This window comes from Saccopteryx bilineata, chromosome 5 (assembly GCF_036850765.1).
Source record: "Saccopteryx bilineata isolate mSacBil1 chromosome 5, mSacBil1_pri_phased_curated, whole genome shotgun sequence".
NCBI lineage: Eukaryota > Metazoa > Chordata > Mammalia > Chiroptera > Emballonuridae > Saccopteryx > Saccopteryx bilineata.
In genome coordinates, this window is record NC_089494.1 from 247,221,855 (window position 1) to 247,293,943 (window position 72,089).

Consider the following 72,089-nt stretch of genomic DNA (forward strand, 5'->3'; position numbering starts at 1 on the left):
AGGAAGGTACATTTACTTGGGTACAGCGCTAACAATTCTGAGCAGCCAGCTTTGCTTTCCAGGCACATGGCTCAGCCGAGAGGCAATTTGTCAGGGAGCAGAGGTTTCAGAATCACCCAGCAGCACTTCTCATTGCCTTGAGCTCACATCACACTTCTGCCACTAATCAGCTCCATTCTTTTTAGAAAGTGAGTCAACTTATCTGGGCTTACTTTTGAGTAAAAATGAGAAAAAATTACATTTATTGCAACACTCTACAGGGACATAAGCTATAATGTGACACAAAATTTATCTTACTCAGTTAAATATTCTTTTGGTTTGTTTAATCTATTTCTGATCAGCAAAATCTATGCATGAATTTGTGCTTCCCATTTTTCTGTCCCTCTATAATAAGTATATGCATAGTGGCAGAGGAATTTGACCTGGTCTCTTAAGAAACAACCATGCTGTGTACCACACAGTAAATGTTTTAGATTGAGCTAGAATCTTCGTTCTTTGGACAAATATCACCTTCCCTATGTAAAAAAAGGAAGGGAGTGGAAATGAAGTATGGCCCACTTATAGATAGCCTACCATCAATCAAGGCAAGATCAAAAGAAAAATATATAAATGTAAAGATACCTTCTTTCTTTGTTTTTCTATCACTAAAGTGTAATTAGTACATTTTCCCTCCAATATCCTTGAATGAAGAGACAAAACTGAGGTTATAAGGCTTTTAAGCACTGTTAAAAAATCTAGTTATGTAAAATATATCATTTTACTTAAATTTTGTCAGCAAATATTTTCTGAGTCCTCAAAAATGTTCAAAAATCAGATGATATCCCAAATATTTATTTCTACAATAGAAAGCACCTCCAATGAAATAAAGACCAATTCCCACCTTCAATACCCTGGAGGAGGCAGTATACTTAACTGATGAAAAGATGGCTTCAGTACTTGTACCAGTCAGGGTAAATAAGTACTAGCTACCACAAGAGGAAAATACTGAGATCTCAGTGGATAGACATATAAAATTTTATTTTTATTTATGAAAAATCCGGCCCTGGCCGGTTGGCTCAGCGGTAGAGCGTCGGCCTGGCGTGCGGGGGACCCGGGTTTGATTCCCGGCCAGGACACATAGGAGAAGCGCCCATTTGCTTCTCCACCCCTCCCCCCTCCTTCCTCTCTGTCTCTCTCTTCCCCTCCCGCAGTCAAGGCTCCATTGGAGCGAAGATGGCCCGGGTGCTGGGGATGGCTCCTTGGCCTCTGCCCCAGGCGCTAGAGTGGCTCTGGTCTCGGCAGAGCGACGCCCCAGAGGGGCAGAGCGTCGCCCCCTGGTGGGCGTGCCAGGTGGATCCCGGTCGGGCGCATGCGGGAGTCTGTCTGACTCTCCCCGTTTCTAGCTACAGGAAAATACAAAAAAAAAAAAAAAAAGCCCACTGAATCCAATGGAAACTGTCCTCTGTCTACTAAGCCTGCATGATTAGAAGTAACAATTCTCACCCATCCTCATATTTTAATTTTCCAGAACTTAGTTATAGGAGCCAATATACTTTTTAAGAGATTGAGAAATATAGGAACACTCCAGCCTATTTCATGAACACTAATTGTTTTTCCATAGAAGTAACACATACTATTGTACTTTGACTTCTAATTCAATCATATACTTACTAACTGTGAAATCTTGAACAACTGCCAATCATCTTTAAGTGTTAGATTCCTAGACTTATGGAATGCAGATCATTACTGTTGCTTTTTGAGAGTCAGACCAATATCATATGTAATAGCTTCTTCCAGTATTTGTCATATAATGAGCACTAATTACCTGTCAGTTGTTATCATGCTTACCGTTAATCTTTCTCCCTCATTATTTTTGAAGATATAGATGCTTATAAAGTTGAGAAGTAAAATCTTTGGGGATGACAGAGAAAGGTAGGGAGAGTAAACAGAAATAGGGGGGGCGGGGGATCTACTTTGGGTGGATGGTCAATAAATGCCAGTCTGTCGAAATGACATTTTAAGCTAAAACCTGTAGGATGGGAATAGTAGGAAAAGAACCTTCCAGGCCAATAAAAAATATCTGTAAAGTTCTGGAAGCAAAAAATAACATAGAATCTTAGAGGAACTGAGCCAAACTTCGAACTGTCTGAAGTTCAGTGAGACAGAGTGGGTCAATGAAGTGGTATTGCTTCTGACTGTAGAAGTAGGCAGTACCCAGAGCATCAGAACTCAAGATCAAGAGCTTAATAACCGGTTGACGATTTCACAGTAAGTCTGAAGCCTCCTGGACTCATAATCTTAAACTATATCATCTTTTCTTCTCAGAGTTGTAGGCATGATAATAACATCTATCTATATGTGACATTAGAGCTTTTGAAACACTTTTAGAAGTATTAACTTAAAATCTCAAAACAATCCTCTGAGGTTACTAAGGAAGATAATAATCCATCAAAACACATGAGAAATAGAGGTTCAGAGATGTTGATTGAGCCCAAAACTAGTACATGGTGCAATGGCAGTGGGGGGGGGGGGAATAAGTAAAACTCTGACTTCCTTTGAGAAGTGATAACAAAAGGGAATCACATGGGTAATGTATACCTGCCAGATCTTGGATGGAACATCATACCGATGTTATTCAGAAAGTTCTTGGGCAATTACATTTGCAGTGATTGGAGTAAGTTAATTTTTTCCTTTTTTCCCATCATACAGTGTAAATCATGATATTCTTTCATTCTCATTCAATCTTAATGGAAGGGAAAGTGGCTGAAAATGCTTCATTTTTTTTAGAACAGACCTTCTAGAAGAATAGAAAGATGGTTGCAAATGAAATATATTCTTAAAAAGTAACAAAATCCAGGATGTACAAGATATAAGTACATGTTACCATTCTACTTTAAAGATTATGTTGGACCTGTCTCAGGCAAATGAACAGTGCATTAATTACTGAATCTCTTGTTGACTATGACTTCATCTACCTATTTTCCTTTAAAAAAAAAAGAGCATTGAGAGCAAATGGCAACTTATATGTCATCTGTCCAATTCAAACTACCTAACAAATATATGGATATTCGATTATGATGGGTTACTGCCTGATTATTAAATGCATTATAAGTTAAAAATACTCTAAGTCAAAGATCAATTTAATATACGTAACCTACTGAACATCAGAGCTTAGCCTCACCTACCTTAAACATGCTCAGAATATTTATATTAGCCTACAGTTGGATGATTATCTTCAGTTTCATCTCAAGAATAATTGCCTTCCTCATCTTGCAAGAAGCAGGAGACATGAGCGTTTTGTTGACAGGGTGGAATGCAAAACCACAAAACATAACATCCTAAAAATGCTGGCAACACAGTACACTGTAGAGTACCAGCTGTTTACCCTTGTGATCCTGTGCCTGGCTGCACCCTGGTAGCACCTATTGCTCGCCTAAGAAAAGATCAAAATTGAAAGTACGGCTTTTGAATGCACAGAATTTGTACCATCACAGTCAAAAAATCGTAGGCCGAAACATCCTAAGTTGGGGACCATCTGTATATATATTTCTCCCTTGCCAGTGCTTTCACAGAAAATTTTAAGCCCAGCTGGAGCTGTGATACACAACTTATTTTTATTTTAGGGAATGGAAATTTTTCTTTATTTTTTTAATTGTCACAATCACCATACAAATTTCAATACAATTTATTTTGTTGTCCAGAAGGTGGAAAACTCAAAATGATTTAAATTTTTGGATTAATTACATTAAGAAGATATTCCATACATATGTTAGACACACACATACACACACAAGGGGAGTTCCATGAGAATGAGGACTGTTTAATTTAGTTCTATACTTGTAATGAACAGTATGCCTGACACATCTCAAGGGATAATAACTAATTAGTGAGAATTATTGACATATAAAAAACAAGATTGTGATATTTCTGCATAAAATTATCAGCTTCAGATGTTACCTAAGATGGTTTACAGGCTGCTTGATGCCTACCTAGTCAGCAGCAACTTTTATTTTCTATCTCATAGACATTTTCAATGGGATTTGTCATTAGGTAACATAATGAAAGAAGAATGAGGGCCCTGGCCTGTTGGCTCAGTGCTAGTGCATCGGCCCAGCTTGTGGAAGTCCTAGGTTCGATTCCCAGCCAGGGCACACAGGAGAAGTGCCCATCTGCTTTTCCACCCTTCCCCCTCTCCTTTCTCTCCATCTGTCTCTTCCCCTCCCACAGCCAAGGCTCCATTTGAGCAAAGTTGGCCCAGCTGCTCAGGATGGCTCCATAGCCTCTGACTCAGGCACTAAAATGGCTCTGGTTCCAACAGAGCAATGCCCCAGATAGGAGAGCATCGCCCCCTGGTGGGCATGCCGGGTGGATCCTGGTCGGGTGCATGCGGTAGTCTGTCTCTCTAGCACCCCGCTTCTCACTTCAAAAAAATAAAATTAAATTAAAATAAAATAAAATAAAATAAAAAGAATCAGATTCTCAGACCCAAGACTGGCTTCACAGATTTCAGGATCTTGACCTTGACCACATTTCTAAATTTGTGAAACTCCATTAACTCCGTTTTTCCATATATAAAATGAGATTAATACATCTACATCCCATAATGGTGTCAGATGCCTTGTCAGGTACTAGAAATACTTCTCACTCACATGGAGCTTAAGTTCTAATAAAACCTAATTTTATAACGTAGGTTAAGGACGTTGTAAAACACCTTGCACGCAGAAGTTCTGAACCGAACATCTCCCACTTCTCTTGCTGCCACGAGCCATGCCTTCAGGTAAACTTGGTTGTTCTAGGACTTCTTTGAAATTAACAAAGTGGGCATTATTCCTATTGCCAACATAGAAGAGGTTTCATGGATAAGCATACTCTGAGTTAAGATTTAAGCAGAACACATGGTTATACAGTCCCTTGTCTAGGGACATGAAGGACATTGTTAAAAGCTAAGACAAACTCTTAATACATTCAGAGTGGGGCAAAAGAAGGTTTACCAATATTTGTATGGAAAATAATGCAATAATTAATAAATACTAATACAAGAATAAACTCTTCTGCTCTTTCTGTCCTTGCCAGCTGATATAACATTTTTTTTGAAAGGCAGAAATATCCTAGTTCGGCAGTTCTGTCTCACAAATTCATGTAGCTTTAACTCTGCCAGTAACACTGTAAACTATAAGGCCAGCCGTGGGCAGCAGGGCGGGCAAGGGAGGCCAGCTGCAATTACCTGGGTAAAGTCCAGTTTCTGACCTGAAATGGATTTTTAAATGAAAGTTGACAATAGCTGGCAAAATGTGTTTAGAGTTATATTAAGACCCAAACTTCTGAAATTGTGTTACTATGTTTCATGAATCCAAAGGACCCTGGTATGGGCCCCAGTCTTTTCTTCCTCCATGATGTTCCTATTTATTAGAATTAACACTCCCCCCCGGAAAACACAGTGCACTTGTAGCCCCTTTCCTGCCTCAGCCTTCTTATAGCTTAGACATCCATGTTTCTGTTACTGGAAAAAGCCTGCCAGACCCAAGGGCAGTGATAGTGATAAATATACCAAATCACAAAGAATGTATATGTACACAATGATGCACTCATTCATTTATTATTCACTCATTTACCCATCCATTCACCCATCCTATTATTTGCACTCATCTAAACAGCAAATATTTATTCAACATTTTTATCATTAGTCACCACTCTAGATACTGGGGTCAGAACACATCTGAACCAAAACAACTCATCATCATTTGAAACTAAAATAAAATCTACATGGGGAGAAATGAAGACAAATAAACAAGCTAATAAAATATATGCAATCATTTAATTGTTAGTAGGAACCTATCAGGAGACTAAAAATCAAACAGATTGAGGCAGCCAATGGCAGCAGAGAGTAATTATTAAGGTCAGTGGTTGGGGATGCCCATTTAGGGAGATGGCGTCAAAATGAGACCTGTTGAGTCAAAAAGAACTGGCCAAACAAAGCGTCAGGAAAAGAGCATGTTAGTTGGGAAAAGTTGATTACTCAAAGGCCTTGAGTTGGAAAAGAACCTGGACTATTTTGATAAGTGGGAGATTGTTGCTGTAATTGGAGCATGGATGTCAATGGACGGTGCCGCTATACAAAATGGCAGTGGAAATCAGGGATTGAGTTTATCTGAACAGCGGTAAGACATTCTGATTGCATTTCAACTGGATGGCTGGGAATAAGCAGGGAAACCAGGTGGGGGCTCCAGTGAGTCCAGGGCAGAAACCATGAGGAAGTGGAAGTGTTGATCTGGATATGATTATACAAGTCATGATTAGAACAGATATGGAACAACTTAAATTTGCATCAAAACTCATAACGTCTTGGGATTGATCTTTTCTAATTCTTGAATTTTGTCTATCTGATAATGGAGGCCCAGAGAGTTGATGTCATGTCCAAGAGCACAATGCTAGTTCATGGCGGAACTATAGCTGTGCTCCTCTGCTTCCCAATTCAGGTTTAACTTCCAGTGAATAGTGTCAAATGAGAAACTGATGGTGCTGCCATTATTAATCTTTCTGAGGTATGTTGACATCAGAGATAGAATTTAAATTCTTGCCATTTAATTAATGTAATGGTGATGATGATGTTGGCAGCAAACTTTTGATTGTTGGTTATTATAAGCCAGATTCTGTGCTGTTTTGTTTTGCTAACTCACACAACACTTCTATAAAAAATATTTAATAGTATGTCCATTCTACCTTGTAGGTACCTAAGGCTGAGAGAGGTTTAGTAATTGGCCCAAATCCACAGATTTAGTAAGTATAGAACTCACATATTTTCCTTCTAAAGAATATACTATATTTTCCAACAATGAAAAGATCTATTATTTATCATTTATGCTCATTGTATTAAAAATCAAACAATATATTTTCATATTGAAGGAGGTTAAAAAATTACCTAAATACTCAGAACCCTGAAATAAGTCCCCCAAGTTTTTGATGCTTCATTTTATACCTTTGTTTATATTTACATGTACATTTTTCTGAATTTTCATCATGGGCAGTATATGTTTAGTCATTCACTTTGTAATGTGTTTTTTTTTATTACTTCACCTTTTTTCTCTAACAGTAACCCAAAATTAAAAAACTTTTTTTTATCTTTCTTTATCTTTTCATGTTAATTCAATAACATACACACACAATTATTTTCTAAGGCTCATGTGATATAACCTTGTCAGTATCTGCAGTCCTCGGTCCTGGGTTAGCAGAGGTACAGCTATTACTAAGTTGGACACCAAGTCTTGCGCACCCACAGATATGCCTATGAATCTCCTTGTAATACAGGTTGAAGCCAGAATTGGGAATATCCAGCACCCAAGGGCCAGTTCTCCCAGGCCACTTCCCATAACAGTGTTCCCTCATCTCATAAAAGTCTAAATTCATACCTAAACTACCAGGTTATTAACACAGATATTGTTTTAAAAGTAGGAGGAAAGAAGAGATTCTTTTCAAACACTTTTAAAATATGACTTATAACTTGAATACCAAGACTTCCAATACTCTTGCCCTACTCAGACTCCTCAAATATCAAGGGCAAGACTGATCATGTGATCTTTGGGTCCTGTAAACACTGAACACAAAGGTGAGGTTGTATTATATTATCAGGTCATTTTAGGCTGAGTATTCACTCTTACTAGTATTATCTAGCCCTAGAAATTAACAGAATACCTGACTTATAAAAGATCTAGAATCTATGTTGAATTGTTCAAATAAGAGTATATAGTCCAATGGTTCTCAAAGTGTGCGCCAGGGCACACTGGTGCACCCTAGAAGATTTCCAGGTTCACCCTATAGTATTCCAGAGAAATATGTGCCTGTTGGGGACCAAAGAACCAACAGGGATTTTGGAGTTTAGATTTTGGGGCGACAAAGGTGTGGGGAATTGGCTGTAAACTGACGTCTGCCCAACCCCCCACCTCACTTGCCTGATTAGGTTGCAAAAGGTTGTTAAGCTGTGGTGCTGGATTGTTTATACTACCCCCCACCATGTTCCCCGGAAAGACTGGAGGCAAGTTTCTTCTATCCTTCATTTGATGTAAATTTAAAATAATATGTATGGTGGGGGTTTTCTGCACTCAACACAATTAAGGGTGAAAAGAGAGGAATTCTTCAATGTGTTGATGAGGAAATGAGAGTTTGCCTTTCAAATATATGCCCAAACATTGAAGAAATTGCTAGGCTACATCAGGCTCATGTTTCTCATAAATACGAGAATAAAAAAACTTAACATATTTGTGCTGGGACCTGCCAGATTTACTAAATCTTACTAAGAATGTATCTCTCTCTCTCTCTCTCTATCTATCTATATATATATATATATATATATAACTTTTTTGTCATTTTTTTATTTTTAATTCCTCTTTTTTATGAATTCTAAAAAGCATAACTCAGAAAATGTAACATAAAAATGTTTTTTAATGTCAGAATAAAGTTAATTTTGTCATATTTATTTCATTTAATTACCATAAAAGCACACTTGGACTTTATATTTTTTTCTTTAATATTAGACTTAATTATTACAACATATTTCTCAGAAATTTGTATATAGTGCACCTACAATTATTTATAGGATTTTAAATGTACCCCAACTTCAAAAAGTTTGAGAACCACTGATATAGTCTGTACGTTCATAAAAGGTAATGATTTCATTATATTTTCCAGTCTGTTTTCTGACAGTAGTCAACTGTATGCTTGCTCTCTAAAAGAGTAATACATTTATAGGTTATGTCAAAATAAATAATCTACTTAGGGAAAAGGTAATAACCAAAAAAATCTCTTTAAACTTGCTCATCATCCTCTTGGTGAAACGTACATTTTAAAATATGTATGATTTATAGCTGTAGCACTAAAAATATAAATAATCTTGAAGTCTAATTCTAGTCCACAGACTTAAAGGACAATAAAGTTCAGTTGATAGTGAAAACATTTTACTTTTGCCTAATGAAGTATAATCCAGGATTATAAAGAAAAAATAAAACAGTAAGATCACTAGTCCAAAAGTTTGATTTAAATTTCACATTTTGCTCATTCAGGGTACTGGCCTGCAAAGTTAAGATGTACAAGAAAGAAAGTGGCAAATATTTTGGATAAAAATCTCTAGGAAAAAATGGATTTGTAGTTTGAGAGGAATTCAATAGGCTTTTTGATTGTGTTTCTCTTCTAAAACCAATGATTCTATTCTCTGACTCTGGTTATGCATATATTAGACTCAGAATAAATTGAATCTCTTACTCTTTATCTCTTTTCCAAATTTCTTTGCTGTGATTAATAGTTATGCACTATATAAGATTTAAAGCCTATTCATGATGCTAAGCTAAGACAGTGCTTAATGTTATTATCAACAGTGTTATTAAAATAAATTTAGAGTCATTTGTTATAAATGATTTCTTGTGGATCACTCTACTCAACTGTTGACAAATATAGTGGAGCTAACATATAGCTCCGGAAGCTTCTCCCTGCACAATTATCTAAAAGACCTTGATATCAATCTTCTTTATTGTGCCGTTTTGTCAAGCAAAGAGTAGTCAAGGGGTCTGAGAAATTTGCTACACCCAACAAAGAGAAAAACAGTGAAAAACTTTTAAAGCTATTATTCACACAGTTTGGGGACATCTATGTCCCTTCACATCACAGAATAAGTTCACCAAAAGGTAACAAATGATGGCTAGGAAGAGTAACGGTGCAGAGCTCTGAGAGATCTCATTGGGTAGGAAGCTTTGTGCTTTGTGTCTATACATAGTGTACACATTATGAGAAAGCAGGTTTGTTACTCTCTCCCTTTCCTTCCTTCTCTGATCAAACACCAAATTGAGGCTGAAATACATCAGGTGATATACTGTAAGAATTATGCAGCAATGCATTCAGAACAGCATTATGTGGACAGCTTCTTAAATGTTAACATCTAGCCTGGCTTGCGGTGGCTCAGTAGATAGGGTGTTGACCTGGAATGCTGAAGTTGCCAGTTCAAAACCCCAGGCTCACCCGGTCAAGAAACATATAAGAAACTAATACGAGTTGACGCTTTCCACTCCCTTTTCCCCTTTCTTTCTCTCTCTCTCTCTCTCTCTCTCTCTCTCTCTCTCTCTCTCCTTGCTCTAAAATAAATAACATCTTTAAAAAACATGTTAATATCTAACCCACCCTTGCTGTTTTGAGCTAGTCAACTTTGAGTAGGGTCCAGGAATCCATTAATTTAATATGTAACCCAGATGCCTCTTATGTCTCCAGCTCGAGGGCTGGCTTTTGAAAACCAGATGACCCAGCAAATAACCCCTGGAAAAGTAAAGTCACACTGCTCACACAGTTTGGCTTCATTGCTCATAATAGGCACTCAATTCTTTCAGAGTCTCTTAATTAGTGCTTTGCTCAAACTGCTCAAGTTGTAAAAAATGAGGAAAACCTAGCATGTTTGAAAATTGCAATATCCATCACATTTTCTGTATTTTAAAACTTGAAACCATTTAAGCATTCACCCTCAAATACCTTTTGATTCAAGCTTTGTTAGGAATTTTCTCTTAGTCTGTGAATACTGTGATGGACTTTATTTCCCCATGTCTGAATTAGTTTCTTAAGAGGCTGACTATAATTATGAGATGAGAAGATGGGAATCAATGCAGAGGGAAACTTTCTTTTTGCTCTTCCCTTCCACATGCAGAGATGTGCTTCCAGTATGCACAAAAGCCTGATGAATAAATTAAAAGACAGTTTCTAAACTGTGCATTGATTATTACACCACATAATATAAGGCCATGTACCTGATGGAGGCTACCATAAAGGGCATAAATTTTAAAGAAAAGTAAAAAATAATGAAATTTTAGGAAGATAATATTTTATAGCAAAATATAGTAGTGCCTATTTTCTCTGAAAACTGAGAACATTAGTTATCCTGTATTATCAAAACTATTAAAAAATAATTGTTAACAGAGTAAGCACAAAGTTCTTAAAACTTTTCATCATTTTCTCTAGCTCAGGCTGCCATTTAATTTAAAAAATAAATAGTCTGGAAGCATACAGTTCACCGTGTGAACTCATTGAACTGCCATTGATGACGTTTGCAAATGTTAAGGCTGATTTTCTGTTTAGTCTTCTGTTGAGCACTTTGCCCCAGGTAAAAGCACCCACCCATGGCTGAAGCCACATCCACAAGCAAAGAGTTGCCATGTAAAATGATTAGTGGCATGTATGATAACAACTAGATTACCTTGGAGTTTTTGCCTAATGCAAACTAAGAGCTAAAGGTATGTGGCTGTTTAGCAAGAAATAAAAGCAACACTGTAAACATAATCATCTACACCCTTTATATTTTTAAAAGATTAATATTAGATTTTTTTAAATCAGGGCTGCTTCTCCATCATTAAGCACCCAAACAACATATTGGCCTGTGGATGTGCACATTGTTCGGTTTCCATTCTGACAAGTCAATGCCTTACCCTTCTGATCATTTACTGCCTTAAATATATCCTGTTCATTTGTAAACATCAGAAATTTTGCCCTGCCTTTAAACCTTGTTGCCTATGATGGTGTCCAAGAAATGAATAGAACATACATTTACTAAGACTAGACATGCTGTTGACAATAAAGTGCAAGAGTTCATTTTTCAGTGAAAACTACCAGCTTTTTTTTCAGGGCAACCTAATAGCAAGAATAGGAAAATAAAGGGGGCTCTCAAAGTGCTGAGGTAGTTGATTGGGTCACTTAGAAACTGCTAGCCAGACCCTGGCTGGTGGCTTCATAGAGCATTGGCCTAGCATATGGAAGTCCCAAATTCGATTCCTGGTCAGGGCACACAGGAGAAGCAATCATCTGCTTCTCCTTTACTCCTCTCTCTCCTCCAACTCTCTCTCTCTTATCTTCTCACCCTCCCTGTAGACAGTAGTCGACTGGTTAGAATGTGGTCCCCAACGTGGCCCCGGGAGCTGAGGACAGCTTCACTGGAGCTCATAAGCCTCAGGCACTAAAAATAGCTCAGTACTTGAACATTGGCCCTAGAGGGGGTTGCTGGGTTGATTCCAGTTGAGGTGTATGTGGGAGTCTGCCTCACTATCTCCCCTCCTCTCACAGAACAAACAAACAAAAACCAAAAAAAGCCTCTAGCCAGAAAATCTTGATCATCTGAGTGAATTCTCTCATTACACAATGAGAAAATTGAAGCAGAGAGTACAAGGCATTAAGGACCTCATAGATAAATTCAGAATTAGGATGTGATATAATCTATGCAAATGATAGGTGACTGGAAAACACAAGACCCTTTAGAAAAGGGACCTATCCACTATACAAGTGATTGTCAAACATTTTCCTTCATGAGACATACTTCAGAGATGACAGTCATGTGTGACTTCCATTTACTACTTTTCATTATTGGGTGCTCCATTACTAAGTATTGTGATCTATAAAAACCCCAGGAACCCAACTGCAATTATACTTTATTTCATCCTCAACCCACCACTGTGTCTTAATACTATATTTGGGAACTGTTATACCACTCAGTGCTACAAAAATGATGAACTAACTCAAAGTTAGGTATCTGAGAAATTGACTTTTATGAAATTGGAGTAATACATTGTCATTAAAAAGATTTCATTAACATAAGCTATTGCTTTTGTTTGCTGATGTCATTCCTAAACCTTAAAAACATTCAATCATCTACACTGCTGGTAATTTAAGGAGCACAGTTCATGAAATCATAAGGACTATACAAGTCTACAAGATTTCCTTAGGTTTATATTCAGTGTACATGGCTTTGGGGCTGTTATCTTTAGTCGTAGCAAATATTAAGTTATGAAAAGAATAGAGCTACCAATAACAGTTCGCTTTCTACGACAAAATTTGTAAAACAGATTTGATGTGTAAGTTGTAGTTATGATAAAAGCAGGTTATTTTCTAATAATTATGTAGAAGAGCAGCAACTTGAAAATATGCAGACGTATATTTCTAGAGAAGGCAAAAAAAAACCCAGAAACATTTTGATATTAAAATTTAATAATTGATTACTTATACCAGTGATTTTCAACCTTTTTTGAGCAGCTGTGGCACATTTTTTTACATTTAAAAATCCTGGGGCACACCACCTATCAAAATGACACAAGATGACACTCTAACACAGTACATATTATACATATAGTTAATAATATAGTTTCTAAATGTATTTATACTTAGTGTGAAACCTGGGCCTGTTTCGATGAACACAAAAGGGATATCCTGGCAGAAATGGTAGAAAGACACACACGAAGCTCTTCCTCAACAGTTCTCAGTTTCTCTCTGTTTTTAGTTTTTATCACAGTCAAGCTTGAGAAGCTCAGCTCACATAGATATGTCGTTGAAAATGGGAGCAATGTCAAAATAGCTTTGTTGGCCAGAATGGGGAACTCCTTGGCAACAGATAACCAAAAACTGTCCAAAGGAAGATCAGCAAACTTTAGCTTTAAACCACAATCTTGTTTCAGTTCAATGAGTTCCTCTTGCTCCTTTAAAGTCATGTCCTTTCCAGCAACAGATACTGAGCTGTATGGGTCCCTAACCCAGTCACAGTATTCTGTGAAGGCTGAAGAGAAATAAAATGACAATGTCTTCTCAAGAGTTTTCAAATGTCTGCCAATCACCTCGCACATTGCAGCAGTGTTGCAGCCTACTATTGGTTCATCGCTAGTGGTCCGGATGAATCCTAGAAGGTGATTAGTCAGTGAGCGTTCCCTGTGTCTCTACTCTTCCTGTCTCTGATAGCTGGAGGGATTGTGAAGGGAATGTTTATGTTTGGATGGAGGCTGGTGGTGGGCCAAATAAATAGTCTCCGCGGACCGTAGCCGGCACGTGGGCCGTAGTTTGGGGACCCATGTTTAATTTCCCCATGGCACACCTGACCGTGTGCTGCGGCACACTGGTTGAAAACACTGACTTATACAATTATATTTACTTGGTCTATCGTGTTTTCATAGGTTTATTCTGTTTATTTTTTATTTAGAAAATTAAATTTAACAGGGTGATATTAATCAATAAAAGTACATAGGTTTCAGATAAACATTTCTATAGCATTTGAACAGTTGATTGTGTTGTATAAGTTGCCTTATCATTAACATTTTTTTTTAATTTTTATTTATTTATTCATTTTAGAGAGGAAGGGGGAGATAGATAGAGAGAGATTGAGATTGAGAGAGAGAGAGAGAGAGAGAAGGGGGAGGAGCAGGAAGCATCAACTCCCATATGTGCCTTGACCAGGCAAGCCCAGGGTTTTGAACTGGCAACCTCAGTGTTTCTAGGTTGACGCTTTATCCACTGCGCCACCACAGGTCAGGCATCATTAACATTTAAGCTTAGTAACTGGTAAATTGTTCTAAAATAAATTATTTTGTTAACAGATATAAAAACATAAAAAGTCAAGGATAATAAAGTAATTTCATTAAGGTGTAAATAAAATGGCATGTGTCATGTGTGTGCGCATGCATGTGTGCATATATAACATCAATATATCCATTTTTAAATATTTAATTAATACAGAATTCAAAAATATAAAAAATATAAAGAATAAGTGAATATCCTGCTTCAATTTCATTTTGCAGTGAGCATTGTTCACTGATATCTTTTAAGAAAAAGAAATAAGAAGAAGAAATTTCTCACCAGGCATACTGACAACTAGGCAGGATTCTGAAGAAATATTATTTCTAAAGCAATCAATCCATGTTGCCAGCCAGCCACAGGTTTTTACCTCATCCGAGATGCATACTTAAAAAAAAGAAAGAAAAGAAAAGAAAATGAACATAACTCTATTCTTACTTTTGTTAAGCACTTTTCCATTTTTAATTCCTTTAGATTTGAACAACAGACAAATCTGTAAGTAAAGCAAAATTTGCATAAGTGTGATAATATTTGCCGCCTATGATACGGCAATACTTCTTGGACTCCTTAAAAGCAGGGTCAGTTGTAATCACTGCACTACTTTTACTATGAGACTTGCTTTTACTATGAGACTTGTCTCTTCACTGATGTTCAAGGGTCTGTGCACTCCTTGCTGTAATACCACGCAGTACAAAGATTGTATCAACACATGTAAATCACCATGGAAATTGAGCTGATTCCACCATTTGCTACACAACATTCCGCAGCTCTGGATATTCGTAGTTCTCAGAATGTAGAAGTGTGACCTCATTAAGCATGAGAAAATTTGGCATTCATATTTTTAGGGTCAAAAAGAAGTGCTGCCCACACTTTTATGGCCCATCTTTAGTTTATTTCCTTCTTCTGAATTTACACAAGGGCAAAGAGTTTTGCTCAGAACTGTCGTGGAGTAACTAACAAACTCTGAAAGCAAGTCCAGGATTTAGTGGGCACTGAGGAAAATGTTTCTCTATTGGGAGAAAAATCTAAGAGGACACAACAGAAACAGAAATGTATAACTGTCACATCTTCTGGCTTTATCTTACTGCCAAAGAGCTAGAGAGAGAGAGGGAAGTACAGGCCCTCTGTGTAAACACATGGTGACATCTACCGACTAATTTTCACAATGAAATACAGGCATACTCTGGAGAACTTTCAAACAAACCGCTCCCTAGTAGAAGGCCTTGTGATATTTAACACCCAGTGTTCCTATGTCTTAACAAAATGTTATTCAGCTAATGTTTATATAAAGCATTTTGTATTTACATGCCCAAAATTCTAAACAATACTTATCACAAATTAATTGTGGTAAAATCCTTAAGTTACATTCCAAACACCATTGGTCATAAGACACAATTACATGTAGACATTTGGAAACATCACTAATGTCAAAAAAAATTTATGACTCAGGTATTAGTGAGTATGAGAGCAATATTATAGTTTCATAATCAAGTGAGAACAAATTTCTTTCATTGTATGCTCATCCTGACTCTGTTCCCAGAGGGACTTTCTTACTATAGCTTTTCCTAATGGGCCCCTAAACAGTTGAAAAGGAGATGAAGAAAACTGTGGAAAAGAAAAAAAAAGTAAGGGAATAGGGGGAAGCCAACCAACCACATTATCTGATGATCAGAAGGCAATATTTTAAGAATTTTGTATTTTCAAATACATTTGCTACTTGTATATAAAGCCTGTTTTACTTACATTTTAGAATGTTATTTAGAAGTTTGAGTTAATGTTTACATGCATTATAATTTTTTCCCACTTGAAACAAAGGAAAGTGGACTTACTGTTAAGAGTTTTCACTCAAGAGTATTTGATTTGAGTTTCAGGAACAGACCACAGTCAGGAATCTAGAAATGTCTGTTATGTAAACAAAGAGATTATCACAAAGTAATGTCTAATTTATGTAATGTGTCTATCAAACCATTATTTATTAAAAATTTCAAAGTTTAACTCTGGACAGTGGTGCAGTAGATAGAGCCTCATGGCAGAGCTCCAAGGTCACGGTTGGATCCCACAGTCCCAGGCTTGATCCGGGGTTACTAGCTCTATCCTGAGGGCACCAGCTTGACTCGGAGGTTGCTGGTGTGAGCCCCAGTCAGGGTACTTATAAGAAGCAATCAGTGGATGCACAACTAAATGAAACAATGATTTGGTGCTTCTCTTTCTCTCTCTCCCCCCTTCCTCCTCTCTCTTCCTTCTCTCTCAAAAAAAAAAAAATTCAAAGTTCATTCAAAAGCAAATTTAAGTCAAGTTTAATATAGACAGGTTTTATAATGTAATGAGATAATAAAATAATTGTAAACAATCTGAAAAAGTATATTTTAACCTATAATGTGATTAAAAAAATTAACTTAGAATTTGAATAAATACGACTTTCTATTTTTTATCTATAATCTAGCCTTTTAAATTTAAAAACTATATTAATACTTTGTGATAAAACTTCAGGATATACTATATTTACTTATATTTTATTGTCTATGTTAGAAATAGTCTATGCGGTCCTTCACAGTCTTTGCAGTGATAATATATTTAGCCAATATCTGCATCATGTCAAGTGGACAGTAAAAAAACAAACAAGGTCTAGGTATCAACACCCTAGCTGCTCTACTTACTAGAAGTAAGATTAGGTAAGTTGTGTTATTTCTCAATTTAATATGGTTGAGCTAATAATAGGACCTACTTTATAGAGTTGTTTTAGAATATGTAAAAAAAATCATGAAATAAGTCAGTTATTATTGCAAAGTGCTGACTGCCTAAGTGAAGAATGTTATTTCCCCTTATTTTTTTTAGACATAATTTTTTTTGCATATGCAATGTAAATAATAATATAACCTACTTCACAGAGTTAGGAGGATTAAACATACAAATTGACATTAAGCTTTTAGCATAAAATGTGCAACAGAGTAAATCCTTAATAAATGTGAGATTTGAATATCATTGTGAAAATTCAGCATACTAAGGTTTTTATTGGTATATACACTGGAAAGACCTGTCTGCAGCCATCTGTATGTAGAAATAACCAATAGATGGCTTTTGCTGTGTGAGAACAAACCATGCCCAGGGTCAGAGTCTGACACAGAAATGTCACAGCGAATTTCTGCTGAATAACACATCACTTTAACATGAGGACAGAGAAATGCTGAAAAAGACAGACAAGGCTACTTAAAACCACTCAACCAGGAAACAAAACTAAACTGGTATATAGCCATAATAGTAAACTTTTAAGAACACAATCTATTATTTTCTTTAATTTTTCTATTCAATTCACTGGACATATTTAAATGTATTTGCCTCTGAACACTAGTGCTCTGTTCTTACCACCAAAAAAAAAATAAATAATAATAATAATAATTATACTCCTTTCACTAAATGCGTTATTTTGATCTGAGATGTAAATATATCTCCAAGCTACACTTCCAAAGAGGGCATCAGAGGGAGTCATTTTCTACTGTTGATAAAGAGGTTAATTGTGAAACTCATATTTTCTGTCAATACTCAGTGACAGTCATTTTGCTGAGACATGATGGCAGATGTGAACTGACACCTAAAGAATTAAAAACGAGTTTCTCCCTAGTATTATGACTATTCCAGGCACCAATAAAATTTTATAGCCTGAAAACCTAGCATAAGATTATATCAGCTTGTTAGTAAATATAGTTCATAATGTACTTGGAGTTGTAAATATGTATCACTATACAAAGTTTAAGCTAGTTCAAATGGCTACCATCATTTGGCTACCTCTTCACATTGAATATCCATCTGAAGATCATTAACACAGGAAAACACACTGTCATTACTACAGACTTTTCCATGGCATCTATTCACAAATAAACCAATCCAACAGAACTCCTTGTCGGTCCCAGAAGAGAAGCTTAGATATAAATTTATCTATTTGTCAATTAATGTATATGGTTCTTAGTACATCAACTGAATTATTTAGAATAAACTGATTAGGAGATACTCATTCTCACAAATTGGTTTACATAAAGACTACAATAAAGGAAGAAACTGCACGTATGGCCATTTTAAGTAGCCATATATTATCCATAACGGTTGCCTAGCAGAAAAGTTTGAATGTATAAGATGCTCTAACTGAACACCAAACCATCCTGCCAGAAAGAGAAAGAAAGATAAGAAAAAAGACCTGTCAGAGAAATATTTTCATAGAGAAGGTGGATTAGCATCACTTATTAATACTTAATGAATGAAAAATACAAACATTTTATCAAATAAAAGAAATAAGTATTTTGTCTTTTGTCTTCCATTTTATCAGGATAAATGTTAGTCTGAATGCCCTATTATTCAGAATACCATTGTGAATTACCAAAATCTTTTCTTTTTTTTTTTTTTTTTTTTGTATTTTTCTGAAGTTGGAAACGGGGAGGCAGTCAGACAGACTCCCACATGCGCCCCACCAGGATCCACCAGGCACGCCCACCACGGGACGATGCTCCGCCCATCTGGGGCGCCACTCTGTTGCAACTAGAACCATTCTAGCACCTGAGGCAGAGGCCACAGAGCCATCCTCAGTGCCTGGGCCAACTTTGCTCCAATAGAGCCTTGGCTGCGGGAGGGGAAGAGAGAGACAGAAAGGAAGGAGATGGGGAGTGGTGGAGAAGCAGATGGGCGCCTCTCCTGTGTGCCCTGGCCGGGAATCAAACCTGGGATTCCTGCACACCAGGCTGACGCTCTATCACTGAGCCAACCAGCCAGGGCCCCAACATCTTCTTTAATAAATACATGCCTTTTGAAGAAGCACTATTCATTGGTTCCACAAATATTTATTAAGTATTCAATGTGTGGCAGTTAATACTGTATATAATCAAATATAATCCCTATATTTAGATTTTTAGGTTTTGTAGAGGATGATAAAACAAATAATAATAACATGATACAAAACATTTCATCAAGAGGAACAGACAAAATAGGAAATAAATGAGAGATTAACTGCTGGAAAGACGTGAATCAAGCAAGATCCCATGTACAATTTTACTTCCTTTATTGTTTCCCTGCTAGACTATAAACCAACGGAGGGCAAATTCCAAGTCTGAATTATCATACCATCCTTTAACAAGGCTCTATACAAAGTTTTACTCATAGTAAACACTACAAATTTTCTATATAACTGCATTACGTAGAAAGTAACTATGATTTACATACAACTATAACAGCTTTTTCAAAATTACAGTATTCTCACATATATTACATAGTCTTCAACACAGTTTTAAGCATGTGAAAAGAAAATTGCTTTATGGCTCTGGTTGGTTGGCTCAGCAGTATAGTGTCAGCCTGGTGTGTGGAAGTCCCAGGTTCAATTCCTGGTTAGAACATACAGGAGAAGCTACCATCTGCTTCTCCACCCCTTGCTCCCCTTCCCCTCCTGCAGCCATGGCTCAAATGGTTTGAACAAAGATGGTCCTGGGCACTGAGAATGGCCCCATGGCCTCAGCCTCAGGCACTAAAATAGCTCAGTTGCTGAGCAATGGAGCTGCAGTCCAGCAGAGCAGACCATTGCCTGGTAGGGGCTTGCCAGGTGGATCCCAGTCAGGGTGCATGCAGGAGTCTGTCTCCACCTCCCTGCCTCTCATTTAATTTAAAAAAATGCTTTGTAATTAGAGTAAGTGTTCCTTACCAGATTCTCAAGAATATGATGACCAAAATTGACACTTGCCTAACCTGTATCTATTTTAATGTTATTATGCCAATTATACTTCAATAAAAGAAAATTAGGTAGAGCATGACCCAGGAGAGGGAAACATACTGGCTAAACCACAGGACGGAGCACTCAAGCCCACTTCCAAACCCACTTCCTTTCCTTCCCATTGCACATTTAGATCACATTTCCACACCTCCCTTGAAGTTCGGTATGATTGAATCCTAGCTGCAGTGTTACTCCTAGTCCTGGGGCAAATCAATTTCTCATGCATGATTCTATTTGTTCTCTTGGTCTCTGCCAGACTGATGACAGGCATGCAAAGTGACTTTGGAAATCCTGTGTCTGACAATGGTTTTGGAAGACATATCTAGTGTTCCCCATTTCTCGTTTCTACTTCTCTAGACACATGGAAGATTCTATTTCCAAAAACTTCTTTTCTAGTTGTGGCCAATGAGGTTTTCTTTTGTTTGGTTGGGTTGTTTTGTTTGTTTGTTAAGCAGTGCTTGTTATTTCTATACTGAAGAATTTAATTGCCAGTGGTTCACTTTCTTCCACTACAATGACCAAGGCGAACCAACAACATGGCATAGCTACAGGACAGTTAAGGCTCCTTCAGGCCTGGACTACATGGACATAATTTGCCCTGGGGAGTTTCTCAGACTAACAGTGAACTTCACATAAGAGATGAGCCTTTGCTGTGTAACATCAAGATTTTTTAGAGTTTGTTCTTTGCCATGACATAATCTAACCCATCCTTAATAAATAAGAGTAGCACTGTAAGGTAGAAGCATTGCAGTGCACTTCAAAAGGAGAGATTCTATTATCAATATCATGACTTATTTAAATTGTACATTCCTTCCTCAATCCTGTCATTCTGTCATTTCTTCTGAAATTAAAATAAAATTTAAAAAAAGCATATTCTTTAAACCCACATAAATTATGAGAATAAAAAATATTTTAATAGGATATATTTTTGGTTTGGAAACTTAAGTTTAAATTTGGGTAAATAGGCTAAATATTGAATTCTGATGAAACCATTAACTAGTCTCATATTTTCATCCATTAAGTAGTATATCATAAATTAGAATGAGAATTAAATGAGATAGTTCATGTAATAAAATTTGCACAGTGCTTGAGACATGGATAGGTATTATCTAGTAATACTTAATCTCTCTTAATAATATCTAATTAAGATAAGTATTATTCTTAGTCTTTCAGAGATAAAATGTATTCACATTGGGAATAGAACACTTCAGAGGTAAGTTACACACAGAACTCTTTCTAAATCCTATTTTCAGTATTATTTAGTTTGATCCCATAAACCAGGTTACTAACACAGAGAGCAATATCAGTTAAAAATCTGTTAGTCCTGGTTCACAGAAAATATTCTAGAAACACTAGGAAAATGGTCTCAATCAGTAAAGATAGAATATATTAGTCAGAGTTAAGATTTATAGAATAAAGTAGGATGTAAGAATTCTTATTATTCTATTCCAAATCAAATAAAGATATCATTTCATATTTTATGATAAGTTTGAAGAAATTGCAAACAATCTAACCTTATATACTTAGTCTTTCAAAAAGATGACACAGAAAAATGAAGCAAATTACCCAACATGCCTGATTTTGTAGATAGTAATCTCAAGATCGGACTGAAATTCAAGTGTTTACTCCATTCTGCCATGATTTCCAGGGTATATATATATATGGTTCCTAGTTAGTTGGCTTAGTTAGTAGGTTAAAATTTACAAATAGCCTTGTTTTCTTTAAAGCCACAGAGTTAAAAAAATATTTATTAGATCATGAGCTCCTTTTTAGTTCTCAACATTTAGTACATGTTACAACGTTGGGAAAAGAATACAAATTAAATAGATATTTCTACATGACAAGAAGCAGAACTCTCCAAGAGGACAAAGCACATGATATGAAATGTACTTGGGAATTATCTTGTAATATTTATACTTCTATACACTATACTAAAACCTAGCAAGGGAATACAACTTTTACAAGTAATAACCAAGTACTGAGTAGTAACTGGGATATGTTAAAGACTTCAATATTGAGACCAATAAATAAAACCCTCTAACCCTCCATATTTTTGACAAGAAAAGTGCTGGCACTTAATGACATATAAAGTTTTCTGTTTGAATACCGCATCATTAAAATGGCCAAGTTCCAAGACAGCAATTTATTTACCTAGTATTTACCTTTGAAAAAGGAGTAATAATTGGTGTATGTGATTGAAAAGTCTACTGACTGCTAGATGCAGGTGTGGCTACCAAGACTCTCCATTCCCACTCTTCTTCATTCTGTTTTCTTTGTGATAGGTTATTCTCGTGAAGACTCTTCCCACAATTGAGTCGAAAGGCTATGAGAAGCTCTAGACCAGGGATCGGGAAACTTTTTGGCTGAGAGAGCCATGAACGCCACATATTTTAAAATGTAATTTTATGAGAGCCATACAACGACCCATGTACATAACGCATTATCCAATAAAAATTTGGTGTTGTCCCAGAGGACAGCTGTGATTGGCTCCAGCCACCCGCAACATGAACATGAGTGGTAGGAAATGAATGGATTGTAATACAAGAGAATGTTTTATATTTTTAACATTATTATTTTTATTAAAGATTTGTCTGCGAGCCAGATGCAGCCATCAAAAGAGCCACATCTGGCTCACAAGCCATAGGTTCCCGACCCCTGCTCTAGATCTACCTCTTATGAGTTCAGCAACCCCACTGGAAAGAGGGCCCTCATACTAAAAGGGAGATTAGATTTTGACCTAACAAACAACATATATGTGTCAAGTTAGCTATTCTAGCAGTAATTATTGAAGAGATTCTGGAAGGCAGAAAACACTAGGCAGTGTCCTGGGTACTCAAGAGTGCTAAATTTCTCTTCTCTTTCCCTGGTAGTTGTTAGGTGTCCATGATTGGATAACTCTTTGTTTATTAAATAAAAGTGTTTTTCTAATATGTTGTAGAACTGTCTTGAGGAACTAAAGATATATGATAAAATGACACACTGACCTGAAAAATATATTGTCTATGAAAATACAGAATGACAGCACCATGACATCATTCTCATATAAAATCCAATCGGTACCCATCTGCCTAGGGAGAGCAGCAAGGCTCTCCTGGTAAGGTAGCCAGGTATTATGAAGAGGACACTGAGACAGTGGATTGCATTTAGGAAATATTTTGAACAGTTTCCTCTACAAGAAATAGTTTATTCTCTATCAGCCACAATGGATTCCTCACTGTTGCCTGGACTCGCCTAATGATTTTTCCACTCCTTGTTTTTGGCAAGTCTCTGAAAATGCAGAAATCGATTAAAATGTTGTCCTAGCAAAATTAAAAAAAAAAAATACAGTCCTGGCTTGTCCTTGAAAATGCAGGTGAGGTATCTGTATTTTGTCTTTACTAAGTATGGAGAGTCTTGTGTTCACATGACCTAAATGGTGAATAATCAGGGTTGATAACAACCAAATTTTAATGTGTTGACTTCGGTCCTTATTTTCTGTTAAGAGGGGTAGCCCCTGAAGAAATTTTATTAAAATCCAACCTTTTTACTTGCTCTAGTCTTTTACGTTCAGGCCACAACAGCAATCCAAGCTTCATGTATTTTACTCAAAAAGACCCAAATTTACCAACAGTGCTAAAATATTTCCTCTATACTAAGTCACTTAGTTTTTTTTTTCTATGTGATAACATTTCTGATTGCATTTTGTGGTTAGCAGTTTCTCAGTTAATTAAAAATATGTTTGCTTGTTTTTCTTTTCTTAATGGTGGATAAAATAATAGAGCATCTTAAATGAACAGTATTTTAGATTTGATATATATCCCAGGAAAGATGAAAGCTATACTTGGAAGCTCTGCTTTGAGCAAGATTATGTGCATCCAGACTCTAAAAATTATTAGCTGGGTGGCCCTGGGCAAGGTACTTACCTTCTCTGTGCATCAATTTCCTCATCAATAAAATGGGACTAATAATAGCACTACTTTCAAAGGGTTGTTATGAGGTTGCATTAATGCTTAAATCAGTGTCTGGTACATAGAAAGCATTTTCAGTTAATGTTAGTTAGTATTGTAAGTCCTGGTTTGTGTTACATTCTACAGATGCTGAATGCCTAATCTTTAAATATTATCTTCTTTCTACTGCTTCAAAGATGACAGAAAGTTTGTACCCCAGGATTTGGGAAGGAAAAGTAACTTGGAGTTTGGAGTTTGAACTGCAAAATGGTCCCACTACATGTGGCTAATAAAAATTTAAAATTTAGTTCCTATGTCACATTTCAATGACTCAATAGTTATATGTGGATCATGCTACCATATGACACAGCATAGATATAGGATATTTGCATCGTCACAGAAAGTCCTAGCGGACATTGATAATCTACAGTCTCCTAAGCTAGTTTCCAACAGCGTTCTCAGTTTTGTGTCTAATTTAAAAACAATGTGGTATCTTTATAAAGAGCAGACACAAATTGCAGCTTTTAAAAACTTCCAGTTGTAGTGAGGGCTTGTAATACTCAGTCTTCTTTTTCACACTGGATACCAGCAATGTGTATTCATAATAAACAAGCCTAGATGGCTGGGGTTCGCCATCTGTGACTTCGTTGTAGAATAAAGATGGTGTGGTCAAGATGGGCTGGGAATACTGGCGTTGGCAATGAGGCTCTGCGCTTTGATAAAAACAAGTTTCACTTTGTATTCGTGACCATATGGGATAGGAACAGTCTGGAGGCAACGCTGTCATATTTATGTTAGTTAAAGAAATTTAGGATGATATTTTCTTTAATTACTTCAACCAATACCTGTTGAACTTGTATCAAGGAAAACCATCTTCTGCTAAGTTGTACATGGGGAAACCAACAAGTGTATGATACGGTTCCTGAACTGAAATGACTTGGTCTTTACGGGTTATAAAAAGAACCCATGAAATACTATGGAAGCTAGGCTATGACACTTGTAAGTGAAACAAAGGAGCTGTAATGGAGGTTTAAATAAGGAGAACAGAGTCTTTCTAAACTCTAAACTTTCCTGATGATTTTAATTATCTTTTACCCTTGCCTTCTTCTTTCCCTGGTCTCCATTCCTGACCTGCCTTCTCAAGTCCCAAAGCAGTGAAATGTCCAATTACCTGGCTCTTCCACACAGGCAGAGACAAACCACCTGTGCAGGAGGTTTGCACATATCTCAAACAGTACCTCTTGACCAGAGGTTTCTTCTGTTTTTTACAGTTCACATTATTTTGAAAAGTTGATACTGTGGGATTTAGGTGTGGGTATTGGAAAAAGTATACTAAGGATTTTGTGGCAGTGAGCTGTATAACATTACAGCACTTGAAATGTATCATATTTTAAGAATGATGCTGATGACCATCATCCTGTGTATTTCAAAATCTTATCCAAAATTATTAACTAATTAACATTAAAGTCACAATCTTACAGTTTTCGAACTAAACAGTTTGAACAGCATTAACTTGCCTAAAACTATTATTTACAAAATGTAATGCAAAAGTAATAAAATCTACCTTCTTTCTCACCAAGTGATCTGCAAAAACAATGAGATAAAGCATGACTTTCTTTAAAAGATAAATTTAGCCATCCCCCGGGAGTAGAAGCAAAGAAATTGAATGTATCCAAGTATCCTTGCCTTCTGTCTGTTCTCCTGAGAAGTGGCTTTTCCTTATCTCTGCGGGAGCAGGACTGACTAGAGGTCTTTATTCCTAATGCAGTATTTCTGACATTGAAAGCAAAGTGTGCACCGAAAAAGATCCTCCGCCCACCACACACCTCCCCACTGAAGGAACACAGCTGGGTGACATAGTTGAACTCACTACATTTCCTTGGGTTTGATTTGCTGGCCAATGACAGAGTAAATGATAACAAGCTATTTTGTAACAAAGATTGTAAATGATAATCATTTTCAATGATTGTAAATGACTGTGAATTGCCAGAGTAAATGAACACGAGCAATCTTCTAACAAAGCAACTGTCTGAATTCAAGTAATCCTTTCAATACCACATTCCCTCTGGATTAATTTCCAAATCCCCATTCCCTTAGTCCTGCCTGAGTACCCTCAGGACAGCCACACTCCGCCCAACAGGGCTCAAATCCTGCCAGCCCATTCATTTCATGCCTTCCCACCTGTATAATAAATATTTCTAATTTACTTTACAGGAAACAATGGACTTAAAGTTCAAGAATGAATCGCACATAATAGTTAGTTAAGAACACAGATTCTGGAATCACAGCTCCTTACTTCCAATTCTACCACTAAGTAGAAACCTATAAAATAAAAATATAAAACCTATAAAATAATAACAAAAACATCATCCACCTCATAAGATTATTCTGAGGATTACATGAGACACTGCATTTTATATGCCATGAAACATGGCACGCATTCCATAAATATTTGTTCTTAACATCAATTTATTCTTGGGTCAGTTTTTATTTTTGTAACTATAGCAGCATAAATGACTAGCGTGCAATGCTTTTTTAAAATTTTATCTTATCTACAGGCAAGTAAGAAATAATATAGAAAATACCCTTTTGAATATCACCAAGAATTTTTACATTATTGTCTCACATTTGCTTCAAATGTTTTTGAAGAAAATAAACCACACTTTAGTTGAAGATTTTATTTTTCTTTTCCTCATTTCCTTTCTGTCACAGAGGCAAATATGATCAAATGGTGCTCATCTTCACATCAACAGTATTTTGCAACACAAACATATATCGTATATAAAAACAACATACTATTTGTATGTTTGCATCATTAATACAAATATTACATAAGCATTATAGTTAAATGTACTTTTTTACTCAAAAATGTTACTTGCGATCTACCTATACTTGAACCATTTGATGTTCCTCATTCATTGTTACCTCAGTACATTATTTTTTATATGAATATATTTAGTGCATTCATCATCTATTGACTAGTTTATAATTTTTCACTTTGCAAAATAAGATGCAGCAGAAAACACATTTAGCCATGTTTCACTGTAAAAACATGCAAAAAATTCTTAAGGCTATATAAGTAAATTGCTTTTTCATATTGTCTGAACATTTTCAACTCGACTAAACATTGCCCAATACTGTTACATATTATGCATCTTTGACTACATTTTGCTTCTTATGTTCCCAAATAAGTAGAATTCCTTCCCCATTGTGTCTTATAGATCTAATTCTTCTTTTAGTAATGGTTTCATAAAGTTCCCCGGTGTGGATCTGCCACCATCTTTACAAGCATTCTCTTACTAATGGAAATTCACTGTGGTAAGTTTTTACTATTACACTATGAATATTCTTGTTCATCTGCCTTTATTTGCTGGTACATTTATTTCAAGGAAATAGATTCTAGCAGTGAATTAGCATCAAATTCATATCAAGGCTCATTTCTCACAACTCTTTCTCCTACTCTTGAACAATTCTTTATTTTGAAATCGTTTATTTTGTTACACAGTTAGTAGCCTATCTTTGGTAATAATTTTAGATTATGTATTTGAGTGATATAATCTCTGAATTCTTACAAAGACACATTGTTTTTTTCTCTGTAACAAGTAAGTGATGTCTTGCCTGTCTAGGGGATTTAGGATTAAATTTCTAACTAGTTTCCCATCTTGCTGAGTTACAGTTGAGAAACTGACTCCCAGTGATAGTCTTTCTTTTTAAAGTAATTCTCTCATTATGTCTAGAAGCACAGCAATAATTAGTGTGTGTGTGTGTGGGGGGGGGTATTTTAGTTTTCTGATCCAAGAACAAGAAACATCTCTGCATTTATTTTTATCTTTTTGCCCCCAGCAATGTTTTTATTTTTCAGTGAATTATCCTATACATATTTCTAGATTTATTCTGAAATATTTCTAAATTTTTGTAATTATTTGAAATGGAATTTTAACAATTTCAATTTTTAAATGTGTGCTGGCAGTATATAAGAGTACAGTGGATTTTGTCTATTAATCTTGTACTATGTGGCCTTGTCATATTATTAATCCCAGTAGCAAGTAAATGCAGTATGTAAACTAATATATCATATGCCATTAGGAAGAATATTTATTTCCCCTTGCCTGTCTTATAATTGTCTTTTATTTGCTTTATTGCAGTTCTAAGGACATCCAATAGAGTGTTAAATAGAAATGGTAATAGCAAACCTTGCCTTGTTCCCAATCTTGGGGAAATAGAATTCAGCATTTCAGTATCAATGCTAGCTGTGAGTTTTACAACAATGCCCATTATCAGGTTAAAGAGGTTCCCTGATTAGTTTGCTGAGAGTATTTAATCATAATCGATAGTAAATTCTGTCTGCCTTTTCCCAGCATTTCTTAAATATATCACTTGTTTTTACATTTTATAACAATATAGTAATTATCTTGGTTGATTTTCAACCAGGCATCACTCACTGAGATAATCTCTATTTAAACATGGTATTTATACTTTTCACATATAGCTGCTTTATGTTTGTAATGTTTTGTTAAAGATTTTCCTTCTGCATTCATGACAGTGGGAAGTTTTTTTTATAACAATTTATTTAATAGATATAAAGCTATTTAACTTTTCTAGGGTTTGTTGTTATTGTCAATTGTGGTCATTTGTTTTACAGGAAATTTAGCCATTTTATCCACATTCCATATTTGATTGTATCAACTTCTTATAATATTCTTTTTTTTAACCCTTTAATGTTTATAGGATCTGTAATAATAACTTCTCATACATTCTTAATATTAGTAACTTCTGTTTCATTTCTTATTTTCTTGAACAGTCTAGGTAAAGATATAGCAATTTTGTTGATCTTATAACAAGCTTTGGGTTTTTTCCTAACTTTAAAATAAGCTTTTCATATCTGCTTTATTTATTTTTATTCTTCTACTTACATTAAGTTTCCTTTTCTTAGTCTAGTTTGTAAAAACAGAACATTAGGTCACTGATTTTATAACTTGTTCTTCTGTAATATAACAACTGAAAGCTATATCTTTCCCTTTAAGCACTGCTCTAGCTGTATCCCAGTCAATATTACCGAAATTTACCTGCATCTACACATAGCCATTGACATTAGTACTTCCATCCTTCATATGGATACTCTAAGACTTCATTTTTCTTTTCTGAGGATGCTCAGGAGAGGGTTATTCTTTTATTCAGAAAATATCCTGGACCAATTGCAAATGAAAGAGTCTTTTCCTGGGTCATATATACCACTTAGAGGTCTTAATTTCATCTCTTTGGTCAAACTTATTCTTGACTGGAAGTAAAACTTTATGTTTGCCTGCTCTCAAGTTCATCTGCCCTGGCTCTGAGCATCCACACAGCCTCCTGAGCAATTGCTGGAGTACATTCCCAGTAGCTTGGGACTTCTCAGCTCAGGAGATCATACTTTCATCTGAAAATTTGATCTTCCCATTAAGTGTTCTTTCTTCCAGAGCTTTTATTTTAAAAGATAGCTAAATAAGTCTGCAAAGCTCCAGCATTGATCCCTAGAGAATATCATTCTTAATAAACATCAAGTCAAAGACAAAACTTCTTCCCTTAACTTTTTCTCATTTTTAAAAGCTAGTTGTAGCTTAACGGCCAAATGCTTCTCCAAATTTTATAATAACAGCATTTATAATAGGTATTTATATGACCTTGGAACCCTAGCCAAAAAAGACTGGCATCCAGCTAAAAACAAAAGGCAAAACTTCAGAAGTCAGAAACCACACTCCAGTGGAGCCATTGCCAAAAGAGAGACATATATACTGCATCTTTGATAAAAAAAAAAAACTACCCAATTTATTGAATGGCAGTAATAATATAAGCTCCGTGAGTCTTTCTTCATCTATAAAATACTCTTTCTAAAACCTACCTCAAGATAATTTTAAGAATGCATATAGATCTGTGTGCCTAGAACCTGCTAGGCTCTATGTTTTAAATTAATAAATGAAGTAATGGAGTGCCAATGGCATGGACCAAGAACCTCTATTCCTGCTTAAATCCTGAGGGAAACAAGTATGTCTTTTTTTCTTGCTCATTAATCTATGTAACAACATAGAGAGGGCTCACTTCTCTTAATTATGCTCTTACAAAAAAGACACTAGATGGATAGATATAGCCTAGAAAAGAAATACAGATTAACATATTTCTCAGCAGAATCTATTACTGCTAAGGCTCCAACCCAGAGTCTTATGAGCATTAGTTGAGTGATTCAAGTGTTGATGTTCACTTTGAAATGAATTTGTAACTATGGAAACAATGTAACCTTTGGAAAAGAAAGGATTTAATGGTACCCACAAGTGCACTGCAAACTGAAAATGCACTTAACATCTCTAAATACCTTACATGTGTGAAAAATCATGTGGAGATATATTGGAACTTTGCATCATGCAAATATGTATTTACAGCTATCAAGAGATTGGTAAACAACAGAGAACTGAAGAGTTCAATTCAAATGTCACCTTCTCATTAAAGACCTCCCCAGTATCTTCAATCAAAATTAGTTGCTCTATCCTCAGTGATATTATAGCACTTAGAGATTAATCCAAACAGGCATCTGTTCTTACAGATATTTATAGTCATAAATGCTTCACTCAATAGATGGTTATAAGGGAAGGGCTTTGACTAATTTATATTTTTTCTCTATTTTATGAGGTTTCTAATAGAAAGCTTAGGTCAAATTATATATTTCATACATATCACTTAGATTTTAGTAAGTACACAAATTTTTATTAATCCTATTTTTATCTTACTTATTGAGCTATTGTTTTATTCAATGTATTGTAGTTCTTAGACTGTCTTTCGCTCATTTTATTCTCGACATTTTGTTTTTCCTTTTTTCTCACTTTTTTATAAATGAGAGGAGGGGCGATAGAGGCACAGACTCCCACAGGCACCCTGACTAGGATCTAGCTGGCAACTCCCCTTATGGGGCTGATGCTGAATCAACCAACCTATTTTTTAGGACCAACTGAGCCATCCTCAGCGCTCAGGGCCAATGCTCAAACCAGCTGAGCCACTGGTGTGAAAGGGGAAGAGAAAGAGAAGGGGAGAGAGAGGGGGAGAGCAGCAAATGGACACTTCTCATGTGTGCCTTGTCTGGGAATCAAACCTGGGACATCCATACACCAGGCCAATGCTCTATCCACTGAACAAACTAGATGGGGCCTCTTTTTTTTTTTTTGTAATTGTTAGAAGAATGCATTTTCATAGTTGTACTTCATTAATGTTTATTTTGTTGAGTTTTAGAGAGAAAGGAAGGGGGGATTGAGAGAGAGAGGAGGGAACAGGAACATTGATCTGTTCCTGTATGTGCCCTGACTGAGGATCGAACCAGCAAACTCTGCTTCCTCACAATGCTCTAACCAACTGAGCTATCTGCCAGAGCTTGTTTTTCTTTTCTTTTAAATTTTTAAAAAGATTTTATTTATTCATTTTAGAGAGCAGAGAGAGAGAGAAGTGGGGAGCAGAAAGCATCAATTCCCGTATGTGCTTTGACCAGGTAAGCCCAGGGTTTCAAACCAGAGACCTTGGTGTTCCGCATCGATGCTTTATCCACTGCGCCACCACAGGTCAGGCTTCCTTTTTTTTTTAAATACCAGGTTTACTGAGGTATAATTTAGCATATAACAAAAATCACTCTCTTCAATGTACAGTTTTACGTGTGTTAAAAAGTGTATAGCCTGACCTGTGGTGGCGCAGTGGATAAAGCATCGACCTGGAAATGCTGAGGTCACCGGTTCGAAACCCTGGGCTTGCCCGGTCAAGGCACATATGGGAGTTGATGCTTCCAGCTCCTCCCCCCTTCTCTCTCTCTCTCTCTCTCTCTCTCTCTCTGTCTCTCCCTCTCCTCTCTAAAATGAATAAATAAAATAAAAAAAAACTTAAAAAAAAAGTGTATAAAGTCATAATCACCACCACAATCAAGATACAGAATATTTCCACTATACACACAAAATTTCCCTTGTATCACTTTGTAATAAGTGACCTCAACCCAATCAACCACCTGAAAACACTTATTCTACTCCTACCTCTAACTTTGCATTTCGAGGTTGTCATACAAACAAAATAATATAGTACACAGTCAGGTTTCTTTTCCTGGATATAACATTAGATTTTTTTTTTATGCTGTTGCAGGTATCAGGATTTTACACCTTTGATTGCTCAATTAGAATCTATAATATGGATGAACCATAGTTTTATCTGTACACCAGTCAATAGACATTTAGATTACTTCTGGTTTTGAGCCATAGCAAATAAAGCTGCAATAAAAAAATTTAAAACTTGGTTATGTCATTTAAAAAAATGTTAACTATCTTAATAGATGAGTGTTTTATTAGTTGGCTAGGGCTGCCATCACAAGTTGACAGTCTGGGTAGCTTAAATAGCAGAAATGTATTTTCTCATTTTTCTTTTATAATATATGACTTCATAGCTTATGGTTTTATGTGTGAACCCTTGCTTAGTTTTAAATCACACACATTTTTCTCCTCTACTTTGAGAAGTTTTACAGTCTTAGGTTTTACATGTGCATCTTTGGTAAAGTTTAAGTTAATATTTCATGGGTTGAAGTTCAATTTTTACATATGAATGGCCAATTGCTCATTTGTTGGAAAGACTATCCTTTCTCATTGAATTATCTTGACAACTTGGTCTAGAATGAATTAACTATGTGTGGCTCTATTTCTGAACTTTCTATTTTGTTACACTGATCTATATGCCTATACTTTTTCCAATAATACATTGTCTTAATTACTATAGCTTTACATTAAGCCTTGAAAATTAAGCAGTATGTCCCCTGTGTTCTTTTTTTTTTTTTTCCATTGATTTTATTGGGACGACACTGGTTAACATTATAGAGGTTGCAGATGCCCAATTTTACAACACATTTCTGTACACTGTATCGTGTATTCACCACCCCAAGTAAATAAATGGTCCATCACCATTTATTCCCCCACTACCCTCCTCCACCTCTTCCCCTCCTCAGCAATCACCACACTGTTGTCCATGTCCATGAATTTATTTTTTCCTTCTTCGCTCAATTCTTCTACCTCCCTCACAGAACCCTCATCACTGACAGCTGTCAGCCTGCACTGTATGAGTCTGTCTCTATTTTGTTTGTTAGTTCATTTTGTTCATCACATTCCACATATCATCGATAAATCAACTAATAACAAGTGTAGGTGAGGGTGTGGAGGAAAGGAAACCCTCACGCACTGTTGATGGGAACGCAGACTGGTGCACCCACAGTGGAAAGCAGTATAGAGTTTCCTCAAAAAAATTAAAAATGGCCTGACCTGTGGTAGCGCAGTGGATAAAGCGTCGACCTGGAAATGCTGAGGTCACCAGTTCAAAACCCTGAGCTTGCCTGGTCAAGGCACATATGGGAGTTGATGCTTCCAGCTCCTGCCCTCTGACACACACACACTCTCTCTCTCTCTCTCTCTCTCTCTCTCTCTCTCCTCTCTAAAATGAATAAAAAATTTTTAAAAATTAAATTAAATTAAAATTAAAAATGGAACTGCCGCCCTGGCCGGTTGGCTCAGCGGTAGAGCGTCGGCCTAGCGTGCGGAGGACCCAGGTTCGATTCCCGGCCAGGGCACATAGGAGAAGCGCCCATTTGCTTCTCCACCCCTCCGCCGCGCCTTCCTCTCTGTCTCTCTCTTCCCCTCCCGCAGCCAAGGCTCCATTGGAGCAAAGATGGCCCGGGCGCTGGGGATGGCTCTGTGGCCTCTGCCCCAGGCGCTAGAGTGGCTCTGGTCGCAACATGGCGACACCCAGGAGGGTCGCAACATGGCGACGCCCAGGATGGGCAGAGCATCGCCCCCTGGTGGGCGTGCCGGGTGGATCCCGGTCGGGCGCATGCGGGAGTCTGTCTGACTGTCTCTCCCTGTTTCCAGCTTCAGAAAAATGCAAAAAAAAAAAAAGAAAAAAAAAATGGAACTGCCTATGACCCAGTGATAACACTTCTTTGAATATATCCAAAAAACCCAGACCATGAATTCAAAATAATATATGCACCCCTATTATTTATAATTTAATTATTATTTATAATAAGCAAAATTTGGAATCAGCCTAAATGCCCCTCAGAAGATGAGTAGATAAGAAAGCTGTGGTACATTTACATCATAGAATACTATGCAGCCATAAAAAGAAGGAAATCTTACCTTTTGCGACAGCATGGATGAACCTGGAAAGCATTATGCTAAGTGAAATAAGCCAGATAGAGAAAGCACGTACCATATGGTCTCACTCATACGTGGAACCTAATGTCCTCTGGGTTCTTATTTTTTAAAATTGTTTGATTATTTTAGGTGCTTTGCATTAATATATAAATAAATTTAAGAATAAACTTTTAAATTTCTGCAAAAAAAAGTCTTTTGGAATTTTCATTGGTACTGTACTTAGGTAGATCCATTTCAGAAGGATTAGTATTATTTCTAGTAGTATACAGAAACACAGTTGATTTCTGTATGTAGACCTTATTTTATGTCCTGAGACCTTGATAGAAATCACTTACAATTTCTGTAGCTTTATTTATGATTCCTTGGGATTTCTTACGTAGAAATCATATCATCAGTGAGTAAAAATTATTTTATTTCTTCTTTTAATATACTATATATATACACACATATTTTATTTCTTCTTTTACTATATATATACATGCATGTATGTGTGTTTACACACACACACATACACACACACTTCTACATGGTATTATTATAGAATAAGGCACTTTTCTGACTCTTTTTGAGGTTAGAGATTTTTTTGCTTCTATTCTTTCCCCAATAGTAAGATTATTTCTGTCCTGAAATAGGATTTTCTATCCCTTTTCCAGAAACACCAGAGGCAGATGGACTGTGTTTCTATTTCTCCCCAAGAAGCACGGGGTTTTTGCCTAAGATCTATGGGTTGCAGCACGTGCAGTTCCCCCTACTCCCAGTGGCTTACAGCTTTTATTTTATAAAAGAAAGAAATTGATTAGGATATAGGTGGACCTCTTTGCCTGTCCTCCTCTTTCCTCAAGAAATAATCACTTCATTCATGCCTGTTCCAGGGAGTAGGTCTCTGTCTCCTCTGTCACTATTCTTTGATGTGGTTTCCAGGTGGAGAAGTCTGGGAAAAGCCTGAAAGTGATTACAAGCTCCTCTCCTGCTATTCCAGACCAACACAAACCCACATTTGGATTTTAACAGCTGCAAATTGGTGCAGCCACTGTAGAAAACAGTATGAATGGTCCTCAAAAAATTAAAAATGGAACCTCTTTATGAACTGGCACTTCTACATATGAGTATTCACCTGAAGAAATTCAAAACACTAATTTGAATAAATATATGCACCCCCATGTTTATTGCAGCATTATTTACAATAGTGAAGATATGGAAGTAACCTAAGTGCCTATCAATTGAAGATTGGATAAAGATGTGGTACATATATACAATGGAATATTACTCAGCCATAAAAAGAATGAAGTCTTACCAACATGGATGGACCTATAGGGTACTATACTGAGTGAAATAAGTCAGACAAAGACAAATACCATATAATTTTACTTATATGTGGAATCTATAAAACAAAATAAAATAACAAGCACAATAGAAATAGACTCAGAGAACAAACTGATGGTTGCCAGATGGAAGGGGCTTTGGATGGCTGGGTGAAAAAGGTGAAGGGATTAAGAAGTACAAATTGATAGTTACCAAGTAATCATTGGGATGTAAAACAGCATAGGAAGTGTAGTCAATAATATTATAATAACTATGCATAGTGCCAGGTAGGTTCTAGAATTATCAGGGGATAACTTCATTAATTATATAAATGTCTAATCACTGTGTTGTACACCTAAAGCTAACATAAAATAATATTGAATGTCAATTGTAATTGAAAATTAAAATAAAAAATGCATTAAGGACCTGGCCAGTTGGCTCAACAGTACAGCATCAACCTGGAGTGTGGAAGTCCTAGGTTTGATTCCTGGTCAGGGCACACAGGAGAAGTGCCCATCTGCTTCTCCACTCCTCCTCATTGCCCTTTCTCTCTCTCTCTCTCGCCCCCTTCTACAGCCATGGCTCAAAGGGTTCAAGCAAGTTGGCCCCAGGTGCTAAAGATGGCTCCATCGCCTCACCTCAGGCACTGAAATAGCTCAGTTGCTGAGCAATGGAGCAGCTGCCCCAGATGGGCAGAGCATTGCCCTGAAAGGGGTTTGTTGGGTGGGTCTCAGTTGGGGCACATGGAAGGTGCTTGTATCTCTGCCTCCCCGCCTCCTTACCTCTCACTTAATTAAAAAAAAAAATTGTTAAAATTTCAGTTGACCAGGGCACACAGGAGAAGTGCACATTTGCTTCTCCACCCCTCCGCCGCGCTTTCCTCTCTGTCTCTCTCTTCCCCTCCCGCAGCCAAGGCTCCATTGGAGCAAAGATGGCCCGGGCGCTGGGGATGGCTCTGTGGCCTCTGCCCCAGGCGCTAGTGTGGCTCTGGTCGCAACATGGCGACGCCCAGGATGGGCAGATCATCGCCCCCTGGTGGGCAGAGCGTCACCCCTGGTGGGCGTGCCGGGTGAATCCCGGTCGGGCGCATGCGGGAGTCTGTCTGACTGTCTCTCCCTGTTTCCAGCTTCAGAAAAATGCAAAAAAATAAATAAATAAATAAAAAATAAAATAAAATAAAATTTCAGTTGACTTGTATAGTGGGTAAAAAGGAATAAAATATAACTTACTAATATGCTATTTTTAATAATAAAATTGATCTTTAACTCTGACAAAAATCTTTGTTGCACAGATAAATAATATTATAATAACTATGCATAAAACACAATAATGAGATTTCTTTTAGCATTTTGTGATGATATATATATATATGTCAAACAATGAAAACAATCTCCCCTCTTCATTGACAAATATTATAATATTTACTAAGTCCTGGGGATTCACATTTAAGTTTCTTCTTAAAGTACCTAGAAAATAAGTATGAAAATAGAAGAGAAAAAAACTTTCAAAAGATCTAAACCAAAATAAGATCAAAGCTTATTTCTAGGAATAGAAGAATTATTTCTTAGCCACTTTGATTCATGATGCAAATAGCATCATTGCATAAAAAAATCTAATCCTCCTGCTGAATTGTAATAGGTAAACAAAAACTAAATCAAAGGATTTATCAAAAGCTATATATATTTCCAATTCTAGAATAATCACAGCCCACTTATATATGAAGTAGATATTTCTTATGAGTATTATATTAACATTTCATGCCACTGAACAGTTTTGCCCAAACATCCTACAATTTTAAATTAAGATGGAACAAGAAAAATAGTTAATCAAACCTCAGGAAAATAATATTCATTTTAAACCAACTTCTATTTTATAAATTATAGAGGAAATATTTTAACAATGTCTGAAGATATCTTTCCAAATTTATTAGTTAATCAAAATGTGTCTGTGTTCTTAAATTTAATTGTTTGGGGTTTTTTTTAATTTATTTTGCAGATTCTACATGAATTATTTTAACCTAGTTTACACACTTTAGCATCTATGAGTCTAACAAACATCTTATTCACTGGGACTTACAATAATTAAGCATACCACTTTGAATATCATTTTTTTATGTCCTCTACTACCTTGAGGTCCTAATTCTCCTCCTTACCACTGTAAATTCCAAAGCCCCATCACAATTTGACCCATTATAATTATTGACCTTTTGTTGTACTGACTTTACAAAATCCGAACCCTGCTAAATCCAACTCTAACTCCTCCTTACTTTACCTAAGCAGTTGCATATATCCAGAGAAAAGCACAGAACCCTGATGGCTGGTCTCACTTTAAATCCTACAACCACAGATTCCAAATGAGCTCTTAGCATAGCCAGGGATGAAATCACCTTGTGTTCATTTTATATTTTACTCTCTTCTCTCTGACATGATTTGTGAATAACTCCTTTTTTCTTCTCAAAAACACCAATCCCTCTTCCCCATTCCTCATTCTAAGCATTCTCTTCTCTAAGAAAAATAGAAGCAATTAGTGGAAAACCACTTAATTTAACAACAGCAAATGTATCAAACAGTATAAATCTATATCCATCTATTTTGCCTTCTGCTAAGTGGGTCTACTGAGCCTGCCTTTCTACAGTTTGGCTAAACTACCTCACACCTGTTTCGGCACCCGTTTTCCAAGGGTAAGCAGGCTGCAAGGGCCTTGAAGGACATGAGCCCCTCCCAGGAGACCATGCTCTGGATAACAGCCCACAGAGTCACAAGCAAATGTAAGCTTCTCATATGGCTTCCCCAGCAGTCCTGTGAACAAGTCTGCCCCCCCTCCCGGAGCTCTCCCCTCACATACCCTTTAAATAGACCCCCCCCCTAAATTTACCAAAATCACTGTCTTTGGTTTAAATTGACCAATCTGGCCTGAGCCCAGGAATCAATCATGGATTACCATCTGACACCCTGGGGCTCATTTGTCAAATGATAACTTGAAAAAGTCACAGCACTGCTCCTAGCTAAGTCCAGCCCAACCAGTTGTCCATTGCATCCATTCTGCTTGCTTCTGGGACAATGCCTCTGCCATTATGTCGTCACTCCTACACTGTAAAATTATTTCTGTCTTCTGGATTATGTCCATCATTAGGTAAATATGCTCTTGTATCTCCCAAATTAAAAATATAGAAATAATTAACTTCCTGAAATATCACTTCTTATACAACTACTGTCCCATTTCTCTGCTTGTCATTATAGAAAAACTACTCGAGAGACAGATGTCATTATCCAACTCTCTACTTAACTTTTTTATTGCATATACTACATGCATGTCAAACTCAGCCATTAAACTCTTGGGTTTTGTTTCAACATTTCTTGTTTTACTTGTTGCACAGTAAACTGTAGCATCATTGGTGCACCACCACTAACTGCTTTGGCCAAATAATTAAGATTCACCTTTCATTCTTGTCTTTCTTTTATATCTCATGTCATATTCATACATACCAGTAAATTCTATTTTGTCTTTCTTCAAAATTTGTCCTGTCTTTGAATTCTTTCCATGACCATCACTGCAAACATTCTAGACCAAGATAATCATAATAACCTGCCTAAATTAATGCAACAGCTTTCTAAAGGGTCTCCCTACTTCCAAACATGTCTGTGCTACTTATTATTCTCATAGAAGCCAGAGTGTTGCTTTGAAAATATAAACTAGAGTCTAATCAGGCTGTGGTGCAGTGAATAGAGTGATGGAGTGGAACACAGAGGACCCAGGTTTGAAACCCTGAGCTTGCCAGCTTGAGTGCGGGTTCATCCAGCTTGAACACAGACTCACTGGCTTGACTGCAGGGTTGCTGGCTTGAGCATGGGATCATAGACATGACCCCATGGTCGCTGGCTTGAGCCCGAAAGTCACTGGCTTGAAGCCCAAGATTGTTGGCTTGAGCCTAAGGTCTCTGTCTTGAGTAAGGGGTCACTCGGTCTGCTGTAGTCCCCCAGTCAAGGCACATATGAGAAAGCAATCAGTGAATAACTAAGGAGCTGCAATGAAGAACTGATGCTTCTTATCTCTCTCCCTTCCTGTATGACTGTCCCTATCTGTCCCTTTCTCTGTCTCTCTCTCTGTCTCTGTTATACACACACACACAAAAGAACTATATGAACTAGAGCCTGGCACATGTTAGGTGCACATAAATGTTTGTGGAACAAATGAACTATTAGTTTCCTAGGACTAATAAAAAGGACCACAATGTTGATGGTGTAAGACCACAGAAATGTATTCTCCCATAGCTCAGGATGCCAGAAGTCTGAAAGAACGTTGTTAGCAGCATTGGTTCCTTCTTGGTTGTTCGTTGTGAGAATCTGTATCACGCTTCTCCTCCTGATTCTGGTGGTTGGCAACACCCCTTCATGTTCCTTGTCTAGTGGGCACATTTCTCCAATCTCTGCCTCCTTCTTCACAAGGCCTTCTGTTTCCTCACAGTGTCTTCCCTCTGGGCATGTCTCTGTGTCCAAATTTACCTCTTATAAGTACACCAGTATTAGACTATAGCCCATCCTAATTCTGTTTGACCTCATCTTAATTAGATCTTCAATGGTCTTATTTTAAAATAAGATCAGATTCTGTGATTCTGGGTAGACATGGAGTTAGTTGGTGGAAGAGGTGGGATATTAGTCAAATCAATATAACTATGTTTGCATCAAATCATAAGATTAATTTTTTTGAAAATTCATATCAAAATAATTTCAGAATGTAACTAGGATGCCATGTCTTATCATTACTGAAAATTCCTGGCAAAGATTTGAAAGATGTGAGTGATCCTCTCATACCTTTTCAACTCTCATTCTTTCATTCAAATATTTGGTCTTTTATTTAAAAAATATATTATTCTGTGTTTCTATATTACATCTGTTGTGCTAAGTAATGAGAGTATATTAATTAGCAGTACAGAGATAGTATCTGCTCTCAGGAAGTTGACAACTTATTGGAGGGATAGTATATCTTTTTTTCATGACAGATTACTATTACCTGAAATCTTCAGCTGATTACACCCATTGGTTTGTGTGTGAATTTCTTTGACAATACTATATGAATGGATTTTTAAATAATTAGGTGATAATATATAGCTCTTGCTAGTATTTTAATAGCATACATTTTAGAATTGCCCAGGAGTAATATGCCTATTGTGCTCTGTTCTGTGCCTCATTTTAAACCGAGCACTAAGAGAATGCAGTAGTTTATTTGCAACTCACCAACATCTATCCAGACATCTGTTATCATTTTGACCTTTAAGAAACTTCTGCCCCCACAAAAAGCTGAATTATATTTTTCCCCTGATTGTTGTACTACAGTGTATTCTTGATAACTGTTGGGAAAACAGCTGTGTTAGGCTTGCTCGCTTGTACTTTGCCTGATTAGTGCGTGAGCACGTGGCAACGCCACATGTGCATCATCTCTGAAAGGCTGTGGGTGCTTGTCCTCAGGGCGGATGGCAGATTGCCTGCCTGCCCACCGCTGGGAGAGGCCATTCTGCTGCTCATTTACCTGAGAAGCGGTTTTCCCTGCCTGTGTGCTCGTCTGCCATTGTGAGACTTCATTATACAGGAACGGCCTGACGATCTGGCTCCGCAGTTTCTCTACCGCAGGGGTCCCCAAACTACGGCCACGGGCCACATGTGGCCCCCTGAGGCCATTTATCCGGCCTTCGCAGCACTTCTGGAAGGGGCATCTCTTTCATTGGTGGTCAGTGAGAGGAGCATAGTTCCCATTGAAATACTGGTCAGTTTGTTGATTTAAATTTACTTATTCTTTATTTTAAATATTGTATTTGTTCCCGTTTTGTTTTTTACTTTAAAATAAGATATGTGCAGTGTGCATGGGGATTTGTTCATAGTTTTTTATAGTCCAGCCCTTCAACGGTCTGAGGGACAGTGAACTGGCCCCCTGTGTAAAAAGTTTGGGGACCCCTGCCTACCGTCTGCCTCAATTCAGTGTGGACCTTCCTAGCCTCAGCCACCAGCAGTACAATCATCAAACTATTCAAAGCTTTGGAACTTTGAATTAGTAAATATTCATAATGTAAAAAAAAAAATCTTGACATGTACTGAATTGTCTCATTAAGAAGAAAAGTAGTCCCCACTGTGTAGAGTACACACGGAAAAGGACTGCTTGCAGGTGTGGAGATACGAGCAGAGACTAGAATGACGCATCACAGCTCAGACTGCTTAGAATCACGCATGATTTTGTGTTCTTTGCTTCTTGTGCTTCTCAGGTTTTTCATAATGTGAATACACATACTTTAAAAATTTGGGTGAAAGAGTATTATTTTAAAAAGTCAGGGTAAGGCGTGCTTAAGGCAAATAAGCAGGTTCTTGACGGAGCATATTACAAACTTCAGGAGGAAGTTGGAATAAACAAAATATTTTTGGTACAACATGGTGGCTAACTGTGGAATGGGAATATCACAAATAGATAAATGATATGAAACATTTGAGACTGCAGTTACGTATTTTCTAAATTGTTGCCACCTTTTCCGACAATCCTGCTGATGAGCCTTCCCAATTCCTCCCCGCCCCCTTCCCTCCCGAGCCCCATGCTTCCCCAGGTGAAGAGCTAGGCTCTCAGGGACCGGGACCATCTGCGACGCATCTCTTCAGCGGAAGTAGACACTTTCTGTGGCAATGTGGGAGCAAGCTTCATCATTTAAAGCACTGGGGGTTGGGTCTGTCTCAAGCCTAGGGTTCAAAATTCCCATGCTGATTTTCTTTATGCAGATGTGTCTGATTAGGAAGGGAATGTCGTATTTTCTAGAGATGAGTACCTCTCAGCCCCAAGAAAATGAGAGGAACATTTGCAGAGACTCTTGCTAACATGTCCACTTTGCATATTAATGATGGCCTTCTGGGCTAACACCCTTTGGACAGTCCTTATCAGGAGAGGAACTCTAGGTGGACCTGAGGATGGTGCCCCTCCACAAAATGTAGTACTGCACAGCGGAGAACTGATAGTTCAGTGCTAGATCATTGCGACTTAAATATGTTACATGAGAATAATAGTAGCACCTAAAGTACAGACTAATTGAAAAGTTATTTGTGCCAACATGTGTAACATGCCAACCATGCTGCTTTAGTTGAATTAAGTACTTGATATATTTTAGTTATAAACCTTTACACTTGCATATAAGTAAATTGATTTAGGGAAGAGAAGAAATTCTATTCAGTCTGACTGTTTATTTTTAGGGTCACTGCAATGCCAGTGGCTGAGGCCAGGCAGGTCCACACTGGATCCGGGCAGACAGTAGAGAAACCGCGGAGCTGGAAAGCATTGGGCCATTTCCGTTTGATAGAGTCTGGAAACAGCAGACACAGAGACGCCAACAGGCAGGGGAAGCCGCTTCTCACGGCAGCAAGCAAATGAACAGCAGAATGACCCCTCGCAGTGGCAGGCAAGCAACCCATGATCCACTATCTGCCCTGAGGGCAAGCACCCATAACCTTACATAGACTGTACACATGTGGCACTGTCATGTGCTCACGCACTAATCAGGCAAAGTGCAAGTGAGCAAACCTATCACAGCTGTTTTCCCAACAGTCACTTTTACTTGTGTTATTCAATCATCCTCATTGGTAATATGATACAAATGTTCTACTCATTATTTTGCTGTTATTCAAGAACCACTAAATTATACATATTCATGTGTGTGTGTGTGTATACCCTCTTTATTCTAGAATATATACATATACATTATTTATTCTAGAATTAATATATGTGCATTTGAACATATTTAGTATGATTCTGAATGTGTATGTGAATACACATGTGTGTATATTGTATAATGATTATAGAAAAAAGATTTTATATATATATATTTCTAGAATTAAGAAAGAAAAACCTTGTAAGTAACATATAGTCAAAAGTGGCCTGATATGGAGACATTCATGTGGCTTTTTCCAACAAAACTTTTAATAAAGTTATCATTAGTATTTTTTTCTTAGCTGAATAACATAAAACAAATTTCCACATATGTTTTCATATTTGACTGTGGCAGCCGCTCCCTGACATAATTAGGCTAGGCATTGTTATGCTTTCTTAGTTTACAGAGGAGGAATATTGACTAAGTAGTTAAATGGTTTATCCAAAGACACATAGAAATGAGCAGAACCAAACACCCCATCTCTTATAAGAGCATTCCTCTCTTTTTTTTTTATAATTTTATTTTTTTAATGGGGCAACATCAATAAATCAGGATACATATATTCAAAGATAACAAGTCCAGGTTATCTTGTCGTTCAATTATGTTGCATACCCATCACCCAAAGTCTGTCACCTTCTATCTAGTTTTCTTTGTGCCCCTCCCCCTCCCCCTTTCCCTCTCCCTTTCCTCCCTCCCCCCGTAACCACCACACTCTTATCAATGTCTCTTAGTTTCACTTTTATGTCCCACCTAGTATGGAATAATGCAGTTCTTGGTTTTTTCTGATTTACTTATTTCGCTTCGTATCATGTTATGAAAATCCCACCATTTTGCTGTAAATGTTCCGATGTCATCATTTCTTATGGCTGAGTAGTATTCCATAGTGTATATGTGCCACATCTTCTTTATCCAGTCATCTATTGACGGGCTTTTTGGTTGTTTCCATGTCCTGGCCACTGTGAACAATGCTGCAATAAACATGGGGCTGCATGTGTCTTTACGTATCAATGTTTCTGAGTTTTGGGGGTATATACCCAATAGAGGGATTGCTGGGTCATAAGGTAGTTCTATTTTCAGTTTTTTGAGGAACCACCATACTTTCTTCCATAATGGTTGTACTACTTTACATTCCCACCAACAGTGGATGAGGGTTCCTTTTTCTCCACAGCCTCTCCAACATTTGCTATTACCTGTCTTGCTAATAATAGCTAATCCAACAGGTGTGAGGTGGTATCTCATTGCAATTTTGATTTGCATTTCTCTAATAGCTAAAGAAGATGAGCATCTTTTCATATATCTGTTGGCCATTTGTATTTCTTCCTGGGAGAAGTGTCTGTTCATATCCTCTTCCCATTTTTTTATTGGATTGTTTGTTTGTTTGTTGTTGAGTTTTATGAGTTCTTTGTATATTTTGGATATTAGGCCCTTATCTGAGCTGTTGTTTGAAAATATCATTTCCCATTTAGTTGGCTTTCTGTTTATTTTGTTATCAGTTTCTCTTGCTGAGCAAAAACTTCTTAGTCTGATGTAGTCCCATTCATTAATTTTTGCCTTCACTTCTCTTGCCTGTGGAGTCAAATTCATAAAATGAAGAGCATTCCTCTCTTACAACCATTTTTCTTCTTTATTTTTTTACAGAGGGTTATTGCTCATACAAACCCAGTACGATCACTGCACCTTCAGAAACCCAAAGCAGACATCAGCAGTCCTTCATTGTGCTACTCACCAACCCTCCACATTGCCCTAAAGGAAAATTTACCCAAGTTTGCAAGCCATAGGAAATCCACTGGCCACCCATAGTCTAGAAGAGGTGTTGGCAAATATTTTCTAAAAAACTCCTTTGGAATTTGCAGGCCAGATGTCACTGTGACTAGTCAGCTCTGCCTTTGTAGTGTGAGGGTAGTCACAGGTAATATGTAAATGAGGAAAGGAATTAGTGCTAGGAACTGGACCTGGGTGCCCTGCCTGGGGGACCTCTGAGGAAACTTCCCCAAACCAATATTCCATGATTACATCCACCTGCACACCACTGCCAAAGTGATAAGCATTATGCAAACTACATTTTTTATTGCTGAGAACTTAAAAGAAGTGTATTTTTACAAATGATTTGCAAATAACAGAAACCAAAAATCAAACTGGCTTAAATAATAAAAAATGCCTGGCTTACTAACTAAACAAGGCAAGAGGTAGATTTTTCTAATTTTAGGCCTGGATTGAATTAAGGATAAAAGTAGAATAGCCAAATAAAGAAATAAAGCAACTAAAGAACTAAATCAAAAAGAATCATATAAATGGTATATCTACCACAAAAGAGAAATTTACACGCTAAAGGAACACCATAATGAAGGGGAAATGTGAGCACCATATTGCTATGACATTTATTCTGGTCAAGTTTTGTTTTGTTTTTTCATAAATAATTCTACATATCAAATTTTTTTTAAAAAGCTGCATGGCTGCTCTTTTTGTCATTGTGTCTCAAAAAACTCTAGGAAAATAGGACCAAATGTTCTATATTATTTACCCATCAATGCAAGAGTGATTAACTTAGCAATAACCCTTGGTCTTCATCTCATATAAAAGTCGAACAGTTTTGAAGACTATCTGTTAATATGGTAAAGAATTCAGTATGAAATTCCAAGTTTAAAGAACATGAAAAAGGATGTGAGAGCCATCTGGTTGTGACATCTGCCACCCCACTGATCACCAGCGTTGATTTGGTTGATCTGGCTGGCTAGGCAAATATCCCCTTCCTCTCTCACCTCTCCACGTGCATTCCTCCCGAAGCACACTGGGTTTAAGAGGGTGACTGACCTTCCTCGACAGAGGAGAGGACAGTTCTTTGGTCAGGGGTATACGACTACCTGCACTCCCCTGCTAGAACCTCCAAGCAAGCTCTCAAGAACATGACAAAATAATACAGAAGCATCCCAATTTTGTGTTTGTTTATATTTATAGGATTTCCCGGGTTCGATTCTGGGTCAGGGCACACAAGAGAAGCACCCATGCTTCTCCACCCCTCCCCCTTTCACCTCTTTCTCTCTCTCCCTCCCTCCCTCTCCCTCTCCCACAGCTATGGCTTGATTAGTTCTAGAAAATTGGTCCCAGGACCAGGGGATGGCTCTATGGCCTGGCCTCAGGTGCTAAAATAGCTCAGTTGCTGAGAAACAGAGCAATGGCCCCAGATGGGCAGAGTATCAACCAGTAGGAGGAGTGCCAGGTGGATCCTAATCAGGGGGCATGGAGTAGTCTGTCTCTGAGCCTCCCAGTCTCTCACTTAATTAAAAAAATAAATAAATAAATAAAAATAAAATAAATAGAAAGAATGTGGCCTCAGAGAAATTAATTCCTCTGATGGGCTTGCCTCATTTCTAATTAAAAATATCACTTTCATATATACTCATTTAGATTATAACAGTGAAATGAGAGAAAATGTTTACTGAGAGAATATGAGATGTTTCTGTAGAGAAAGAAGATTTCTTCTTTGTTATTGTCTTGGTGTTTATTATTCTTTATTCGTTTCATGGTGCTTCCGTAAAGAAACTCTTTGCACTTGACTTATACAGGAAAGAATGAAGTCTGAGGGAATAACAGCATCCACTCCCTAGCTATAAATGTAGGACTGTCCTGTAGAAACAGAGCTGAGAAGTGGAGAGAGAAAAGCAGAGTTCGGGCCACGATTATTTTATTCGTCAATCAATCCAAGTCTGAAATTCAGCAGATGTATTTCTTATGTGTTGGTTTTAAGCAAGACAATCGTCTTAATTTTTAAAGCAAGTTTAATTTTAGATTCTTGTTACTTGCAAAGTGTGATTTGTAAAAATTCACTTAATTTAAATTCTCAAAATAATAAAGGCATTATGTCAGTTAGCATACATTGATTTTTGTTGACTACTTGGATTGTTTTGTGAAGTGTGTCTCTAATTCCATATAGAAAATGCAATATGAAAACATCTGTTTCCTTGGATTTCCTAACCATATGTATATTTGAAACTGATTACTGCACTTAAATTATTTTACCATAGGCTACGGTTGTGTTTATTTAAAATCATAAATGCTAGGTAGCACTATTCTAATAGTAATGTGGTTTATTTTTTAAAACTATAAATTTCACCTTTATTTGCCGAAATAATGATGATAATAAAGAATGTGTTAGTCTCCATGAGGTTTTCAGTAAAATCAATGCCTTCAAATTATTTTGAAGTGCAGGAAACTGAATTTATAAAATATTTATGAGAAATCACATTATGTCTACAGTGGTTCTCAGCTGTGACTGCAGCATATGGTTTATAAATTGAAACAGGTGTGAGAGAACAGGTGGTCACAGCCAAGCCAGGGAGGGACTGGAATTTACCATGGGGAAGCAAGCAAATACCACCATTGGCATTGAAGGCAACTTGCTGATTTGACAGCAGAACCCAAAAGATGCTCACAGAGGCAAAGACATATGGCTACCTGAGGATGAAAGCATTCACCTACTTGGGCAGTACAGAGGGAAACTAGGAAGCAGTCAGTGTCGCTTACCGTCGTGAGTGGACGCGAGTGAATCTTCTTATTGGATTTGGATACTTTGCAACTCAATTGCACTAAAATAAAAAACAATAAACTCCCCCCTTACCTCTTTTAATACAAAACTACTGCAAATAAGGTTTACAGCCACTTTCGTCTACATTACCTATACTATTTCTAAGGATAATGTCATTTCTATTGTCTTGCATCTACAAACACCAAGCACCTGAAAAATTTCCCCTTTGATTGAAGGGGGTGGGGACAGTGTCCTCCTGTTATTCAGCAAAGCCTTTAAGATAAGCCATTGTAAAATTCCATATTACGTGCAGAATAAGGGTGACAGAAGGCAGTATTTCTGTTTCAACCTTCCTCCCCACGCCAGGACCTTATTCTACATTCACTTGAGCTTAGTAGTCCCTACTGACGGAAATGAACCAAGCTACAAGAGCCAAAAAGAAGTGTTTCTAGATGGTTTTGGAATGAGCATCTATGCTCACATTTACATATGAGTTTTTATCATCTCATAGAGATTCGCAAGGTTTCAAGTCCAATACATTACAGAATCACATCTTAAAAAGGCATTATTTTTTACCATCTTCCTTACCTGGTACGCATTCAAGTGAGAAGCCACACCACTGCCTGGAAAGGTTGTGCAAAATCTAAGGTACATAAAACCACCCTTCTTTATTTCTTTAACAATCTTTCTACAATTAGCTAAATAGTTTGCCTTCACGTAACGAAACCTGGAGGGTTAATTTTGAGAACAAAAGCAAACAAGGCCACGTGAAAGGTAACAAGGGGTATTTCCATCACATACGCCACTTGCTGAGTGAAACGCTGATGTCGTGGACACACAACATCTCAGTTTGCATCCGGACACGCACGCACGTCCTCATGAGCACGTGCTTTGAGACTAAACACCGTCGCCCCGTGCCCCCCCTCTCTCCTGGTTGCTGAGGATATAATATCTGACAGCCCTCAGGTGATTCCTGTGTCCCTACAATTGCCCAACGATAAAGAGAGACTTTGGAGAGGCATTCCCTATCCCAACCAGGTACAGGGACCTTCCCAGCCCCGGAGCTCCTGTGGCTGTGACTCCAACAGAGCCTAAAGTCTCCCTCTTCCACTCCTGCACACTTCATTTTGTCACCAATGTTGACCCCCAGGGCACTACACGATAGGCTTCCTGCTCACAGATTTCTCTCTCAGGAGCTAGAAATCACAATCTGCATTAGTTAATGCTAGAAGTGGTCCAAGGAAGCAGCCTACCTATACAGGCCAGCTCGAAACAAGGACGCCTTTATTTAAAGGCAACGTGCCGAATACTGGTATCTCTTGGCATACAGCGGCACTGACATTTGTTAAGCTTTTACCATTATGTGCTGGAAGGAAATGCACTGATGGAAGTGATATCAGGCTTTGGAGAAGCACATCAAAATAGTATTTCTATGGAACTGGATTACTCTGTTGAAGCAAATGGATGATTTGAAGGAAAAAATACAAAAGACGGAATGTGCTTAATCAGCAATCAAATTCGAAGAGGTACACTATATAAGGACATTATAAAACCAGAGGACAGGAAAATGAAATTTAATCATAAAAGGAGCAGAATCTCAGAGAGGGTTGAGAAGATTGAATTCTTACCTCCAACAGGTTTTGTACCAATAGGGTTTCCAAGTAAAATATAGAAAGCTATGTAATTAGGTAATAGAACATGTTTCTATGAGCAAGATGGAGATATTAAAAGTATTTTTAAATCTATGCAAAGGGAAAAAAATTAAGGAAAGCTAAGAGTAGCCACCCCAATAAAAATTTCAAAACCTTGTCTAGTTGATTAATTTGAGCCGGTTTTCAGACCCAAAACCCATGTACCGAAGCTGTCCAGTTTCCAGAAGGAAAGACCTTGCAATACTATGGCAAGGATATGTGACATTATTCCTCCATTCCTTCCCCAAAGGGACCTCCCACCATTGACTTCAGGAACTATTCAATGGGGAAAGCAGAATGCCCCAAAATGTGAAGGATTGTCATACACAAGGTTCCAGCTGGCTTTGATAATCAAGGACACAAACCATCATCAGTTCCTTTTGTTAGAGTGGGAGTTACAGAAGCCATCTCATAAATGGAATTGTGACCATGCCTGGCTCACAGGATGTTCACTTCATTTCTGAACCCACCTGGTAGTAATTTTCCTAGGCCCCAAATAAAAGCTTGGATAGGCTCCGTAGTTGGCAGCCCTTACACTGGCTTTTCGTCCTGTGGGGAAATAACTATCGTAGTGGGGAAGGTCAAGTTGGTAGCCTCTAAAAGCACCCCTCTACCAGCCAAAAAAGATAAGGTAAAAACAGTATCATGCCCTGGAGCAAATGGTAGAAGTTAGTGCTATTCTTTGATTGTTGAGGCACATTATATCTTCTTTTAACTCATGTCTCTGGCTCCTGAAAAAACCAGATGGACTCTGGAGGATGACATTGACTATGGCTTTTCAATCATGTAGCAACCCCAATTGCAGTTTTGTGCAATGTGAAATCTTTGCTAGAAAATATTATCACAGCCTCAGTGATAATGGAATACAGCCAGTGATCTTGCAATTATATCCTATTCCATTCTTATCAAGAGCAAAGATCAGAAATAATATTTCTAACAGTTTGCTTAAAACAGATAATGGTATACCTTTTTGTCACAGGCCTATGATAACACTACTTTCCTGTAACACATAGTTCAAAATGAACTGGCCCAAATGGAGATTCCACAGAGATGACGTCATCCTAATAAGACCAGGCGAATGAGAGGTGCCAAGTAGGTTGTAATTCTTGGAAGACAAATACCTTGCTGACAATGGGAGAAAATCCCTACCAAAAACAAACAAACAAACAAAAAAAAAACTGAAGGCTGACTATATCCATGAGGTTTGGAGCAGGTCTGGAGTTCTGGGACATGCCAGGACATCTTCTCCACCGTAAAAGATACATTTTTGCATTTTGCATCTCCAACCACTAAGAATAAAGTATACCTGTTAGGCCTCTTGGAGTTTAGAGGCAGGATATCCCACCTCTGGGAATACTTTTCTGATTCATATATCAGGTGACAAGTGCTCCCAACTTTGAATAGAACCGAGAAGGGTTGTGGTCTCAGACTCTGGTGCATGAAGCCCTGCCAATATGGCCATATGACTCTATGACCCAGACCAGTAGTATTGGGGGTATCTGTTGGGAAAAGAGATTGTGTGGAGTTTATGGCAAGCCCTAAAGAGAGAATAATAGCACCAGCTAAAAAATTCTGAATAAAGGTCATGCCATCTATAGCAGAGAATTATATACCTTTTGAAAAACATTTTTTGACAACATCCTGAGTTGGTCACAGAAGAAATGGGGTAGCTAACAATAAAAAACCAAGTCAGCATTAGGTTAAAATTGCCCTTCATCTTTCGTGTGTGTGTGTGTGTGTGTGTGTGTGTGTGTTTAGAGAGAGAGAAAGATTGATTCATTAATTATATGACTTGAGGAATTGTCTCTTCAAGGAAGAAATCCATAGGTCAGGCTTTGAGGAAGGGTGCTCAAAATTTTCAGATAGTAGCTGAGACTTCAGACCACAGGGAACATTTCTTCTTCCTCAGGAAAATCAATTCTGCTCTCAAAGCCTTTGAGTTGATTAGATCCAGCCCATGCAGATCATCAGGATAATTACCTTTACTTCAAGTCATCTGATCATAGATGGTAATTACATCTACAAAATGTTTACAAAGCAACACTTGGATTAGTGTTTGATTGAATAATGTGGGACTATACATAAAATAATGTGCTAGTTTCATGAGGAGCAAATTAACAAAATTTTTAATTTAAGGTAACTATAGACATTAACTTAGCATCTACTAGTGCTAGAACTGCTATTATTCAAAAGACTATGCTAAACCCTTAAGTAGCTCACACACAAACACAAATGAAACTCCTACAAAAATAAAAATATTTAAAGTGTATTGAATACGAAGGTGATTGTGTGTTCCTGAGGATAAAAAAAAAAAGTGTATTGAATACATAACAGGTATATCATCTAAGAGAATTATATACATTATATAATTTCTCAGGATAACTATGAAGTATATGAACTATTAGAGTATACCAGTAAAAAACTGTAGGATTAAAAAGGTTAAGTAACTTGCCCAAGGTCATTAAAGTAATAGGGGTAGAGCTGGGATTAATTACATTTTTAGTTGCCTAAATTTGAAACCATGCCTTCAAATATTATGCAGAAAATATGATGAAAAACAGAATGTATTAAAAATAATTAAAATATATATGCTAACTATGCAATGCAACAGAAAAATGTCCACTTGTAAATATAATTCAGTTTATGAAATTTACAAATTTTCTTTCAAATTTGGTCACAAAAATTTTTTTGTTTTATAAAGACAAAAGCTGACATTCATAATTGCTTTTACCAGTAATTTATACACTTGGAAGATTTTAAAGTCAACCTCTCAAAAGTAGTCACATTTTGATATATTGAACACTTGCTAAAACATCTATTCTTTAAACATCCAGTCTAAATTTTACCAGCCAGTTAACAACATCATGCCAGAATCTTGCATCTCTCTCTCAACCAAAATAAACAAAATTTATAGCCCCTGTACTTCCCACTTCAAGTAAACGAGAACACTTTGCAAGAGGTGTTTCTTAGGTCTAAAGGTCACTTGGAACTTAAGTTAAATGATGTCACTGGAGAATGTTTACCAAAACTCAGACATCTTTATAAAAGCCTTAAAGTGCTTTTAGATTTTCAGACAATGGCCTTGAATCCCACACTTCACAAATGTACGGTTAAACACATTGCATTTAAAAGATTTTCAAAGCATACTTCAACCATTGTTAACCCTTCAAAATCTTACCTAGTCTATTTAAGGCAGAATATCACAGTTGAATATCCACCATCATAAAAAAATTAATGACTGTTGGTGGTTGTATTTGGATTGTTTTGATGTTAGCTGACTCAAAATGAGGTAAATCATGTCATCCCTGGTAACCTATATTAGTAAATTATTCCAAACTAAAAAATTCAACAATTCTTTACTGAACTCTTATTGTACTCCATGTTCCTCTTGGACTGTTGCTGATATATACTTCCTGCCTCCATTAAGATTATATTCTAGTCTGATGAAGTTACAGAAAATTAATAAATGGAGAGTCAAGTTTCATATTGTGATAAATGACACTGAAAATAAATAGTGATATAGAGAAAATAACACATTAATTGACTTACTTGTATCTCTTCAGAATTTGAAGTTCTGATTTTATCTCTAAGAACTCAAACCAGACATTGCCACCTTCTAAATCACACTCTGGTTACTGTAAGGTAGTGTTTTGAAGTGGCATGTGAAACCTATATTAGTTTGCTAACGTTTCTATATAAAAAACAACAACACAGAATGGGTGGCTTACATGACAGAAATTTACGTTTTCAGTTTTGGAGACTAGAAGTCTAAGGTCAAGGTGTTAACAGGGTTCATTGCTTCTGAGGCCTTGCTCCTTAACTTGCAGATAGCCACTTCCCCCTTGTGTCTCCTTAAGTTTCTTTCTCTGTGCATATGCATCCCTGGTGTCTTTTTTTATGGGTGGCCAACTTTTCTTATCAGGACACCAGTCAGATTAGATTAATTCCCACCATAAAGGTCTCGCTTTAACTTAATCATCTCTCTAAGGCTCTTCTTTCGTTTTGCTCTGTTTACTTTGGACTGTCAGTTTTTACATACTCCATATGCTTGACCCTCTTGGCAACAAACCTTCTCACAGGTGTGCTGGCTCATTGGACCATCGGCCTTTCACAGGCAGGCAGACACAGATCAGTGGAGTGAAGACTCTGCGTGGTGAGTGTGACCTTCCATTCCTCTAGGTTCCCTCCTCAAAGTTCTTGCAGCTTATTTCACCCCATCAAGCAGCCACCGCCCTGGGAAGATGGAGAATACATCAGGTAGACCAGAAGGCTGTGCCTTCTGCTTGCCCTCTTCCCTACTTCTTCCTCCCTTGGCTGACATGTCTCAGCAGGGGTTCTGAGTTTGCTGGCTGTGTAACCCTTCAGTTCATTTATGAATGATGAACTTGTCATTCATTATTAATGTTTCCTATGAACAACATTGCTGTATAAAGTTGGGCAGATCATCAAGTTGGAAGCCTAGTCAGAAAATATATGGAAGTGTTGTATTTCAGGAATCTTAACTTCCTTTGTGTTATTGAGCATCTGGAAAGTACTGGTTCAGGAATCATCCTCTCTGTTTTAATGGTTTGTAAAACTTCATATTGTGATTCAACTAGGTAAGGTCAATACTCAAGAAACAGTCTGGAAGTTAATTTGAAAGTTGAGGAGTACACTTAGATAATAATATTATTCATGCCCAAATTATTGTGTAAACAGAGCTCATACTTTAATCATAAAAAGAGTCACATTCAAAAAAGTAACCAGCCTGACAGGGCGGTGGCACAGTGGATAGAGTGTCAAACTGGGATGCAGAGAACTCAGGTTCGAGACCCCGAGGTTGCCAGTTTGAGAGCGGGCTCATCTGGTTTGAGCAAAGCTCACCAGCTTGGACCCAAGGTCACTGACCTGAGCAAGGGGGTAACTCGGTCTGCTGAAGGCCCATAGTCAAGGCACATATGAGAAAGCAATCAATGAAGAGCTAAGGTGTCGCAACGAAAAACTGATGATTGATGCTTCTCATCTCTCTTTGTTCCTGCCTGTCTGTCCCTCTCTCTGACTCTCTCGCTCTGTCTCTGTAAAAAAAAAAATAAAAATTTTTAAAAAATCAAAAAAGTAACCAGAATCTAAGAATTGCAGTTTTAGCATTTGAAGAGGTAATATATTGAATGAGGAATAAGATACGGGCTTACAGTAGGTGGTGTCGGCTTCAGATTATCTCTCTGTCACTGCCTCTGACTCTACAATTCTGGGAATGGTAGTTAAGGACTGCAAACCTCACAATCTACATCTGTAACATAGAGTAACTCCAAATTGATAGTGTTGCAAGGATTATATATGTATATATGTACATACACAGGCACACACACACAACTCCTCTAGGTCCTAGAGCCATATAGGTGGCTCCAAAGCATGTTAGCTCATTCTTACTCCTGTAACAGAGCAAGGTACAAAACACAGGAGAATTGGACAAATACAGAATTAGAATTTTTTTAAAAAAAGATCTTCATTGTAGATAGACCCTTGCTTTACTTCCCGGTTGTCTGAACTTCATGAAATTCAGCAAACTTCTCTGGGACACAATTTCTATAGTAAAATAAGGTTACTGGAATATTAAATGGCTTCAACTCTCCTGGTTATATTAAGCAGTTGATTAGATCAAGGGGTTGTTGTTGAATGAAGTGACCGATCAGTTTAGCAGCTGATTAGATTCATCAGCTGATCAGATAAAGACTGACTAGTAGATCACTCTCTGACATCACAGCAGTTGATTACATTAGGTACCTTTGGCCATTCCCAGTTAATGATTAGATCTGTGGCCCAATAAATTAAAGTTTGTTTGTATTAAGACCTTGATTATATTAAGCAACCATTTGTTCAGGTGGATGATTAGATTAAGCAGCTGATCAGGATAAGTGGCAATTAGATTAAGGGGTTAATTGGGGTAGGAAGTTGATCAGTTTAGTGGCTGATTAGTCAAGCAACCATCAGGTTAAACAGCTGATCAGATTGGCGGCTGATTCAAACTATTAGATTAAGTGTCCAATCAGATAAAACAGGTGCAGGTGATTAGTTTGAGTGGATGATTGGATTAAGTGGCTGATTTAGATAAAGAGGATGACCAAAGCAAACTGTTGATTAGTTTAACTGGCTGATTTGGGTTAAGGGTTGATTATATAAAGATTAATGGTTGATTACATCAAGCAAAAAGCTTTATATTAAGCAGATGATTAGACTAAGCAGGTGATCAGGTTCAGTGGTCAAATCTAGAGGATGTACTGTGTGCACTTGAAAAACATGTATATTCTGCTGCTTTGGAGTGAAATGTTCTGAAGATACCAATTAAATTCAATTGATCTAGTGTCATTTAAGGCCGCTGATTCCTTGTTGATAGTTTGTAGAGGATCTATCCACTGATGTTAGTAGGGTGTTAAAATCCCCTACTATTACTGTATTGCTGTCAAATCTCCCTTATGACCATCAAATCTGCTTTATATACTGTTATCATGTGCTCCTATATGGGTGCATAAATATTTAAAATGATTATACCCTCATGTTGGATTTCTGCCTTTATCATTATGTAGTGACAGTAACCTTTGTTTTAAAGACTATTTTGTCAGATATAGGTATTGCTACCCAAGCTTTTTTTTTTCATTTGTATTTGCATAGAATCTTTTTTTCCATTCCTTCACTTGCAGTTTATGTGTATCTTTTGTTCTGAAGTGAGTCTCTTGTAGACAGCATATGTACAGGTCCTGTTTTCTTATCCACGCAGCTACCCTACATCTTTTGATTGGAGCATTTAATCCATTTACATTTAAGGTTACTCTTGATAGGTACTTATTTATTGCCTTTTTACTCTTTAATTTCATAATCCTCTTTCTTTCTATTTCTTTTTTATTCTCCTCTTATAGTATGCCCTTTAACATTTTTTGCAATGCTGGTTTGATAGTAATGAACTCCTTAAGCACTTTTTTTCTTTTTTTTTTGTCTAGGAAGGTCTTTATTTCTCCTTCAATTTTAAATGATAGCTTTGCTGGGTAGAATAGTCTGGTTGTAGGTTCTTGTTTTGCATCATGTTGGGCAGATAAAATGTATTATGCTCACTTTGTTAAAGATAACATGAGGAGGCTGTTGCCCAGGTGATATTAATGTGTGTCTCTGTGGGCAGGCAGAATCCTTGTAGCCTGAGGCTTGGTTTTGGGATTAAGCCTTTCCCACCCTTTTTGATGTGGGGTGGTTCAATCCAATCATGCCTCAGAGAAGTGACTTTGTATTAGAGACTTCCCTATTATGTATAATGGATTAAGGGTTTGGATTTCTACACTATAAAATGGGGTCAGAGCAGGAGCTTGCGCTCTTGGTTCCTGGGATGATTAGCATGAGAGAGCAGAGCAGAGGAGAAAGAGGCCACGTGGAGTAGGCCAGGAGAAGCAGCCAAGATGGTGGAGTGCTGAGTGAGATGCCAGTTTGTGTGCCATTTGTATCTGGGATAAGGAAGGAGATGGGGAACTGAGGAGAATAAGGCTGATGAGCTAGAAACCTTTGATTCTAGGAAACTCGGATAATTCAGTGGCTTTGTGAGCACTGAATGTGAGTGGGTTTTGGAGCCCAGTGTGTATTTTTACTTGCCCGCCGGGTACAAGCTAAGATTAAAGATGAAGGCCCATCAGTTTTTGGCTCCATTGTTTCTTTACCGACTGTCCGAATCCAATGCGAACCTGCATGGGCCAGGAGGCTGCTGTGATAGTGGCCCTGGCTGTGGCTGCTGGCTTTACACATCACTTTGAATATTTCTTGTCAATCCCTTCAGGCCTGAAGTATTTCTGTTGAGAAGGCAGATGTCAGCCTTATGGGAGCTCTTTTGTAAGTAATTAGTTCCTTTCCTCTTGCTGCTTTTAGGACTTTTTTCTTTGTCTATTATCTTTGAAATTTTAATTATCATGTATCTTGGTGGGAGCCTTTTTGGTTTCATCTTTAATGGGACTTTCTGTGCTTCTTGAACTTGTGCGACTTCTTTTATCAGTTTAGGGAAATTTTCAGCTATGATTTCTTTAAACAATTTTACTATTCCTTGTTCATTCTTTTCTTCTTCAGGAACCTCTATGATGTGGATATTGTTTTGCTTCATGTTGTCTCAGAGGTCTCTTAGAGTTCCCTCAGCCTTTTTGAACCTCTTTTCTTTTTGTTGTTCTGCTTCTGTGCTTATGCTTATCTGCTCCTTTAAATCACTGATTCGATCCTCTGCTTCATCCAGCGTGCCGTTGATTTCTTCTAGTGCAGTCTTCATTTCAGATATTGTAATCGCTATTTCTGAATGGTTCTTTTCTATGGTTTCAATGTTCTTTATAATGCTTACTATTTTTTTGTTTAAGTTCTCATTGTGATCACCCATTCTCACTCTAAGATTCTTAAGCATCTTAATAACCCTTATTTTAAACTCTGTGCCTGATAATTAGGTTGCTTCCATTTCATTTAATACTTTTTCTGGGATTTCTCTTGTTGGTTCATTTGGGGCATATTTCTTTGTCCGCCCATTTTTTCTGTGTATTAGGTATCTCTGCTCTGACTCCCAAATAAATTTGTTGCGATATCTTTATGAGGAAGTTAGGCTTAGTGGTACTAACTTCCAGGCCACCTGAGCTCTTTGTTCTAGGAATGTTTCTTGAGAGTTTAATTACCATCCTGTTGTATATGAGTCTTGGATGCTGTTGGCACTTTCAACAACTTGCTTGTCCTCAAGGGTGGAGTTAACCCTTCATGCTGGCTGGCTCTGAAGGTCAACCTTGATCACGTGTATAAGACACTGTGTAGGCCCTGGTTGGTTGGCTCAATGGTAGGAAATTAGCCTGGCATGTGGATTTTCCAGGTTTGATTCCCGGTCAGGGCACACAGGAGAAGCACCCATCTTCTCCAACCCTCCCTCTCTCTCTTCTCTCTCTTTCTCCCCTCCTGCAGCCATGGCTCTATTAGAGCAAACTGGCCCCAGGCACTGAGGATGACTCCATATCCTCCACCTCAGGCAATAAAAAAAAATGGCTCTGGTTGCAATGGAACAAGGGCCCCAGATTGGCAGAACATCACCCTCTAGTGGGCTTTCCAGGTGGACCCCAGGGAAAATTTCCCTGGCTCTTGGACCCTCAGTGGCCACTCACTCCTAGGAATCTGGGGCAGTACTTTTCATGTCTCTGCCCTACCTACCAGTTTTAATGTGGCTTCTATGAATCTTCGGTTATAGATTCCTCTTTATTTAGTCCTTAAGTTGGTTTTTCAAGATGATTGTCCTTAAAATAGTTATAACTCTAGTTTGTTACTGGGAGGAGACAAGTGGAACATCCATTTGCCTATTTCATTGCCATCTTCTCTCTCATTTATTTCTGTAGTATCTTCTTCATAAACTAGTATTTCTCTGCCTGCAGTGAATAGCTAAATAAAAAATTCAGTATTCCTTTTTTTGGTTTCCACTACCATTTCTTTCCAATGTCAGATAATAAAATATATCACCCTGACCCTAAAACTGTCTCTATTTACTGTCTTTAGTTCTCAGTCATTCTTCCATCTCATACCTGTGGTGCCTGAAATTCATAAACTGAAAACTTGTCATTTGTCTATCAGATGGAGCAGATTTGACCTCCTCCACCAAAACATAATGACTTAATCACCAATCCAGCTTCCTGGGTAGAAGGATAGGCCTTGCTAACACCTGACTTTCTCAGTTACAACAACCATGGTGGTTCCTTTGGAGTATGAACATTATTCAGCCATAAGACAAAAAGGAAATCGTGCCATTTGTGGTGATATAATTGAATCTTGAGGGCAGTATGAGAAGTGAATAAGTCCAACAGAGAAAGACATATACGGTATGATACCCTGTTTTCCCCAAAATAAAACATCTCCCCAAAATAAGACCTAGTGAAATTTTTTTAAGCTAAGAAATATAAGGCCTCCCCTGAAAATAAGACCTAGCATGTCTTTAGGAGCAAAAATTAATATGAGACACTGTCTTATTTTGGGGGAAACAGGGTAGATTGTTGTACATGGAAATACAGTCACAAGAAATACTTAATGGAATTCAGAATTTGACTGGTTGTGCTGATATTTGTGATGACATGACTACAGTATATTAACAAATGCTGATTTTTTTGTTCAACAATAAATGTGAATTCTTGTTCATGGAAAAATAATACATCCCTTGAAAATAAGACCTAGGGTGTCTTTAGGAGCAAAGTTAATATAAGATACTGTCTTATTTTTGGGAAAACGTGGTATCATGTATAATTGAATCTAAAAAAAAAAGAGTTAAACTCAAGAAAACAAGTAGAATGGTGATTACTAGGTCTGAGGGGTGGGGGGGGATGCTGATGGAAGGATACAGGCCGTCAGTTCTTCAGTTATAAGATGAATAAGATCCGAGGATCTGAGGTGCAACCTGGTGACTACAGTTAGCAATACTGCATGTATTCCGTACTTGAAATTTGCTAAAAGACTAGATCTTAAGAATTCTCAGTAACACTGAGAAAGTCATATTCTTGAAATACAACACTTCCATTTACTTTCTGACTAGGCTTCCAACTTGATGATCTGCCCAACTTTATACAGCAATGTTGTTCATAGAAAACATTAATAATGAATGACAAACTCATCATTCATAAATGAACTGAAGGGTTACACAGCCAGCAAACTCAGAACCCCTGCTGAGACATGTCAGCCAAGGGAGGAAGAAGTAGGGAAGAGAGCAAGCAGCAGCAACTGAAACCAGAGAAGGCACAGCCATCTGGTCTATCTGATGTATTCTCTATCTTCCCAGGGCGGTGGCTGCTTGATGGAGTGAAATAAGCTGCAAGAACTTTGAGGAGGGAACCTAGAGGAACGAAAGGTCACACTCACCATGCGGAGTCTTCACTCCACTGATTTGTGTCTGCCTGCCTGTGAAAGGCTGATGGTCCAATGAGCCAGCACACCTGTGAGAAGGTTTGTTGCCAAGAGGGTCAAGTGTATAGAGTATGTAAAAACTGACAGTCCAAAGTAAACAGAGCAAAACAAAAGAGATTTAAGTGATGCGTAATTTGGTCTCTGTTGCAGGGGTTAGAGCAAGAGAGAAATGGGTTTCAGTTCTGATGAATAATCAGTTGTTGGCTGATTTTACAACAGAAGTAGGACCTGCTAAGTTGATACTCAACTCTGATTATTAATCTTCCCACATGAAACAGGGACTGTTTTCATATTATATATGAGATATATATATCTATCTATATCTATCTATCTATATCTATCTATCTATTTATATATATATAAGACTATATTTATGATAGTCAGGGTTTCTCAACCTTGGTGTTATTGACATTTGAGGCCAGATAACTCTTTGTTATGAGGAACTGTTTTGTGTATTATGAGATGTTTAGCAGTATCCCTGGCCTCTACCCACTAAATTCCAAAAGCAAATTCCTATAGTGTAGTAGCCAAAAATGTGTCTTGAAATTCCCCTGAGGCAAATAATCACCCCTGGTTGAAATCCACTAGACTAGAACATTCAAATAAACACACAAAGTGCTTTAACCACAACCATACTGCCCAGTTATATCAAATCAGGGATTGATAATGTCATTTACCCTACTAGGCATTCAGAGATTGGCTGGTTGGCTTATTAAGCTAGAAAAAATACTGGGTTTGGTTGTAACAATAGTATCTATATTTTTCTCCAAGGCTAGACCTTCCTAGGAGATGAGTGAAATAGATTTGCTCTCAGGAGAAAACTGGCTGGATGTTCATTACATCTGGCTTTTTCTTTCACAAGAAAAGATGACAAAAGTTCACTGGGGTATGACACAAGCCCAAATTTCTATTATTTCTACCCTCTATCTTCTTTTAGATATCTCTCTCTCTCTCTCTCTCTCTCTCTCTCTCTCTCTAAATGTTGTAAGAAAAGTTCAGTAGAATAGTTCCATTTCTTTTTCACCTTGCCTACCTGGTATTGGATCAGGAAGTTCATATTATGTACTTTTTGTAAAACTTATACAACTTTCTTGCTCTTTAAAATGAACTTTAGAATTGCAAGTTTTCAACAGTTTGTTACAGTTTGGACATTTTTTTTTAAATACACCTAACTTACTAAGAAGAAAATTTAAGGTCAATACTTTAGTTTACTAAACTTCAGATATTTTTATACTCAAACACATGAGTCTTTCTGTACAACAAGGTGAATCTGATAGCACCAGTCAAAATATGTTCTGTGCAATGTGATAATGCCCTGCCATATGGGAAACGTTCAGTGCAGGAGAATGTGTCTCTGCTGATATATAGATAGCATCTTTAAATGTTCACAGAAGCACTCATTGCAAAAATATTCAGCCTACCACACATTTTTAATTGGTTTTTGAATGTTTAGGAAAAACAAATGTGTGCAATAGTATTTTGTTTATTCTTGAGTGAAAATGTCAAATAAAATTTTGGTAAGTAATATGGAAGATAAATTCCTTTATAAAATGTTATAGCTTAACTGGCTGGACAAAGTAGATAAATGCAACCTTATGAGTTACCTTACCCTAAGGTAAATGCAATCTGCTAAGGTTTAATGAAAATGTGTTTATTTCTAATATGCAAAGAAAAAAAATTGATGTCTATGTGTAGAAATTATTTCTACATGGGTGCATTTTTATTGAATACCTTGCAGTGACCAGGTAGAACAATAAATATATGTATATGTATGTATGTATATGTGTGTGTATATATGCTCATATTTATTAAGCATACCAAAGTGAGTTTATGAGAAGTAGTGTAGTGTAGTCATTATTGGATGGCTCTGTTTCATTCTCACCAAATATGAGGGTATTTTTCTTCCAGGACAAGCATTGAGACTACATTTCCAACACTTCCTGATAATAAGATGCAGTCTGGGGACTAAGTTTTGGCCAGTAGTATCTAGGCAGAAGTGTTGTGGTGTGTCTAGAACTTGCTGGAACATTTCCTGTACACCTCCCCACTCTCTCTTGGTTCGTGGGCTGGCTGTATGCACTAGACCCAAGAGACTGAGGGACTCTTGTGGACCTCAGAGCACCTGAAGGGAAGACCTGGGTTGTGAATGACTGTGGCTTAGAAACCATGTTTACCCCACTCCTCCCTACTGAGTTATGTTGTGCTAGGGACAAGAAATAAACTTCTATTCTGTTAACCAACTAAGATTTCAGGTTATTTGTCAGTGGCTTTTAGAAAATGCTGTTGCTGCCTTGCTCGTGTTCTCAAGGTAACATTCCAGAGATATCTAACCTGACTTCCGATTCCAATTATCAGAACCCCTACTGTTTGGTCATTAAAACCAGCTGTTCAGAAATTTCAGAGAATTAACAAACCCCTCTTCCTCAGCAGCCCTCAAATATTGACTGATGAGATTTTATGCAAAAATACTCCTCTCCCTGGACCCTCCTGTGGGATACCTTTGAAGCAAAGCTTCACTCCTGGATCCCAGAATTTCTCCAGTGGGATTAAGCTCCAGTGATCTACCTGACTGAATCACACCCTTTGCTGGCTGCCTCCTGTCTATTCCGTATTTTCTCTCCCTTGTTTCACTCTTAGACCAGCTACACTCAAATCCTTGTCTGGCACCTGCTTGGAGAAAAGCTCAAACTAATGCAAACATTTAACCATTCCAGACTATTGCAAAGAGTCTTATATCCAGAAATGTGAGTTCAACTAGGCCCCAATACTCCCTTCCTAGCTTTATAAATGTGGATAACACGATCAAATTCTCTAAAGGCTCATATTTTCCTCTGAAATGTGGATAATACTAGTGATTATTTCTTAGTGTTGTTATGAAGACTAGAAGTGATAGAACAATAACTTTATAAATTGCTTACCATACAGTAAGCACTGGCTAAATGGCTAAGGTATCAATAAAAAATGTTTTATTGATACACAGCTAGAGTATAGTGAATGTGGTATTTGGATTTAGTGATGTCTTGCTGGTAAGCTAGTGTACTTTCTCCCAGGTATACCAACTCTTGATAATTACGATGCACTACTAAAGTCATTTATGCAGTGTCTCATTTCAATTTGAATTTTTAGTTTGTATTGAATTTAGAGTTCAATAGCTTTAGAAAGTATGGTTTGAGAAAATAGTAATTGCAGTCTGTCCCTATATCCTGATTTTCCTTTCCCAAAGATAAGCACTCTGATTCTCCTAGATAATTCTTTAGATATTTCATTCTCCACATGCCATGCTTATTTGCTATTTAATGAGTCTTGTTTTAGGCATGATCTATTGGTGTCCCATAAGGAGGATGAGATTTGATCTTCTTTTCTCTTCTTCCTTCTCATGTCCCCATCCTACCACATAGCTATATGATTTCGTATTAATTCACTGGTAACATAATGGAGTATGTAAAACTGTACATAATTTGGCCATGTTGGTTGGCTTACTTTTCTATATAATCATTAAGTCAGTCGCAAACTATCTATTTTCCAAATGCCTTCTCTAATAACACTGAGACCTATCAAGTATCCTATCCACTGCATCTTCTTAGAGAGATCTCTCAGGTGTTATCTGATGTGCACGATCTTGATATGCTGATCATGAAGGATAGTTCACAGCTGTCATTCAGGCATCCTCCTTCATGACTTCTGGGGATTCCTTTAACTGCTTTCTTTGTGGAAGGACCAGTTTCCTATATTTCATCCCTTCCTCTTTATTGTCTTACTCCTTTGTTTTGGTTAAACACATTCTGCAATTGTTTCCTGATGAAGGATAACAAGGAGATAAATACAGAAATAGATTTGGGATATAGATAGGTATAAATACATAAATTATAGATGTAGACTTTTAATTATATGTCTAGAAGTTAATAACTCTATTATTTGATGCTATTACTTCATGCTTGATTGAAAATTTTACTGGGTATAGAATTCTAAAATGAATGTCTTTTTCATCCAGAAATTAAGAGTGTTCATCATATTTAAACTTTAAACTTGATACCATTTTTATTCCTAACTATATTTTGTGTGAATTGCTCAATTGTGGCTATGGTTGTTTTATCATTTTCCTATGATTCCAGCTCATAAGATCTTCTCTTTGCCTCACAGATTTGAAAATTCATCATTATGTACTTGATGTGTGTCTAATTTCTAATTTATTCTGAGCACTTGGCCCCTTTCAATCTAAAAATATGTTTCTCTTTTACCTTCATAATTTTTTTTCTTGTTTTGTTGACTATTCTTCTTTCACTTTTTTTATTATTTCTACCTTTCTAAACAATATTTATTTACATTAAAACTTCTAGAATGATTCCATAATTTTCTTGTCTTTTAGTTCTTATTTTTTATCTATCTAGGTATTGATCCATCTACCTATCTATCTGTCTGTCTGTCTATTTTTATTGGGAAGCTCCACTTTGGGGGATATTCTATAACTTTCTCTTCTAGTTTTTTTTTTTTTTGCGCTAAGCTTTTCATTTTTGCTATATTTTTAATCCAAGAATTCTCCATTATTCTGTATTTCCTTTTTTTGTTACATATTTATAATATTCCTTTTTTTTCTGTGTGTGGATTTTATCTTTCTCCCTTGTATGGTAATCTCTCTCTCTCTCTGTCTCTCTTTCTCTCTCTCTCTCTCTCTCTTATATATATATATATATATATATATATATATATATATATATATATATATATAACACATAGACACAGACAACAGAGTGGCAAGGAAAAGGGGAGTGGGGTAGGTGGAGGTAAGCAACTGGTGGGGGGAAATGAGAGAGAAAGAGTCTTTTCTTGGGGTGGAGGGTACACAATGTGGTATGCAAATGGTGTTATATTGAGTTGTACACTTGAAACCTGATGTGAACCATGTCATCCTGATAAAGTCGATTTTAAAACAAAACAATTACAAAGATATTTGGGAACAACAAAGCATCAGTAGAATCATTGGGTTTTGGATCTTCAATGAAGAATTTCTTGAGTTTTGTCCTAGTAGCTGTGAGTTTCTTGGGAAATACTCTGCCCAGAGAAAACCAATTGGAATTTGTGTTATTGGCATGTAGGCAGCTGTTCATAGCTGCTCTGTTACCCAGTCCAGATACATTCTAGATATTCTAGTTTCTCCAGAGAGTAAACCTTCAATCACTTGAAAGGAATAGAGGGTACCTGCATTTGGCTATACAGAATGGTGGGAGTAATATGAAGATCCAACTTATTTAGTCAACTTCTAACCTATTCTACTACCTTCAGCTTTTGGTGTTTGCAGAATCACAGTGATGTGCCTAATAACAGCTCTGAAAAATCCTCAACTATAATTTACATTAAGAATTTTCTTCTAAAATAAATTCTAAGTGCAATACCGCCTTCTGAAACCTTTAGGAACATGTTTCATCCTCTGTTCTTATTCCTTAGTTCTAGTCTTGTAATTTTTTATACTTTTCATTTTGTCTAACTGCCTCGTATCAACTTCAATTTCATTAATACTCTTCAACCATGTCATTTAAAATTTTTTTAATTGAGATATTTTTATTTGTATAATATTTATTTCAATATTTTTCAAATCTGTATTTCTTTCATTTATTTTATCCTGGTAGGGTTTCAACTTCTTTTTGTACTATAGTGAGCATGCTTACTATATATTACTGAATATTTTCATTATATTAAGTTCTTGGGGCTGATAATCCCTTGTTGTTGGAGTGTAGAAATTCCTGACAAGATAAATTTTACATCTATTAACTTCTGCTAGCTTTCCATAAGTTTTAAGTTTCACCTGTTAGAAAGAACTTTTTTTTTTTCTTTCTCTCTCTTGTTTTGAAAGTTTTAAAATGCAGGAAGTGAAAAATAAAATGACAATGTAAAGAAGGTAGAAGCTTTGGCTTTTAACTCTCAAATTAGACTTTTTTTTATTTGACTAACTGACTAAGTAGATAAACATGGAATTTTAAAAAAATTTTCTTGGTTGTAGCTGTTGTTTTTCATCATCCTCCTGAACTCATGGGCAGATTTTTAGTCTACATTTTACTGAAAGTGCAGACATTTAAAGATTTTGGTTTCATCTCTTTTTCTGGTCCAAGTCTGCAATTTAGTTTTCTATTCTCCAAATGTATATCAAAACCCAGCCTATTGGTAAAAGAGACAAAAGCCAAATCCACACACACCCATTCTCACTCCAGATGCATTTGTGGTTTGGGTTTAAGTTTTAGTTGCTCTGATTTTCATTTCTCTCTTGGTTTTCAACACTTAAAATTTCCTCCTCCTGCTGTTCTGTCTTCTCTTCTCCTTCCTCTTCTCCTTCTCCTCCTTCTCCTTCTCCTTCTCCTTCTCCTTCTCCTTCTCCTTCTTCTTCTATTCTTCCTTCCTCCACTTCCTCCTCCTTCTTTTTCTTTCTCCTTTTTTATTCCTTCTTTTGTTCCTTCCTTTTTTCCTTCCTTCCTTCCTTCCTTCTTTTCTTCTTTCCTTCTTTTCTTTCTTTTTCTTTATCTAGTCCAGTTAACATTTTATTGATTTGTTAAGCTTCTTACATTTGAGTTTCTTATAATATATTGAATGAAATCTACTAACTCACTTATAAGAATTTTTCACAGATATCTAAGTTTTTATGAGAAAGATATTTCCCATATTGGTACATTTGGTTAGCTCACTTTTCTCTTTGTTTTAGACTATAAAAGTTTTCAGGAGTTCTTTCAGAATCTTTTTCTCAATGATTTCCTCAAATCATAGTTTTTAAGTGTATGTATTATGATACCTGTAGCCAACTCATATGAAGGTTTGATAAAATTTTAACAAAGTTTGTACATGTTTTATGAGAGATACTATCAATGTTTTATTAAGAAGTGCAATGAAGCTCTATTTTTAATTTGTGCACCCGATTTTGGGGTTTAGAGGATTGTTGGTAATTAATATATGATGTACACTTTTTTTAATGTTACATTTTATGTAGCATTTCTACATTCAGGAGGGTTTAATTCTGGAGGGTTGTCAGTTTTTATTCTCTCTCATAAACCTAGAACCAAAAGTTCTGCACCATATTCACCTTAATGCTTGTCAATCAAGGACATGTTCTTTCATTAGTAAAGCGTGTTTCTGAAATACACTTTGGTGAATATGATGATTCAAATCGGCTTTCCCCAGATCTGTGCATTTATACCTCTCAGGAGCAGAGAGCATCGTGTTTAGCTTTCACTCAGAGAAGTTACATAACTTGTTCAGGTTAAACTCTAGCTAAAAGAAAGAGGCAAGGATGCTGCTTATTTAGCACATATACTATAAAAAAGGGGGGAAGGGAAGGGAAGGGAAAGGAAAGGGAAGGGAAGGGAAGGGAAGGGAAGGGAAGGGAAGGGAAGGGAAGGGAAGGGAAGGGAAGGGAAGGGAAGGGAAGGGAAGGAAAGGAAAGGAAAGGAAAGGAAAGGAAAGGAAAGGAAAGGAAAGGAAAGGAAAGGAAAGGAAAGGAAAGGAAAGGAAAGGAAAGGAAAGGAGCAAGGTTCAGGGTCCCTGTCTCCCAGCCCTGGGCTTTGTTTATATACTACCTTTTACAAGGTCATGGGTTTCCACCTTTGAAAGTAGATTATATACAAGAAAGATGAGGGAGGAAGAAGAGAAAGAAGATAATTATATTATTAACCTCTAGATGTTGTTTTGATAAGTACAATTAGTATATGAAAAGTACATTTGCAAAATTTTATACACAGAACACAGTAAATAAGCTATTTTGATGCATTATTATGATTATTTATATTAGTGATTAAGGTAGTTTGTGGTAGTTGTAAACATTATTCATTGAAAGCCCTTTTAAACCCTTTTATCCTGGTCTGATACTGTTTCTATCATAAAATGGCCACATTATTTCAGTAAGGCTGTAACAGAGTTGTTACCAGTGTCATGCTCCTATTTGACTTGCCAGTAAATACTTTTTTTTTCTTTTTTCCAGGTGAGAGGAGGGAAATAGACTTCCACATGCACCCCGACCAGGACTCACCCAGTAACCTCCACTTGGGGTCAATACTCTGCCCATCTGGGACCATGCTCTCAACCAAGCTATTTTTAGCACCAGAAGTGGAGGCTCCACGGAACCGTCCTCAGTGCCCCCGCAATTCTCTCCAACCAGTTGCACCATGGCTATAGATCGAGAATAGGGAGAGAGAAGGAGGAGAATACTTTTTCTTAACCATTAAAATGAGAATAAAGTCATATTTCTACCTGTTTTTCAGTTTTTAATCTCCTAAACATTTTGCTTCCAAACTTCCTAAATGCTCCATGGCTTTTTGCATTCTGAATCTTATTTTCAAGGTGACTGAATGTGATCTAATTTAGCTCTGAACAGGTTATTTATTTATTTTTTTTCTGAAGCTGGAAACAGGGAGAGACAGTCAGACAGACTCCCGCATGCGCTTGACCGGGATCCACCCGGCACACCCACCAGGGGCGAAGCTCTGCCCACCAGGGGCCGATGCTCTGCCCCTCCCGGGCGTCGCTCTGCCGCGACCAGAGCCTCTCTAGTGCCTGGGGCAGAGGCCAAGGAGCCATCCCCAGCGCCCGGGCCATCTTCGCTCCAATGGAGCCTTGGCTGCGGGAGGGGAAGAGAGAGACAGAGAGGAAGGAGGGGGAGCGGGGGTGGAGAAGCAGATGGGCGCTTCTCCCATGTACCCTGGCCGGGAATCGAACCCGGGTCCCCCGCATGCCAGGCCGACGCTCTACCGCTGAGCCAACCGGCCAGGGCTGAACAGGTGATTTTTAAAATTCAGTCCAGTCAAGGCAGTGATCAGTTATTGAGAAAACGCTGAACCTTGTTCAACTTTTCACCCACACAAGTACTTGATGCCTGATCTCCTTCACCGTGGGCAGAGTCCATACAGATAGCTAGCACTACACACAGCAGTCAAAGGAGGGAGAACCAGCACTTGGTTAAAAAAAAAAAAATTTCTTTTCAAACCTCTTATAAGAAACTCACTAACTTGTTTCCCTCTCATCTCACAACAACACTGTTTGCTTAAAGGCCTTTATGGATTTTTTTTTCTTCCCCACAAAACAACCACCACGTCTTTCAAGCTCAAAATGCCACTGCAGCCTCGTCTTTGAGAAGCAACAGTTCCTGCTTTGATTCGGCGATCTTTTATCTCGCTTGCTTTTTATCAAGCTGCCTCTGTCATCAGCCATCCAAGTCATCCGACCTCAATCTCCCAGGGCAGGTTGCACTGTTTCTTCCTGTGTGGGGACCTTTAAGCTGACTGCACCCTGTCCGGCAACCATTCTCAGACGACACACGCTTCTCACTTGGATGCTTGTAATACGGCTAGTTTCCAATTTCAAGAATTAACATCATTTCCATTATTTCTTTACACAGATGCAAAATTTATCATGGAAAAGCTTAGTAGTTTACACAGAATCAGAACCATTTGGTCAAATCCCTCCCCTGTTCAAGCAATGGGTAAATCCAAGAATAAATTAAACAACGTGTATGTATTTATTCACTACTTTATACTTTACAAAATGTTTTCAAGTAGATGAATAGGTTTTGTCCTAGTTATCATCCTGAAGCACACAGAATAGGTTACTAGAAATGTTTCCAGTGTCTTTTCAAGACGAAGAAGCTATAATGCGGGGGTGACTAGCCCAGCCGAGCTCTCCTTAGTAGAAGATGCCACTAAGGTTGAAGCCCCTGTGTTCTACTCTGACTCTCTGTGCCTCGTATTATACTAGTCGCTGCAGTTCCCCATGCTAAAGAGCATCCTTTAACATTTTGAATACCATTATTATCATTACAGAGTCTCAACAATATAAAATGAGTCCTAATTTGGTTTCAAAATATGAACTTGGCATTGTAAACAAGTGAAAAGCAAGGGAGTTTTTTAACAGACAAAGCTAGATTTGGTTTCAGATTCTACTAATTAATTACTCAGTTACGTTGTATCCCAGGTAGCTATAGAAACCTAATAGTACCTACATTATGAAAGTTATTGTGGGAACTGGATGAAAGATATAGTGAAGAGCTAAGCATGACATCTGGCAAACAGAAAATAATCAATGAGTGGAATCGGTGTTGTATTCTCTTTAGTTAACCCTCGGACACATTTTGAATTTAGAAACCCATTTTGAACTGAGTTTCATTTTCTTCCCACCTACACATGTGTTTCTGCCTCCAACTTGCTACCACCTTATTTCCACCAAAATATCTTTTTTTTTATTTCCCTTGTCATCTCACATATAAATCATGTAATATCAGGTTTAGAAGGGGATTTTGAGGTCATCTCATCTAACATCTTAGTATCATCATCGGAAACCCGAGTCCCAGGCTGGTGAATGGCTCAAGCAGGGAGATGGATGATGGGTATGAACTTTAAATGCGGCCTGACCTGGAAGCACAAGCATTTTATAAAGGATACAGGCTTAAAACTTATAGACACAGATAACAGTATGGGAATTGGAGGAGGGAAAGGGGGTGGGGAAGGTGGAAAAGGGTAGAGGGAGGTTAGGTGGTGATGGAGGGAGATTTGACTTGGGGTGGGGAACCCACCATACAATATACAGATGATGCGTTATAGAATTGTACACCTGAAACCTGCTTAATTTTATTAACCAGTGCCACCCCAATAAATTCAATAAAATTTTTAAAAGAAAAATATATATATACCTTTTTCTTTAAAAAATATAATAAAAGAAGAATGAAACTTAGAGTAAATTTCATTGCACCATCTTCCAGAACGTGATTCTCTGCAGGGGAAGAACATACTAAAATCATACATCTCAGACCATCCTGCATTTCATCTGTGTCCAAGGCTGCCCCTGTGCTTGCTGAATGCACCGCTTCCATGCCTGTCTCATCTCTCTGAGAAGCGAATCTAGGACGAAAGAGTATCGTTAGCAGTGCCCATTAAGCAGAACTCCACCATTTCCATCCCTTTCTCTTTGTTCTCCTCATTCTCTGTCTCGCCCTTGCCCTCTCTTTCCTTCCTGGTTCAGGATCTTTGAGCATTTTTGACTGTACAGTAATTATACACAGCAGTAGTTTCTAGTTCTGCTCTCTCAGATTAAAATTGAATTTTATCCTTGTCTGTCATTAACTTTCACACTTATTTGACTGTTCACTACAAAAAGAAGTAAAATTTGCATCAAACAGTGCACACAAATACATACACCAAATTAAAACAAGTTTCATTAATACACTTAGGCCATACGTAATACACTATTCTGTTTTCATCTCATTTTTTTTAAAGTTTAATACCCACTACAATATCATCCTTAATAAAGCAGAAGCCACGGTTTTAAAAAAGTTTTTCTGAATAAAGGCAGAGAAGAAAGGCATTCATTTTAATGTCAATTATGTTTATGTTTTGATAGCAAATTATTAATTTTTGTGCATTTCTTTATTACCAGAATTTTTAAATGTCATTATTTGAAAAAATAAAGTTTTAATCAAAAAAATCTTATCAAAAGAAGAGATTGGGACCCTGGCCAGGTAGCTCAGTGGGTAGAACATATTTCCAGTGCCCTGAGGTTGCCGGTTTGATCCCCAGTCAGGGCCCACACAAGAAGTAACCAATGAGTGCACAACTAAGTGGAACAATTAAGCAGAACAATGAGTTGATGCTTCTCTCTCTCTTCTCTCTTAATTCTTTTTCCTCTCTCTCTCTCACTCTCAAATCAATGGGAAAATTTTTTTAATGAATTAGGAGTTGAAAATTAGAATAAAACCATTTATTATAAGGTATACGGTTGTTATTATTAACAGGGATCAAGCACAACACAACTTAAAATGTTACACAATTAATTGA